We start from the raw sequence: 72089 nt of genomic DNA, 5'->3' as shown, positions 1-72089 counted from the left end.
AGCCCTGGCCCTGACGGGTTTTCTGTCTGGTATTATAAGAGATTCAGTAAGATCCTAATACCAAGGATATGTAAATACTTCAACGGCCTAGGATCAGAATACGAAACTAGCAGGGAAGCGTTAGCGGCATCGGTGGCATTAATTTTGAAAGAAGGGAAAGATTGCTCACTCTGCTCGGGATACAGACCAATATCCTTGCTAAATACAGACATCAAGCTCTTTGCCAAAGTTTTGGCTGAGCGTCTGAAAGGGGTTATGCACTATTTGGTGCACCCCGACCAGGTCAGATTTGTCCCCAATAGAGAGGGCAAAGACAATAGTATAAGAGCAATTCTCCTGCTTCAGAATATAAGGCTGAATGCGCCCTCAGGTCTATTCCTGTCGGTAGATGCCGAAAAAGCATTCGACAGGGTAGACTGGGGGCTTATGATGGAGACACTTACAGTCATGGGCATAGGCAATAGGTTATCCCGATGGATTAACACACTTTACCATCACCCCACGCAAGAATCAAAATTACGGAGCCGCTAACGGAGTCGTTGAGATGAAAAATGGACAAGACAAGGGTGCCTCTTTGTCTCCCCTGCTCTTCATCCTATCTCTAGAGCCTCTATTGTCCACGCTTCGAAATGACCCAGATATCAGGCGGTGTCAGAGTCGAAGAGGAGGTAACACAAATTGTCGGCCGAGTTTGCCGACGATATTTTATTAGTGAGTTTAACTAACCAGAGTAAATCCATCCCCAAGCTTCTAAGATTCCTGCAGACATTTGGCAATGATTTCAAACTTCAAAATTAATGTAGCACAAAATCCGAATTTTAAACATTATAAACCTAAATAAAAAGTGAGGACCAGTCGGGTTAAAGAAATAGCTGCCGCCTTCCCAGGAGCAAAGAATTAAAGATATCTTGGATATTAAACTGGGCTAACACGGTACAGAAGATATATAAAATAAATTACGTCCCGTTACTAAACGAGATCAAAAATGAATTAAAAAGAACGGTAAACAAACCTATATCGTGGATTGGGCGCATTAATATGTTGAAGATGGTGGTGGTCCCTAAAATATTATATACATTTTTATTAATCCCTATTGCCCTGCCTCAGCAATTTCTGAGAATTCTTAATACCCTGTTAATGAATTATGTTTGGAAAAACAAAAAGCATAGAATATCACTCTCTATCCTAAAACAGGGAAAGTTACTGGGCGGTCTGGCAGTGCCTGACATTAAAAGCTATTACAAGGTGGAATGGGCGCGGGACAGGAAAGGTAAAAGATGGGTGCAAATTGAAAAGGCACAAGCTAGGTCACAATTGAGTAATATTATTTGGATCCCTGCACAATATAGAGCACTGGGCCACAAATCATTTGACATAACACGGGACACCCTACGAATGTGGGACAGAACCCAGACACTTTTGAACAGGGAATTCAATTCTCCACTAATGATTTTAAAAGATAACGCTTACTTTGCACCTGGGGAAAAAAAAATAGGTGGTAACTGGATTAGGAATAACACGGTACACTTAGGAGATATCACAAAAGACAGAGAGATAATGACATACGAAGAATTGAAAGCTAGAACAGAATATTGGAATCTCGATAGGTGGCATTACTCCCAGCTGCATCACTTTGTGCGGCATCTCCCCCATCCTCTACGGACGGGGGCGGAGTTGACACCACTCGAGAAGTTATGTCAATCGGAAAATTCCAAGGGCACAATCACTAAATTATATGGGATACTGGTTAACCACTTCCCGACCCCCGCATGTACATATACGTCCACAATATGGCACGTACAGGCACATGGGCGTACACGTACGTCCTCGCCTATTAGCGGGTGGGGGGTCCGATCGGCCCCCCCCCGCTACATGCGGAGGTCGGGTCCGCTCGGGGAGCGATCCGGGACCACGGCGCGGCTATTTGTTTATAGCCGCTCCGTCGCGATCGCTCCCCGGAGCTGAAGAACGAGGAGAGCCGTGTGTAAACACGGCTTCCCCGTCCTTCACTATGGCGGCGCATCGATCGCGTCATTCCCTTTATAGGGAAGACACGATCGATGACGTCATTCCTACAGCCACACCCCCAAACAGTTGTAAACACATACTAGGTGCACCCTAACTCCTACAGCGCCACCTGTGGTTAACTCCCAAACTGCAACTGTCATTTTCACAATAAAGAATGCAATTTAAATGCATTTTTTTGCTGTGAAAATGACAATGGTCCCAAAAATGTGTCAAAATTGTCCGAAGTGTCCGCCATAATGTCGCAGTCACGAAAAAAATTGCTGATCGCCGCCATTGGGGGTAAAAAAAAAAAAAAAAAAAAAAATGCAATAAAACTATCCCCTATTTTGTAAACACTATAAATTTTGCGCAAACCAATCGATAAACGCTTATTGCGATTTTTTTTACTAAAAATAGGTAGAAGAATACGTATCGGCCTAAACTGAGGAAAAAAAATGTTTTTATATATGTTTTTGGGGGATATTTATTACAGCAAAAAGTAAAAAATATTGCTTTTTTTTCAAAATTGTCGCTCTATTTTTGTTTATAGCGCAAAAACTAAAAACCGCAGATGTGATCAAATACCACCAAAAGAAAGCTCTATTTGTGGGGAAAAAAGGACGCCAATTTTGTTTGGGAGCCACGTCGCACGACCGCGCAATTGTCTGTTAAAGCGACGCAGTCCCGAACTGTAAAAACACCTTGGGTCTTTAGGCTGCATATTGGTCCGGGGCTTAAGTGGTTAAGATAGGAGCACGGGATGAAGCACCGTTTGTACACAAATGGGAAAGGGAGCTAGAAATCACGAGAGGGACAAACACTTTTCAGAGGATCATGCAATTAACACACTCCTCCGCAATAGATATACGAACAGCCGAGGCAAATTATAAGTGCATTTCGGGTTGGTACATTACCCCTGACAAAGCTAACAAAGTTAGAACTGACCAGTCCGCCGAGTGTTGGCGGGGATGCCCGGAGAGAGGAACGATGGCACATATTTGGTGGACTTGCCCGAAAATCCAAATCTATTGGGACACAATAATAAGTCAAATAAAAGAGATTACGGGAAAGGAGATAAAGAAAGACCCCTGGGTAGTGCTCTTTCATGGGAGTCAAGAGGGTATAAAAAAATATAAGCAGTCCTTATTACCACACCTGTTAAATGCAGCGAAGAGAATCATACCAAAAAGGTGGCAGGAAACGAAAAGTCCATCCCTGTGGAATTAGATAGATGCAGTGGAGGAAACTTATAGGTTGGAAGAGCTTAAGGAAAGTCTATCAGAGACAAACAACGACTTTAAGAAAAAATGGGAAAAATGGAAGGAGTACAAAAAAACAGGGAGTTATGTAGAGAGTTTAAGAGCACTCTAATTCCTTCGATTTTGAGGATATGGGGTATAAGCGGCCTCGAAACAAAGCCCGATCGTTTAGACCAGGGATATGCAATTAGCGGACCTCCAGATGTTGCAAAACTACAATTCCCATCATGCCTCTGCCTTTGGGTGTCATGCTTGTGGCTGTCAGTCTTGCTATGCCTCATGGGACTTGTAGTTCTGCAACAGCTGGAGGTCCGCTAATTGCATATCCCTGGTTTAGACCGTTATTTTCAAATCTTACGCATTTTTGGTAAAATTCCATAGACATTTCAGCGATGGAAAAAGACAAGATCCCTGGGCGCCACGAGGGGGTGGGGGGGGAGGGGGGGGGTTTCTGCTTTATATGGTAGTGAAGTGTCGACATCCCAGAGGGGACATAAAACAATAAGAGCATGGATAAGATTCTAGCCCCTCGCCGGATGCCGATACTTATACTTATTACTTGTGAAAATATTGTACAAGAGTGGAAAAAAAAAAAATCTCTTTTGAAGCCTATCGGAAGTTACGGCTACTTTTGCCTCACTTTGGCTATGTAAAAATACCACGCATGATGCAAACCGCAAATAAGAGACGTAAGAAGCATCGATTCATGAGCTGGTCTCTAGAATTTGGTAAAAGCTGAGGTGGAGATAAAAGAAAAAAAAAAAAAAAATATAAAGATTTTATACATATTTTTTCTTACATAAAATAAAATCACTTTAAAATAATAACTACCTACCCTTTGTTGCAATATATTTTCTATAGGGATGATATCCTCCACTGGCACATCTTTCTAGTTGATCACCTCAACTATATATATATACCCAACAAATACACAAAGAAAACCTTTTGTTACTACTGCGTGTAGTACCGCATTGCTAGCTGCATTGCTGCATTGCTGCATAGCTGCCCCTCGTACATGCCAAGGTTGTATATTTAGGAATCAATCCAAACACTGTCTAGTCAGGTACATACAAAAAAATATCTTTTATCAGGCACTGGGGAGTGGGGGTATTTAGTTATATACAGGGGTCAAGTCCTGGGGGGAAAAGTGTGGGAACTCCCACCCAAGATCCACTCCCCCACCAAAAAAAAAATGATACACTCATATGCATAATTAAGAAACCGCAAGTTCTTTCTAAATCCCGCGATAACTCAGGGCAGACCTCCGCAATGTCTCCTGGGAACAATGACAAAAGCTCCCAGGAGACATTGCAGCATCAAGGAAGTGACGGAATACCCGCACACTACCTGATGAATCCATATACAGGAAGCGGCCAGTAACATAAAGGATTACTAAGGTTCACCTGCCCCTGACAGTGACTCGAGCTGGGAATCGCCGCTTAGTGAAGGATTGACTTGGGTGGCTCGGCTGCTCTCGGCTGCTCTAGTCCTGCAAAGGGAACTGCGTTCCTGCTGTGAAAAAAGTGCAGGAACTCCGTTCCCACGCGTTCCCGCAGGACTTGAGCCCTGGTTATATATATATTATATAGTTGGTTATTGAGGGTCAGGTGTGCAGTCTACATTGTGGCAGTATTGTAGTTTTATAAACTGTCTATAAATGGCTATAAGGAGCATTTACAGGAACTCAAAATCTTCTACAGACCCTAGCCACAGGAGCTCTGCAACCCAAGCTTATCCACAAGGGATGTGTGATAAATACTGTAACGTTACAGAAGAATGGGGTAGCCTCTGGGTAAGAAATGTTGTGCGTTTTTTGTGATCCGATGGTGCCACCATTGATTTTGAAATTTGACTAACCAAGCCTTTGATTTCACCTCCTGTTGTTACAGAAAATAATTTTTGTGGCTGGGAATCTTCTTTTCTTTCCGAGAATTTTCTTTTCTTGCACATGCGCATTTTTTTTACGATTACATTTCTTACAGGATTCTGGCATCATTGGTAAGAAAATCGTTTTTTTTTTCAAAAAAATTCCAGCATGCCCTATTACTCAAATTAGATGGACGCACGGAAATCGTCTGTTGCTGCAGCCCACTAATGGTGCGAAATTTGAACGGAAATTCTTAGATAACATTTTAGAAAGAAAATTCTTTCAAGATTTGACCCATGTATGGCCTGCCTAAGTTTACTTTTTAATTTACATATTGCTGCATATGCTCTATGGGCCAGATTCTCAGAAGAGTTACGACGGTGTATCTCAGGAAACACCATCGTATCTCTGTTTTTGGCCCTGGGTATCTATGCGTATGATTCATAGAATTATTTTCGCATAGATGTAATTCGACGCCGGCCGCTAGGTGACGTTTACGTTCAGTTCTCATTTGACTATGCAAATGAGCCTCATACGCCGATTCCCAAACGAATTTGCGCCGCGTCGTCGTCGTTTACGCCGTTTCCGTAAGCGTAAGGTTACCCCTGCTATATGAGGGGTAACCTTACGCCAGTCCGCCGTATGCCATGTTAAGTATGGCGTCGGGTCCGCGTCGTCTTTTTCCGTTGGTTACGTCGTTTTACTAAGTCGTTCGCGAATAAGACTTTACGTCAATGACGCTCACGTCGGCGTCATTGACATTTTCCGTCGTGAGCTGGAGCATGCGCACTGGGCTTTTTTTCCGCCCGTGCATGCGCAGTTCAATCATTTGAATACAAGCCGCCCCCATACGCCGGGCCATTTACACTACGCCACCGCTAATTACGGAGCAAGTGCTTTGCGAATACGGCACTTGCTCAAGTAATTTGCGGCGGCGTAGTGTAAATGGCTTAAACTACGCCAACGCGGTATCTATGTGAATCTGGCCCTATGTTATTAAGCTTTAATGTATTCTGCTTCCATCCTGAATACATGGGTCGAATTTCGAAATAATTTTCTTTCGAAAACCTTATCTAAGAATTTTCGTTCAAATTTCGCACCATTAGTGGGCTCCACTAATGATGTGGTCATCAAATTTGAGAAATCGGGCATGTTGAAAATTTTGGAAAAAACTAACGATTTGCTAATCAATGATGGGAGAATTGTGTGAGAAATGTGTTCAAAAAAGAAATCCGAATGTATGTGCAAGAACCAAAAATTCCCGGAAAGAAAGGAAGATTCCCTGCCACAAAAAATATTTTCTGTAGCAACAGGAGGTGAAATTGAAGGCTTGGTTGGTCTAATTTCAAAATATTGATTTTGAAATTAGACCAACCAAGCCTTCAATTTCACCTCCTGGAACCATCAGATCACAAAACGGCAGAAATTTTGGATTTTCAAAAGAAAATTCTTTTAAAATTCGACCATGTATACCGCGTACACACGATAATTTTTCGGCATTAAAAAACGTCATTTAAAATGATCGTGTGTGGGCTTCACATCGTTTTTCGGCTTCTGAAAAACAATCAAAATAAAATTCGAACATGTTGCATTTTTTCACGTCGTTTTTTAAAATTTCGTTTTTCGTGTTGTTAAAAATTATAGTGTGTGGGCAAAAATGACGTTTTAAACCCGCGCATGCCCAGAAGCAAGTTATGAGACGGGAGCGCTCGTTCAGGTAAAACTACCATTCATAATGGAGTAAGCACATTCATCACGCTGTAACAGACAAAAAAGCGCGAATCGTCTTTTACTAACACGGAATAAGCTAAAAGCAGCCCAAAGGCGAATAGAACTTCCCCTTTAGAGTGCCGTCGTACGTTTTGTACGTCACCATACTTTGTTCATCATTTTGAAAAAACAATGGTGTGTGGGCAACGTCGTTTTTAATGATGAAGTTGGAAAAAATTTCGTTTTTTTTCATGATGAAAAACATCGTTTTTTTTAATGCCGAAAAATGATCGTTTGTACGCGGCATAGGACCTCTGCTTTATAGTAAACTAGGAACAGGTTTAACAGGTTCTATTTCGGGCAACTATAAATGGATGGGTGGTGCAGGGTTTTTTATTTATAACTGCACACTTTGCAAATTAATCCTATTGTTGCACACCATGGCTCATTATACATGGATAGAGTAGTTTGCCATTTTCTGTTTAAGCTGCTACAGGAATTACCGGATCAAAAGGAGCACATATAGCCTTTTCTTATAAACACTTGGTGTTACAATATGTGGAATAGTGGACCAACTTATAGTAACGAATCACAATACACCTTTTGCAAATTTATTGCACACTGAAACATGATTGGCTGTTACAGGTTACTAAAATTTGCACAACATCTTACTGAAAAAACTTGATGTGGAATTGAAGTGGACCTGACTTTGCCTGATAGACCTTAAACTGGCCATTCACTATAGAATTGTATTGTACAATGTCATTTACATCTACAAACAACTATATAATGTAAAAACCTGCCACACTAGATACAAATTGAATGAATTGTTTATATTAGTCCTTATATTAAATTTTTAAGTCGTCACCGCCGCTTGCCTCACAGCCTCTCAAGTCTTACTCTCCGGACCACGGCTACTACTGGGTGGGGAGTGGAGGAAGATCACTCCGCCAGGGAAGGCAAGGAGATAAACAGGCAGGTGGCTGGCCGGGACTTGAGCCAAGGCATATAATCCTTTACAACCACTTTAAGGCAAAAAATATCTTGACCACTTTAACCACTTCAGTTCTGGAACAATTTTTTTTCGTTGTTTGCACACATGTAAAAATCTTGATTTTTGGGTATAAAATTACTTTAAACCCCCTAGAACATTATATATTTTCTGAAAGCAGAAGCCCTGTAGAATAAAAAGATAGTAGTTGCAATTTTTTATGTTGTGCAACTGTTTATCAAACGCATATTTTCCGGAAAAAATTAACAAAATGGATTTTAGTGGACACACACACAATATAATACCCATTTTTGGGTATTAAATAGATACTAAACATGTTTAATCTAAAACTGCGTACCCCTAGCAGCTTTTTTTCCCTATCTGAGTCCCATTGGAGAGATTTCACTTTACTTCCTGTCCTGTACACACAACAGAGAATGAGACAAAATCTCCAAATTGTTAATAATTTCCTCTTAGAAAAGTTATCGAAAAATACTACTTGAGGATTTCCTCTTTTTCTTTTTTTGGTCTTTTGTTACTTTCAGACAATGGTTACCAATGGTCACCACCAACAAAAAATAAAGGATGTACGTTGTTTCTTTTCAGACCCAAAAACAAAGGTTCTAATTCTATTTACACTCTTTCGCTGCCAGGCCCAGTGCAGACCATTTTTGCAATTTTTCCTTTGTTTTTTATTTTTCACTTATAGCTTTCAGAATTTGTGACAGACCCCCAAAACCATATATTTTCTGAAAGCACATTACAAGTAGAATAAAAAGAAGGTGCTGATTTTTTAGACCCCGCGGTATTTGCGCAAATGTTTATTAAACCAATATTTTTGCAAAAAATACACTAAAACCAATATTAGCAGATAAAAACACAGCACATTTTACAAAATTCCTACTAAATATAAAAGCTTAACTTGTGTTGAGTGAATAAATAACTGTTATATTTGTAACTTTTAAATTGTGCCTTTTTGCGAAATGGTCAAAATTTAACTGACGCAAAAGTGTAAATATCCAAATTTCTCAAAAAATCTGAAGGTTTCCATTCTTTCAGAATTTGTGAAAGACCCCAAAACCATATATTTTCGGAAAGCATATGACATCTAAAATAAAAAGAAGGTGCTACTGATTTTTTCGACCCTGCTGTATTTCTGTAAAAGGTTTATCGATCCAATATATTCTCAATGATGGTGGCTGCGGGGAATGGGTTTGCAGGGGGGTCGGATTGGGTGAAGGGGGGTAATTAGTGCTGGGGGGAGAAGGGGAGTGAAGGGGATAGGAGAGGAGAGTGGGGGGGGGGGCAGTTTTTGATGAAAGGGTGTGGCGGGTGGAGAGGCAAGGCACAGGAAGGCGGCGGCGTGGGTGGGGTGGGGATGGGGGAGGTCACATTAGGGGTTAATAACTCTGATCAGCGGGTTGTAATCTGCTGATAAGAGTGATAGAATTGTTCAGCAGAGTCTGCTGAACAATTCTGATATAAGCTTATGGCCATTGAAGTGACCATAAGCATATAGGAGAGGGAGAAATTAGTTTAGTACGCCGTACTGACCTGGCCACCTGCGGGCACTTCTGTACGTCAGTACGACGTACTGACCTGGCAGTGAAAGGGTTACTTTAATTAGTAATGTAGATAAATGATACAGATTCTGGTTATATAAGTGTCTTATATAATTTTTAATCAGCCACAAAGTATGTGTAAATTATAATGTAACTTGCAAGTTAAAGTGATAATGTACCAGCTCTGCCATGTGTTCATACCACTGTGTGCACTCATATGTTTTGCCAAGCTGCTAGTAAGCTGAATCACCCGTATGCTGCCTACATTTCCAGGAGGTGACATCCTTGCATTGGGTTTGCTGCTCCACCCAGTTGATGTGGCCATTGCAAATTGATATTCCAGTTCATCCCTTAAATTACTAATATATCTAAGTCCCAGGTGCCCAACCTACAGCCTGAGGGCCATGTGCGGTTTGTTGAGCGGCCCCTTTTGGTGATAGGCCCTTTCTGTTTTGTGACTGTGGTGGAGGAATTGATTTGTAAAGGGTTAACAGCAGACTGTCCAACCTAACCTGTAGCATTTGAAAAGTTTTATGCCATCTTGGTGATTTCCTCTAGTGTGTCTGCAATCCTCTCCAGCATTACATGTACTGAACATTATGTGTGGGCCTCTGGGTATGTTAGGGGCCACAGTTGAGCCTCCTATACCTCGTAAGCTGACAACCACTAATCTAAATTCTACAGATTCCATAATTTTAAGGCAAGAGTTAAAGTGGTTGTAACTGCTAAAGGTTTTTTATTTTTATGCATTCTATGCATGAAGGTAAAAAAACTTTAGTGTGTAGCTTCCCCAGCAGCCCCCTCTTATACTCCTCTGAGCTCAATCCAGCAATGTGCATGAGAGCAGTTGCTCTCCTGGCTCTCTCCCTCCTCACCGGCTCAGAGACAGCAATGGGAACCATTGGCACACTTTGTGTGTTTCTTGGGAGTGAGCATGCATGAGTGCTATGGAGGTGCTTAGGAGGGGAGGGGCCAGAAGCACCGGCGGGGGACCCAAGAAGAGGATCTGGGCTGCTTTGTGCAAAACCAATACACAAAGCAGGTAAGTATGACATGTTTGTTATTTAAAAAAAAATCGGAACCTTTACAAACACTTTAAATTTAAAGTCCTGCTTTCCCTGCTGGATTCTTCTTTTCCACTTTAAGACTGTCCCACACAGATATACTGCGGCAGGGCGGTCCTTCTGCGCAAAATCACGTACCTGTACGTGATTTCGTGCACAGGATCTGGGGCACACGCGCGCGCTGCCAGCGACCCACTCCCACTGTGATTGGACCAGCTGATTGGTTCCTGACGATCGTTCTGAGGAGACGCAGAACGGTAGTCTGTCTATGTAAACAAGGCAGATCGCCTTTCTGCCAGAGGGGAAAATGGAGATCTTGTGTTTCTGCTAAAACGGATCTCTGTTTTCCCCTAGTAACAGCTTTCCCCACACAGTTAGAAAAAAAAAAACCTAGGGACACACTTAACCCTTTGATTGCCCCTGATGTTAACTCCTTTCCTGCCAGTGTCATTAGTACAGTAACAGTGCATTTTTTTTTAGCACTGATCACTGTATTGGTGTCACTGGTCCCAAAAAAAGTGTCAATGTCGCAGTCCTGCTAAAAATAGCCGCTGCCATTACCAGTAAAAAATAAAACTCAAATACAAATTCCATAAAAATATCCCATAGTTTGTAGACGCAACTTTTGCGCAAACCAATCATATATGCTTTTTGGGATTTTTTTTTACCAAAAATATGTAGCAGAATACATATTGGCCTAAATTGATGAAGAAATTAGATTTTTTCCATTTTTTTATTGGGTGTGTTTTATAGCCAAAAGTAAAAATATATATATATTTTTTTCAAAATGGTCAGTCTTCTTTTTTTTTTTTTTCAAAGCGCAAAAAATACAAACCGCAGAGGTGATAAAATACCATCAAAGGAAAGCTCTATTTGTGGGAAAAAAAGAACATAAATGTTATTTGTGTACAGGGTTGCATTACCGCACAATTGTTAGTTAAAGTAGCGCAGTGCCGTATGGCAAAACATGGCCAAGTCGAAATTGTATGACAGAAACAAAAAATAAATATTTTTCCAAATTTTTTGCATTTTTTATGTACATAGCCCAAAAAAAATAAAAAAGAGAAAAACCCAGGGGTGGCTAAATACCACCAAAAAAATAAACTCATTTCATTTGGGTACAGTGTTACATGTCTGAGTGTCATTCAAAATGTTTCAGCGCTGAAAGTTGAAAATTAGTCTGGGCAGGAAGGGGGTAAAAGTTTCCTGTATTGAGGAGGTTAAGACACTGGCCCAGATTCAGATTCATTTGCAACGATTTTGCCCTCGCAAATATTTTGCGCTGCCCTCGATTCACGGAGCAGTAGCTCCGTAAATTGCGAGGGCGCGCCGGCAAAATTGCCCGGCGTAAGCGCGCACAATGTAAATGATCCCGCCAGGGGGCGGGAATCATTTAAATTAGGCGCGCTCCCGCGCCGAGCGTACAGCGCATGCTCCGTCGGGAAACTTTCCCGACGTGCATTGCGGCAAATGACGTCGCAAGGACGTCATTTGCTTCAAAGTGAACGTGAATGGCATCCAGCGCCATTCACGAATCACTTACGCAAACGACGTGAAATTCAAATTTCACGTCGCGGGAGCGGCGGCTATACTTTAGCATTGGCTGCCCCTACTATTAGAAGGGGCAGCCTTGCGCTAAAGTTGTCGTACGGAAACTCCGTACCTGGCTTGCGCGAGGCCCGCGCAAGTTTGTGAATCAGTTGGTAGTATGCAATTTGCATACTACACGCTGATCACAATGGGAGCGCCCCCTAGCGGCACACGCAAGAATGCAGCCTAAAATCTGCGAGGCATAAGAGCCTTATGCCGCACAGATTTTAGGCTGCAGTCGGTGGCCCAGATTCAAGAAGCAATTGCGCCCGTGTAACCATAAGTTACACGGTGCAATTGCTTACTTGCTCCTGTGTAACGAGTGCTCCTGATTCAGGAACCTTGTTACACCGACTGCAGCCTAAAATCTGCGCGGCATAAGGCTCTTATGCCTCGCAGATTTTAGGCTGCATTCTTGCGTGTGCAGCTAGGGGGCGCTCCCATTGTGATCAGCGTGTAGTATGCAAATTGCATACTACCAACTGATTCACAAACTTGCGCGGGCCCCGCGCAAGCCAGGTACGGAGTTTCCGTACGGAAACTTTAGCGCAAGGCTGCCCCTTCTAATAGTAGGGGCAGCCAATGCTAAAGTATAGCCGCCGCTCCCGCGACGTGAAATTTGAATTTCACGTCGTTTGCGTAAGTGATTCGTGAATGGCGCTGGACGCCATTCACGTTAATTTTTTAAAGCAAATGACGTCCTTGCGACGTCATTTGCCGCAATGCACGTCGGGAAAGTTTCCCGACGGAGCATGCGCTGTACGCTCGGCGCGGGAATCGAGGGCGTGAATCGAGGGCGTGAATCGAGGGCAGCGCAAAATATTTGCGGGGGCGCAGGGCAAAATCGTTGCCCTGCTCCCCCGCAAATATCGCGCAAATGTACCTGAATCTGGGCCGGTGTAACGAGGTTCCTGAATCAGGAGCACTCGTTACACAGGAGCAAGTAAGCAATTGCGCCGTGTAACTTATGGTTACACGGGCGAAATTGCTTCTTGAATCTGGGCCACTGCCTTTTTATATTGTTTTAGTGTATGATAATTGGCTAACCTTTTATGTCATGTGGTTATCGTTTGGGTTCAATAGGAAAACAAAAAAACAAAGCTGAATCTAAAATCGGTACAACACTGATTCCAACGTGCCCGGCATAGTACGCAACCAGCAGACCTCCAAGGTGCAGTGTAGCCAGTGTCATGTATGGGCAATGTAGGTATAGAGTTCTGGACACCCCTGAGGGACTAGAAGTGCAGGTAAAGGTGGTACGGACATCTTTTAGACCTCTGACGGACAGGCAGGGCAGATACAGGGAATGTGGGCAACTCCTAGGGACTGGCAGTGTAGGCACAAAGGGTATAAACACCTCTGAGGGATTGGCAGTGCAGGTATAGGGGTTATAGGCACCACTCAGGATTAGCAGTGTAGTACTAGGAGGGTATGGTAATCTCTGAGGAACAGGCACGTCAGGTAATGGGGTATGGGCACCTCTGAGGAACTGGCAGTGTTTGTACAGGGAGAACAGACATCTCTGAGGGACTAGCAGCGTAATACAGAAGGTATGGTCACCTCTGAGGAACTGGCAGTGTTGGATATGGAGAATGGGACACCTCTAGGGGACTGGCTGTGTAGGTCCAAGCAGGGTATGGGCACCTATGATGGACTGGCAGTACAGGTTTAGGGGTTATGGACACTTTTTAGTGACTTGCAAGTGCATTACAGGAAGAATGGACACCTCTCATTGGCAGTGCAGCTACAGAGGTTATAGGCACTTCTCAGGGACTGCCAATCAAGGTACAAGATGGTATGTGCACTTTTCAGGGGCTGGCAATTGCAGGTATAGGGGGTATGGACACTTCTCAGGGACTGGCAGTGTAGGTACAAGAGGTATGGTTCTTCTCAGTGCCCGGCAGTGCAGGTACAGGAAGTAATGGGCACTTCTCATGGACTGGCAGTGCAGGTACAGGAGGTATGGGCACTTTTCAGGACTGGCAGTGTAGGTACAGAAGGTATTGCGACTTCACAGGGACTGGCAGTGCAGGTACAGGAGGGATGGGCACTTCTCAGAGACTGGCAGTGCAGGTACAGGAGGTATGGACACTTCTCCAGGGATGGCAGTGTAGGTACAGGAGGTATGGGCACTTCTCAGAAACTGGCAATACAGGAGGTATGGACACGTCTCAGGGACTGGCAGTGCAGGTACAGGAGGTATGAGTACTTCTCAGGGACTGTCAGTGTAGGTAAAGGAGGTATGGGTACTTCTCAGAAACTGGCAGTGTAGGTACAGTAGGTATGGGCACTTCTCAGGGACTGGCAGTGTAGGTACAGGAGGTATAAACATTTCTCAGGGACTGGCAGTGCAGGTACAGTGGGTATGGGCCACTTATGAGGGACTGGCAGTGCAGGTACAGTGGGTATGTGGAACTTCTGAGGGACTGGCCAGCACAGGTACAGGAGGTATGGGCAGTGCACTTCTCAGGAACTGGCAGTGTAGTTACAGTGAGTATGGACACTTCTCAAGGACTGGCAGTGTAGGTACAGTGGGTATGGGCACTTCTGAGGGGACTGGCTGTACATGTTGTCAGTGCCTCAGCTCTCAGCTGCCCCCTCCACCATCACAGAGGAGAATTTAGAAACATCTGGGAGATTCCACGTCACTGCTCCCTGAGCTCTGCGCTGATTGGCCGATCTGTAGGGCAGTCGCAATTGGCCTGAGCGGAAGGATGCGTCAGGCGCCACGTCCTGCAGCAGCCGTAGATTGAAGTGTGAGCCAGCAGAGCGGCGGAGGAAGATCCGTCCACCGGAGCTGTGATACGGCCAGTTATTCGGGAGAGAGGCGGGAGCGGAGCCGGTGAGTTCGGGCAGAGGGGGCACGGCCTGGGAGGGGTGATGGAGGCGCACAGGTAGCAAGCAGCAAGGACTGCATGATGGACGCACAGGGACTGTGCCATGGACTGGTGCCAAAAGATGCTCCGTAGGGACCATGAGCTGTTCTGTCAGGGACTTGGTGACAGACTGAAGCTGATAGGGACTGTATGCTGGGCCACTGCCCAGCTGATGGACCTGTACCGGGGACTGTAGGGATCAGTATTGGGACCTTTGTGATGAGCTGATTCCAAATGGATGAGACCCTATGGGACTGTGTCATGGACTGCTGCAAGCAGATGCATTTGCTATGGACTTCAGATGAGCTATGGGGGTCCTTTAGGATGAAGTAGGGACAGTGACCATTCCCAGCACAGAGCAATGAGTGCTAACAGACACTGGTATGGTGGTAGTATAGGGAATAGTAGGGAATGTGCTCAACCATCCCAAAACTCATAGGGACTGTGCGCTGGACTTGCAAACTTGATGATGTGTGTTCTATAGGATGGAAGGCAGTGTATGGAGGACTGGTCTAGGTGAGTGAAGTCACATGACCGCCCGGGGTAAACCTGTGTATGATGGCCATTGCAAGCAGATTCACCAATATGTGTGATGGACCGTCCATTCTCTACTGGTGAGGACTGGAATGTGGGTTCTAGGAATCCTGTTTTAGGTCTGCAGGTTGTTAGAAATTATATTGTATTTTGTGTAGGTAAAAATGAAAGCCGAGGGTCCCAGATAAGGGTTCATTAAAACTTTAGACCACATCTGTGCTACACTGTGATATATGTAGGGACCCTGAGATAGGCCAGTCCCCAAGGTGGGTAGTTGCTGGAGTAGTGTGGAACAACCTTTCCCAACCAGTGCTTCTTCAGCGGTTACTAGGGTTGCATGGAGCCATTTCCCCCTTGGATAAGTAACCACTAACGCCAACTAACGTTTTAGCTATCTGTAGGGAGGTCATTCTCCGTCTGTATCACCAATGTAAGGAACATTCTTTCTCTCTGAACCACTAGTGTATGGAGCTTCCCCCAGCCCCCATCCCCCCTTTGACCCCGCCACGTAAAGGAGGTCCTTCTCTCTACCGTTGACCCCGCCAGCGTAAAGAGGTCCTTCTCTCTACCGTTGACCCCGCCAGCGGTAAGGAGGTCCTTCTCTCTAACCGTTGACCCCGCCAGCGTAAAGGAGGTCCTTCTCTCTACCGTTGACCCCGCCAGCGTAAAGGAGGTCCTTCTCTCTACCGTTGACCCCGCCAGCGTAAAGGAGGTCCTTCTCTCTACCGTTGACCCCGCCAGCGTAAAGGAGGTCCTTCTCTCTAACCGTTGACCCCGCCAGCGTAAAGGAGGTCTTCTCTCTACCGTTGACCCCGCCAGCGTAAAGGAGGTCCTTCTCTCTACCGTAGACCCCCGCCAGCGTAAAGGAGGTCCTTCCTCTCTACCTTTGACCCCGCCAACGTAAAGGAGGTCCTTCTCTCTACCGTTGACCCCGCCAACGTAAAGGAGGTCCTTCTCTCTACCGTTGACCCCCGTCAGCGTAAAGGAGGTCCTTCTCTCTACCGTTGACCCCCGTCAGCGTAAAGGAGGTCCCTTCTCTCTACCGTTGACCCCCGTCAGCGTTAAAGGAGGTCCTTCTCTCTACCGTTGACCCCGTCAGCCGTAAAGGAGGTCCTTCTCTCTACCGTTGACCCAGCCCCCCCCCCGCCCCAGCTAAGGAGGTCCTTCTCTCTACCGTTGACCCCCGCCAGCGTAAGGAGGTCCTTCTCTCTACCGTTGACCCCCGCCAGCGTAAAAGGAGGTCCTTCTCTCTACCGTTGACCCCCGCCAGCGTAAAGGAGGTCCTTCTCTCTACCGTTGACCCCCGCCAATGTAAGGAGCATCCGTCTCAGTATCAGTAGTATAAGTATTTTTTTTTGTTTTTGTTCTGTCTCTAAACACCTGTGTGTGCATGGATACATGGGTTAACATGCAGGGGCATTTAGAGGCAGAAAAAAATAACACCAGATGCCCAAACAGCCTGAGTAAAAAGTGTGCATGCGGCCTTAATATGTTGGCCTGTTCAGTTCTATTTATATTTTAGAGGTAGATATAAATATTAGCTGTCCTGAACATTAATTCTAGGGTTCTTCTGTGTTGAAAAGGATGAGAGAGATTGGTTGTAGTAGAGGCGTATCAGAAGCTGTGAGAAGTGACCGTATTATAGACTACGTGGTGGACCAGTACTATTTTTGCTCGCTCCTCCCATCTAGAAGGGCTGCTAAATTTAGAAGCTGTCCATTTTCTGGTTTGATTTTCACTAGTTGGTTAAGGTGGAACCCCCTTTAAGAAGTTACCTGAAAGCCTTTGACTTTTCAGCAGCAGCTAACATTTTGTAGAGGATGTTTTTTTGGTGGGCGGGGGCAAGGGTTATTGGGTATGTGGTGGACTGATCCCTGTGTGGTGACAATAAGGGCCTTTTTGTGCTTTGGTCCTGGTAAGGGCAACAGTGGTGACTGTAGAAGACCCAGTTCTGACGGATATTAGCATTGTGTTTTACCTTTCCAAGTAGTAACAGTAATGAAGATATTAAAGAGGAACTGCAGTCTGCTCACATAATCTTGTAATAACATCTCTGCCATTCTGAAGCTTCCCTGCAAACACTTTGCATATTTTATATATACTGTGATTCTGTACTTGCCAAATATGCTGCAGAAATCTCCCTTTACTAAGTCTGGCTGCAGCCATTTTAACTGTGGGCAGCTGAAGCTGCTACCTGTTCACTTCCTTGATTTACACATAGGCACACCTCCAGCTCTGCAGCTCTCATTGGCCCTCTTATGACTCATCCCCCCTCCCTGACGAGAGAATGTTGTCATAAGCCTAGCTAATGACCAGACAAGAAACAGGAAGTGGGCTGTATAAGGTAATTACTGGCAGAAAAAAAATGTTTTACGATCCAAAGTTAAAACAAGGGCAGAATATTTAATAGATGGAAAGTTTAAAAAATAACTGAAGGCCCGCTTTTAAGATAGTTTCCTGAAGACGGTTCCGTAGTGGTGCTTTGGGCCCCATATAGTTGGCAGATGTGAATAATCACAGTAGGGACTGGTTCCAATGGACAGCATGGTGACTTTGTGATGAACTTGCTCCAGTATTTTATATATTACAGGTATTTATGACGCCAACAATTTTTTTGCATCGTTCTACACACTGTACATTTACATTAGTCCCTGCCCTCAAGGATCTTGCAGGCTAAGTCACGAACAAACAAAAGATTTCCCTGCCAGCCTGCAAAACAACCAAATTGACCGAACCGTTTACATTTAAAAATAGAGGGTTTTGTTTGCACACATTTGCAAATATATTCGTAAGCTGCAGTGTCCACGCCAAGGGACCTTTTGTATATACTAATGTCCTAACTCCGAATTTTCAGAGCCTCCATAGTAGGTGCACATATAAGACTGGATAGATTAAAGGGGTTGTAAAGGTTAGTTTTTTTATTTTCTAAATAGGTTCCTTTAAGCTAGTGCATTGTTGGTTCACTTACCTTTTCCTTAGATTTCCCTTCTAAATGTTTTTTTTCCTTTGTCTGAATGTCTCACTTCCTGTTCCTCTTCAGTAAGCTGTTCTGGCTGACTAACCCCCCCCCCCCGCCAGATGATGGGGGCAAGCTTACTGAGGAGAAACGGGAAGTGACAAATTCAGACAAAGAAAAAAAAAAAAAACATTTAGAAGGGAAATCGAAGGAAAAGGTAAGTGAACCAACAATGCACTATTTTAAAGGAACCTATTTAGAAAATAAAAAACAAACCTTTACAACCACTTTAAGGGCCGGTATGCCTGGAGGGGGAGCCCAACGCTCCTTAACCATTTAAGGACCGCCTCCTGCACATATACGTCGGCAGAATGGCACGGCTGGGCACAAGCACGTACAGGTACGTCCTCTTTAAGTGCACAGCCGTGGGTCACGGGCGCGCGCCCAGGTCCGAAGCTCCGTGACCGCGGGACCCGCGGACCCGATCGCCGCTGGAGTCCCGCGATCGGTCCCCGGACCTGAAGAACGTGGAGAGCTGTGTGTAAACACAGCTTCCCCGTTCTTCACTGTGGCGCCGTCATTGATCGAGTCATCCCTTTTATAGGGAAACACAATCAATGACGTCACACCTACAGCCACACCCCCTACAGTTAGAAACACAAATAAGGTCACACTTAACCCCTTCAGCGCCCCCTTGTTACATAGTTACATAGTTAGTCAGGCTGAAAAAAGACACAAGTCCATCCAGTTCAACCACAAAAAAATAAACAAAATAAAAAACACAGTACAATCCCATACACCCAACTCCATACCCACAGTTGATCCAGAGGAAGGCAAAAAACCCCAGCAGAGCATGATCCAATTTGCTACAGCAGGGGAAAAAATTCCTTCCTGATCCCCCGAGAGGCAATCGGATTTACCCTGGATCAACTTTACCTACAAATCTTAGTACTCAGTTATTTTATGTACATTTAGGAAATAATCCAGGCCTTTCTTAAAGCAATCTACTGAGCTGGCCAGAACCACCTCTGGAGGGAGTCTGTTCTATATTTTCACAGCTCTTACTGTGAAAAAACCTTTCCGTATTTGGAGGTGAAATCTCTTTTCCTCTAGACGTAAAGAGTGCCCCCTTGTCCTCTGTGTTGACCGTAAAGTGAATAACTCAACACCAAGTTCACTGTATGGACCTCTTATATACAGTATTTGTACATGTTGATCATATCCCCCCTAATTCTCCTCTTAAGAGTGAATAAATTCAGTTCCTCTAATCTTTCCTCATAGCTGAGCTCCTTCATGCCTCTTATCAGTTTGGTTGCTCTTCTCTGCACTTTCTCCAGTTCTCCGATATCCTTTTTGAGAACTGGGGCCCAAAACTGAACTGCATATTCCAGATGAGGTCTTACTAATGATTTATATCTCTGTCTCTGGAGTCCATACCTCTCTTAATACAAGAAAGGACTTTGCTCGCTTTGGAAACCGCAGCTTGGTTAACTCCCAAACTGCAATTGTCATTTTCACAGTAAACAATGCATTTTTAGTGCATTTTTTGCTGTGAAAATGACAATGGTCCCAAAAATGTGTCAAAATTGTCCGAAGTGTCCGCCATAATGTCGCAGTCATGGAAAAAAACGCTGATCGCCGCCATTGGTAGTAAAAAATTTATTTTTTTATAAAAATGCAATAAAACTATCCCCTATTTTGTAAACGCTATACATTTTGCGCAAACCAATCGATAAACGCTTATTGCGATTTTTTTTTTTTTTTTTTTTTACCAAAAATAGGTAGAAGAATACGTATCGGCCTAAACTGAGAATTTTTTTTTATATGTTTTTGGGGGATATTTATTATAGTAAAAAATATATATATATTTTTTTTTTCAAAATTGTCGCTCTTTTTGTTTATAGCGCAAAAAATAAAAACCGCAGAGGTGATCAAATACCACCAAAAGAAAGCTCTATTTGTGGGGAAAAAAAGCTATAGCTGTCTTTTGCAGCAAAGTGCACATGGAAGGAGCGATGCACATCATAGAGAAGATTTCCCAGCACACTAACCAGCCAACCTGAAAAAAAACAAAAATAATTGGTCCTGTCTAACAGTTTATGTTAAAAACAGAGGGTTTTGTTTATACACACTTGCCAATATATGCATAAGACACAGTGCTCACTCCAAGGGACCTCTGTATAGTGCGGTCCTAACTCCTATATTTCCAGAGATTCCATAGTAGGAGCACATATAAAAATGGATAGGCCTGGAGGGAGCCCACCCCTCCTTAAAGGCACAGTCTATGGTCTCTATCTCATTTGTACACACACACACACACACACACACACACACACACACACACACACACACACACACACACACACACACACACACACACACACACACACACACACACACACACACACACACACACACAGCACCAATTAGAAAATTGGCCAATTATCCTACCAAGCATGTCTTTGGAGTGTGAAAGGAAAACCTGAATACCCAGAGGAAACCTATGTAATCACAGGGAGACCATGCAAATTACATGCAGGTAGTGTCCTGGTTGGGATTCAAGCTGAGAACCCCAGTGAAGTGGTTAGAACTTATCGTCAAGCCTCCATCTCACTATTAAAACCCTTGACTCATTGCCCTGAGAGTTCTGCAATTCAGACCCTTCACCCAGCGCTGCAAGGCAGAAGTACTTCTAAGTAGGGCCGCAACTAACAATTATTTTCATAATCGGTTAGTTGGCCTATTTATTGTTTTGATTCCTTGGCTAATAACTTTAAATCATACACCACATTTCTTTTTTTTAATGTGTAAAGTATATATATATATATATATATATATATATATATATATATATATATATATATAGCAATTTTATTCTTAAATATAAATAACCAGCTATATGGTTAGGGAGCAAAATCTCTAATCCACTCTGAGAATGACAGAAGAGAGATACTGTATATATTATCAGAGGTTAAATCTGGTAAATATCAGACTCAGATTTTTTTATTTATTTTGTATTATTTAAAGAAATAACAAAAAAAAAAATGTACCGTATTTATTCGAGTATAACGCGCACCCCGTGTATAACGCGCACCCCCTAATTTTCGATTAAAAATCGGTATACAATCATTAAAATTGACAAAAATCATTTATTGACAATGTAAACTGGTATAAACACAATACTGAAATAAAATTACTGGTAACAATATTTATTTAAAATGCTTCAAAGTCAGATTCATCAGATACACAAAAGAGTTGTTCCCATTCTTCTCGAGTTAATTTTTATTACACTGCCCCCCCACATTACAATCCGATTAAGGCTATTATTATTTTTTTGATGCTGTACATACCGGTACCTTTGTACAGCATATTCACTTGTGCATCCGGGTTGCGAGTCCCGCGGGAGTGGGCGTTCCTAACATGTCTGTGATTGAGGTTTTAGCCCAAAACGAGCTCCCCCCCCGTCGCGTAAGCCGCGTCACGGTTGGCGAAAGAAGCCGAACAGCGAGTCGGCGCTATACTGCGCATCGCCGTTCGGCTCCTTTCGCCAATCGTGACGAGGGTTGCGCGACGGGGGGGGGGGGGGCTCGTTTTTGGGCAAAACGTCAATCACAGACATGTCAGGAACGCCCACTCCCGCGGGACTCGCAGCCCGGATGCACGGGTGAATATGCTGTACAAAAGGTATGTACAGCATCAAAAAAATAATAGCCTTAAGCGGTAGCGGCGGTGGCGGGGGGGGGGGGGGCAAGGTGATACAAAAGTATAACATTGCACCCGGGGACTGACAGAAAAATGGTATCGGGACAACCGCAATGCTTACCAAAAGCAATGCTTACCGTTACGGGCGAGGAACTGAAGCGGCGACTATACAGTAAGGAATTCTCACCCCCAGTTCGGGCCGCCCACTGTACGCGACGTGGGGACGTTTTTTTTTTTCTTCACCCTCGCGTACAGTGAGCGGCTGCAGCCCAGGAGCAGTGCGAACTCACAATTCGCCTGCCCCCTTAATGGACCGGCCACCACTGAGTCCTCGTGTATAACGCGCACCCAAACTTTGGATTTTTTTTTGGGTATAAAATTTTGCGCGTTATACACGAATAAATATGGTAAATACGATTTTGCCGATTTTTTTTTTTTTTTTCTTTTCACACACACAGAACTGTAATATACTAAATGCTGGCCATACAGAAACAATGTCTTCCTTCAAAAAAGTCATTTTAAGAACGTTCGTTAGTTTTTCTAATAGTTAGTGGGGTCAAATCGATGTTCTTTTCGATCAGTGATGGGAAAATTCGAAGGAGCAGAATAGAAAAACTTGTGAACGTGTACTATAGGAAACCATGTTAAATGGAACTGTAATGCGTTTCTGCAAAATGCATGGGTGTGAGCCAGGCCTAAGGCCCCTTTCACATTGGGACGTTTTTCATGCGGTACAGCGCTAAAAATAGCGCTGCTATACCGCATGAAAAATCATGCCCTGTACTCTTCAATGTGAAAGCCCGAAGGCTTTCACACTGAAGCGGCGCGCTAGCAGGAACGCTCCAAAAGTCCTGCTAGCCGCTTCTTTACCGCGGTATAGGAGCGGTGTGTTCACCGCTCCTATACCGCGCCTTCCCATTGAAATCAATGGGAAAGCGCGGTAATACTGCCGCAACGCGGGCGGTATTAACCCTTTTTCGGCCGCTAGCGGGGGTTAAAACCTCACCGCTAGCGGCCGAATATCGCGGTAAAAACGATGGTATAGCCGCACTACAAATAGCGCGGCTATACCGTCACCGCGGCTGACGCTTCAGTGTGAAGCCAGCCTAAGACGGTTAGTAGTAGCAGCCGCATACTTTTTTTTTGTATAATCTGTCATAACGGGGTTAAAAAAAACTAAAAAAAAAAAAAAAAAAAAATGTTTAGTTTTTTTAACCCCGTTATGACAGATTATACAAAAAAAAAAAAAAAAAAAGTATGCGGCTGCTACTACTAACCGTCTTAGGCTGGCTTCACACTGAAGCGTCAGCCGCGGTGACGGTATAGCCGCGCTATTTGTAGTGCGGCTATACCATCGTTTTTACCGCGATATTCGGCCGCTAGCGGTGAGGTTTTAACCCCCGCTAGCGGCCGAAAAAGGGTTAATACCGCCCGCGTTGCGGCAGTATTACAGCGGTATTACCGCGATTTCCCATTGATTTCAATGGGAAGGCGCGGTATAGGAGCGGTGAACACACCGCTCCTATACCGCGGTAAAGAAGCGGCTAGCAGGACTTTTGGAGCGTTCCTGCTAGCGCGCCGCTTCAGTGTGAAAGCCTTCGTTTTATAGTACTAAAAGATAAAGCCGATAATTGCTACTATAAGGGGTTCATTTATACTGTGAAAAGTAATACAATTATATATGTATGTATTAATAATAAATACACCCAGAAGTAGGATATATGGGCATTATAACCAGGAGTCAGATGTGAAGCTATATGAAGGGAGATAGAAATCGTTTACATTAAAGGGGTTGTAAAGGGAAAAAAAAAATCCATAATAAGCATCCTTTACCTGCAGACATTCCTCTATTTACTTCCTCATTGTTTGTTTTTGCTCAGAAGTTGCTCTATTTCTTCTGTTTTGTTCACTTCCTGCTTGTCTGATTTTACTGACCACCGTGATGGGAGGCTTTACTGCGGTGGTTGGTGATGTGCTCACCCCCTCCTGGGAACTACATCTGTGTGGCAGGACGCTCTCTACGTGTTAGAGATTTCAAGGAGGTGTGAATTACTGGGCGTGCCGCAATGCATACTGGGAAATGTAGTTCTTGCATGAACGAGCGCCGCAAACCAGGAAGTGAATGAGAGAACAGAAACTAGAATGCCGGAGGTGATATAGATGAAGGAATTTAATAGGTATTTACTAGTTTTTTAACAGAATCATTACACTATTCTGCCTGTCTACCTTGCAGACATTAATTTTAGGCAATTTTTTTTCCTTTAACCACTTAACGACAGCCCACTGTATATATACGTCCTATTTTTAAAGCTGAATATCTCGGTAACGGCAGCAGCTGCTGCCAGAACCGGGATATCCACCTTTACAGTGGGCTGCCGTGTAAACGATAACGGCGGTCTCCGCGGCGGATTCGCCGCGAGATCGCCGTTATCGGTGGCGGGAGAGGGCCCCCCCCCTCCCGCCGCTTTTCCGCGCCCTCCGCCGCTTACCGGAGCCGTCGGTAGCGGCGGAGGAGATCCGATGCTGCCGCCTGGAGAGTGAGGACTTGAGTGAGGGCAAGATGGCCCCCACCCGTCCTCATAGCTCTGCTGGGCGGAAGTGACGTCAAAACGTCAGTCCCGCCCAGCGTCTTAAAGAGACAATTTTTTTGTTGTCATTTTTTTAAATGACAAATTTTCCTTTTTTTTTTTTTTTTTTTCTTGCATTTAAGCCTAAATATGAGATCTGAGGTCTTTTTGACCCCAGATCTCATATATAAGAGGACCTGTCATGCTTTTTTCTATTACAAGGGATGTTTACATTCCTTGTAATAGAAATAAAAGTGATCATTTTTTTTTTTTTTTTTTTTATTTCAGTGTAAAAAATAATAAAATTAATAAAAATAAATAAGAAAACAAAAAAAAAATGTTTTAAAGCGCCCCGTCCCGACGAGCTCGCTCGCAGAAGCGAACGCATACGCGAGTAGCGCCGCCATATGAAAACGGTATTCAAACTACACAAGTGAGATATCGCCGCGATCGCTAGAGCGAGAGCAATAATTATAGCCCTAGAGCTACTCTGTAGCTCAAAAAATGCAACCTATAGAATTTTTTAAACGTCGCCTATCAAGATTTTTAAGGGTAAAAGTTTGACGCCATGCCACGAGCGGGCGCAATTTTAAAGCGTGACATGTTGGGTATCATTTTACTCGACGTAACATTATCTTTCACAATATATAAAAAAATTGGGCCAAATTTATTGTTGTCTAATTTTTAATTCAAAAAAGTTAATTTTTTCCAAAAAAAGTGCGCTTGTAAGACCGCTGCGAAAATACGGTGTGACAAAAAGTATTGCGATGACCGCCATTTTATTCTCTAGGGTGTTAGAAAAAAATATATATATGATTTTTGGGGGTTTTAAGTAATTTTCTAGCAAAAAAAAACTGTTTTAGTCTTGTAAATCCCGAATCTGAAAAACAGGCTCGGGGCTTAAGTGGTTAAAGTAGTACTAAAAGCTGAGACTTTTTTTTTTTTTTCCCCCATCATGTATATAATCCTTTTATATTTATTGCACAATACTGGTAAACTTTTACTTTAAATGTAATTGTAATGCCTTCTATTACGTCCAGTCTATCAGCCTCCACCTTTTCTGGGTTCAGATGCTGATGTCTTTGTGGACGGTGCAGCTCTTGTTCTGGTCGGACGTCATGACATCCTCTGCCTCTAGGGGGCGCGCACCGCCACATCACTTGGGTACAGGTGCGCGTGCCCGGCGGCCGCGAGAGGTGTGTTCCCATACAGAGGCACACTGATCGGTCTCCTCCCCTTGTAAATCTCCTCCCCCTACAGTTAGTCATTCTCTAGGGCATGCATTTAACCCCTTCCTCGCTCCCTAGTTTTAACCCCCCCCTTCCCTGCCAGTTACATTTACGCAGTAATCCATGCATTTTTATAGCACTGATCGCTGTATAAATGTGAATGATCCCAAAATGGTGTCAAAAGTGTCCGTTCTGTCTGCCGCAGTATTGCAGTCACGATAAAAATCTCAGATTGCCTTCATGACTAGTAATAAAAAAAAAAAAAAATGCCATAATTCTATCCCCTATTTTGTAGACGTTATAACTTTTGCGCAAACCAATCAATATACACTTATTGCGTGTTTTTTTTTTTTCTTCTTATTTTTGGTAAAAAAAAATAGAATATATATCGGCCTAAACTGAGGGGGAAATTTTTTTTTTTTTTTCCGTTTTATAGCACAATTACCGTAATAAAAACCGCAGAGGTGATCAAATACCACCAAAAGAAAGCTCTATTTGTGGGGGGGGGAAATTTAATTTGGGTACAGTGTTGCATGATCGCGCAATTGTCATTCAAAGGCAGGAAGGTGGTTTAAGTGCCCTGTGTTGAGGAGGTTAAAGTATTTTTTTAAACAACAAACGTGTTATACTTATCTGCTCTGTAATGTTTTTTGCACAGAGCAGCCATGATTCTCCTCTTCTAGGGTTCCTCACTGACGCTTCTGGCTCCTCCTGCATTCAGAGTGCCCCAAGCTGCAAAATATAAGGCCGCTTTCACACTGGGGCACGGGCTGTGTTGACGGTAAAGCGCTGCTATTTTTAGCGGCACTTTACCGTCGTTTTTGTGGAGGTATTCGGCCCATAGCGGGATGCTTTTAACCCCCGCTAGCGGCTGAAAATGGGGTTAAAACCACATGTAAATAGGCGCTTTGCTATACACCACTCCAAAGATGCTGCTTGCAGGACATTTTTTAACATCCTTGCCAGAACATCGCCTCAGTGTGAAAGCACTCAGGTACGCTGAGACTGCAGGGGAGCCGTTTTTTAGGTGCTATTTTTAGCCCAAAAACACCCCAGTGTGAAAGGGGTCTTGTATAGAGTGCCCCTATAGCAAGGTAAAAAAACTTCTGACTTTCGAACCACTCACTTCCTGCCCAGGACTACATGTCCCATGAGGCATTGCTTCTCACACAATCACAAGTTCTCAGGCACTTGCTGACATGGATGGACAGTGTACTGAGCTGTATGTGTGCTTCACTGTATTTCCCGATATGTAAATCTATAATGCATTCTGTATGCAGGTCAACTAATCGGCTGGCCAATTGATTTATAAAAATAGTTGACAACCATTTTCGTAATCGATTAGTTGTTTCAGCCTTACTTCTAAGCCACCATGCTGCCAGTGTGTTTAGTCACGGAGACCGTGCAAAGGAGTTATGTGGCTGGCTATTACTAGTGGACATCAACGCACACTTTGTAGTGGAAAAACTTAGACAGAAATACCAATGGTGACAATCTGGATACTTGGTGACCTGTCTCAGTAGAGGTAGCTACAAGGCCTTGAGAGTTTGTGGCGGACTCTAATATTGATATGTAAGAAAATGAAATTCTTTAGGAAGGAGTTCTATTGGGATCCCCCTGTAGTCCAAGATGTAGACCTTGTATGAACTAGGGCAAGTCTTTACAATATGGTTCATCTGTCTTTAAACTGGTTTTAGAAAGTCGTGTACAGTCTAGATGACTAGCTTCACTGATGGGTCCATCCAGTATACTTGTCTGAACCCCAGGATAAACAATCAGTCTAAATCGTGTGCTTTGTGTATATATTCCACATCTGTGAAGTATACAGGAGCTTCCTATAAAAAGACCGGTCACTGCTCCTCCTTCCTTGTGCGGGGTGACAAACAAGACCAGTCACTAGGGTTGCCACCTCATCCCTTTAAAACAGAACACATATTAATTACACAGGTTCTGTGGCTAATTAAGGTGGTAATTAGACTCATTTGGTGCCTTACCTGCATTAAATTAGCCACAGAACCTGTGTAATTCATATGTGTTCTGTTTTAAAGGGATGAGGTGGCAACCCTAGTGACTGGTCTTGTTTGTTCCCCCTCATGTAGTTTTCTGCTGACAGCTGTAGTGGGTGGAGCCTGCTGGGTCCCTCCCACAGCTCTGCTCTGTTTGCTGGCTATGTACAGCACAGTGAATTTGTCATGGCTGCATTACCAAGGTGATAGCTGAGACACTGTACTCAAACCAAATTGTCCCTTTTTTGGGGGGAAAAGGTCTTCTTTTTGTGGTATTTAATCACCTCTGCGGCTTTTTTTTTTTTGCGCTATAAACAAAAAAGACTGACCATTTAAAAAAAAAAGGCCCCCTTTTATTTTTTTTATTATTTTGCTCTATTAAATATCCCCCAAAAATATATACAAAAACAAATTTCCTTCCCAGTTTAGGCCGATATGTATTCTACATATTTTTGGTAAAAAAAAATAATATATATATTCGTGATTGCGGCAGTCAGATCGGAGACTTGTTTTTTTTTATTTTGGGGGGGGGGGGGGCATTGACATTTTATACAGCAATCGGAGCTAAAAAATAGCCACTGATTACTGTATAAATGTCACAAACAGGGCAGGGGTTAAATGTGTGTTCTAGGGATTGTTTCTAACTGGGGGAGGAGACTGATCGTTGTTGCTAAGCAGTAGGAACAACAGATCAGTCTCCTCACCCCTGACAGAACGAAGATCTGTCTGTTTACATTGACAGGTCTCCGTTTCGTCCTCGGGTGCAATCGCAGGTAGCCGGCGGCCATGCGCATTGGCTCCTATGTCACTCGGCGCGCATGTGCCCCCTATACTCTTTAACGTGCCCGCTGTGCAGCTACAGCAATTTGCGCAGGAGTGCCATTCTGCTTCCGTCAATCGAGGGGCGGTTGGTAAGTGGTTAAAGCTGATCTCTGGACAAAATTGAATTTCTGCCTGCATGTAGCACATATATTATCATCTTGTGCCTTGTAATCCTATTGCTCAGAAATCGACTTTCAATGCTCCCCTGTGTCTCATTATTCGCACTCGCATGATCACCTCGTTGTGATCCTAACAGGGGGGGTGTCTATTAAAATAATCCCTTTTCCTTCCCACCTATGTTGGCTCTGCCCATCTATGCCTAATTTTAAAATGCTGTGGGGGTGGTGACAGGAAATGAGAACTCCCCCCAGACACATCCCACAGAACCACCCAGTATTATAGTATAATATTATAGCAAATGCCCCTATTCATCCATGTCTCCATACTTTATTTTTAAGAAATCACCTTGAAAAACACCCCCTTGCATCTTGAGTAAGGGCAAATGATTCATGTAGCATTTACTTCCTGGAATCCATCTGCCCCTAGCTCAGGCATGCATTCAGAAGAGTATCCTCCCCTTCTGAGATGTATAACATCCTAGATTGTAAGCTCTAATCAGCAGGGCCCTCTGATTCATCCTGTATTGAATTTTAATTTGTATTGTAACTACAGTTTGCCCCAACGTTGTAAAGCTCCGCACAATCTGTTGGTGCTATATAAATCCTGAATAATAAATAAAAATGACATTATTTGCCTAGACAAGAAACCAGGAAGTAACTGAAGAATAATAATAATTTTTTTTTTTTTTCCCTGCATCAAAAATGAATGGAAAGTAGGTTATATGGTTTTCAATGGCATAGTTCACACCAGTGCTTCCAGTTCCAGGGGAAAAAAGCAGAACATGCATTTTACCTGCACTGGAACACTGTTAAACGCACTGGAACGCACTTGTCATTTATCTAAGGTTAATAAAAAAGAGGGGTGAAAAACAAGCACTGGACTGCATTAAAAAAAAAAAATGCGTCAAAAACACGCATTCGAAAAAAGGACCTGGAACGCATCCAGATTGCATTTTCTATGGTGTGAACCGGCCCTAAGGGGCTGGTTCACACCACAAAAACTCACTCACTACTCGCCGATACCGATACTTTTTTTTAAATGTGTCCCCAAATGCAGCCATGTCCCCCCACAAATGCAGCCATGTCCCCCCCCCCCCCCATATGCAGCCACACTCCCCCTTGCTCGGGATTGGACAGATCACTGGGGGGGTGGGGGGGGGGCTGAGTATTCGGCCAGGCATCGGGGGCATTTGCGGGAGTACAAGTACTCCCGCAAACACTTGGTATCGGTACCGATACTACCGGTAGTATCGGGACAACCCTACCGATTACCGATACTTTTTTTTAAGTGTCATGTGACAGTATTTTTTTTTACAATATTTTTTTTTTTTTTTTTTACAGTGTTTTTTTAGGAGGGGGGTGGATTGTCAGTATTTTTTTAAAAAAATATTTATTGCAATTTTTTTTTTTTTTTTTTTTTTTATCAGCCCTGTTGGGGGTCTTTGGAGAGATATCAGGGGTCTTAACAGACCTCTGACATCTCCCCTTTAAGACAGAGAAAGGGACTAAGGACACATATTCCCCAGTCCCTTTCTCTGCAGCCTCAGCTGAAATGAATGGAGGGAAGCTCCTCTCCATTCATAAACTGAAGCATCGTAAACACAGATTACGATGCTCAGTTATGTGAATGGACAGAGTCGGTGATAACTGACTGTCCATTCGGAAAAGGTAGGAGCCGGGTTTAGCGGCTCCTACCTCCTCCGCTCTCCATCCTGACAGATTGAGGGGGGAGAGAGCACAGCACTGAACACGGGGGGGGGGGGGGGGGGGAAAGCACCGCACGGAACACGGGGGGGGGGGGGTTTAGAGCACCGCACGGAACGCAGGGGGGGGGAGAGCACCGCACGGAACGCAGGGGGGGGGGGGAACACAGCACGGAACACGGGGGGGGGGGGCGAAGAGCACCGCACGGAACACGGGGGAAAGACAACACAGCACGGGGGAAAGATAGCACGGGGGGAGAAGACTTGCAACTCCCCTGCCTGCCCAGGTATTGGCTGAGGCATCGGAGCATTTCCCCCCCCCCCCCCCCCGGGAAATGCTTGGTATCGGTCCCGATACTAGTATCGGTATCGGGACATCCCTAGTTTCTGCATGCGCGTTTTTAAAACAGTTTTGATGTGTTCCAGTGCGTTTTTTGGTGCGGTTTCGGATGCACTCCAGGTGCTTTTTTTTTTTTTTTTTTTTTTCACTATGGTAGGGTCCAGTGGGTTTTTGATACTTTTTACTGCGTTCCTGTATGTTGATTAGGATAGTGAAGTTACACTTTAAGGTCCCTTGCGGGTGCTGACCTCTCCCCGGTTCCTCCCGGGTGTGGGGTCTTTGGCTATCTTAATTGGCTGGCGCAGGATGATGTAACTCTGGTGCATGCATAAGGAAGTTATTAATTTCTGCACAGTGGCATGCTGGGAATGTTCTCTGAGTTGCACATGCACAGCTCAGAGTACATTTAGGACTGGGAACAGGCAGGTGAGCTTGTTTTCTTGCAGAGCAGACATGGCAGGTTTCTTCTCTGAAAAAGTGTCTGCTTGTTTGCAATGTTCTCATGTTTCCCTTTTTTAGTTTCTCTCCTAGTGAGAGGCAGCGTGTGTTTATCTAGGTGTGTGTCTATAGTGCCATCTGGGATGGCTGCTTTCTGTACTATCCTTTTTATATATGGCTAGGTTCCCTTTAATGAGTGTACTTGCGAGCATTTGTCATGATCCAAACTCCGTCCACCATGCTAGGCTTTGTAGAGGGGTTATTTCTGGATCTCGGGGGAGGGGGGATGTTCCTGCCACATGTATGCTGTGTGTTTAGGTAGAGGTAAATAGTTCCTCATCTCTGGGGATGACATGGAAGTGTTGCTGTAAAGCGTGGCAGAGCTTCCAGCCAGCCAGGGATCAGGTTTAAGTCTCTGCCACGTCACTGGATAGAAGAAAAGCCTCCCTGTGCTGGTGTGCTGGGCCGCCTCCCTTTCTACAGAGCTTTTGTTTAGCCCATGGCTTTAAAACATGATATTATCAGAATGCAGTGCTGGAAGCTGAGTGTAAACTTTGTCTACTGACTTCTGACTTACACAATAGCACCGCAGCATTCCCATTGTTGGATTGGAGCTTGCTCTGAGATATTACAGATGCCAGTTATTTTTAGTTGGTGGGAATCTTTAGAACTACTTGAGACAATTTGACTTTGTTATACTGCGTTTTTTTTTATTTATTGTACTTTTGATTACTTTTAGTGCAGTTTTAGGGATCATACAGACTCTGCATTGGGAGCCGTGCACCCGTCCCTGCGTACATGTCAAACTCGGATGTGTGAGTGAGTCCAGACAGCCGATGCATATCCATTCACTTGTATAGACTGCCTAGCTACACGCTAGTAGAAAAAGATACACATGGCCCTTCACACTATTCAGAGGGCTCATCCACGCAGGCGCAGAGCCCCTAGTGCCCAATTACTGTTGTGTTTTATTGCTCATGGTCCAATGTGTGTCATGGTCCCTCTAATAAAGGTTGTCTGTTTCCCTGTCAGCACTTTCAATGTTTTTTTTTTTTTTTTTTTACCACTTCAGCCCCGGAAGAATTTAGAGCACTTTTTGCATTTAGGCACTGAGTTGCTTTAACTGACAATTGCGCGGTCGTGCGACGTGGCTCCCAAACAAAATTGATGTTCTTTTTTCCCACAAATAGAGCTTTCTTTTGGTGGTATTTGATTACCTCTGCGGTTTTTATTTTTTGCTCTATAAACAAAAATAAAGCGATAATTTTGAAAAAAAAACAATTTTTTTTTTTACTTTTTGCTATAATATCCCCCATTTCCTCCGTTTAGGCCAATACGTATTCTTCTACATATTTTTGGTAAATTTTTTTTTGCAATAAGCGTATATTGATTTGTTTGCGCAAAAGTTATAGCATCTACAAAATAGGGGATAGTTTTATTGCATTTTTATTTTTTTACCAGTAATGGTGGCGATCTGCGATTTTTATTGTGACTGTGACATTGCGACTGACATATCGGACACTTTTGACACATTTTTGGGACCATTCACATTTATACAGCGATTGGTGCTATAAAACGGCACTGATTACTGTATAAATGTGACTGGCAGGGAAGGGGTTAACACTAGGGGCGCTGAATGGGTTAATATGTTCCCTAGTGTGTGATTCTAACTGTAGGGGGAGGGGACTCACAAGGGGAGGAGACACAGATCCACGGTCCTGCCGTGATTGCGGGCAATCGCGGGTGCCGGGCACCCGCACCAGGTCCTGTGCGCCCCCTAGACGGCCAGGAAGCCCTGACGTCCACCCAGGATAGGGGGATCCCATCTGTGGACGTTGTATGACTATAGGCGGGACCTGAAGTGGTTAATACATGATGTCCAATTTTTTTTTTTTTTTTTGCGTTTTAGTGCATTGGGAGGGCCTATAGAAGTAAATGGCAATGCACTTTTTTTTTTCAGTACAACCCAGCTTCTGCTTCACTTAAATCCCAAGTAATGTATCAGCCCTGCTGCACTTCCATTTCTTCAACTGTTTAAAGTCAGGGAGGTGTTTTGTAATCCAACAGGGGAGAAGCTTGTTAGGGCCGACAATAATGCTTAGAATTTTGGTGCGGCAAAGACAGTATTATTGTGTCACGATGGAAAGTTAGGAGCTCACTGGATTTCTGGCAGATCGGCAGGCGTGTTTTTTTTTCTGTACTTGCAACATTTTTAAAGGGATAACACAGGGGTAAACATGCATGTTCTATATATAAATGTATTTTTATTTATTTTTGTATAATGCATAATCCAAACAAATTATGTGTCCTTAAAATAGCAGCCAGGATAACATGAACAACTCCAATTACAGCTTGCTAGGACTTGATATTTCTTGATCTCTGTATTTACTTTAGCTACTATACCCATCGTGCTTTATTGGTCTGTGACTGAAGACATCAAATATACAAGGGGCTGGGGGAAAGGGGAGAAGGCGCAAGTTTACCACTAGTATATAGGTAGTTTTGTATAAGTACTTATAATTGATCACACACCCAGTTGGGGTTTGTTGCTGTAACCATGTAGTCATAACTAGAAAAAAGGGGGGAAAAACAAGGAAGGGGAGTGGCCTGAGAGGAGGCCTAAAAGAGGTTACTGGTAGCAACAAATAATGATCTAGAAAGTATTCTGATACAAAATGATTTATTATAGCATCAAAAATGAGTATAAAAAGTACAGTCTTAAACAAACAATATGAAAAAATGGAATCATTTAGGGAAAATGAATTGCCATAAACAAATATAACGGACAGGACTCACAGTAGACAACAGAAAATCACGACACTAGTCCAGACGTATATTGATTCAGTCACGAGTCACATGCACTACATGTAATCAATTAGTTAATTTGGCTATTTAAGGAAGAGAAAAGGGGACTACAACTTAATAAATCAGGGAAAAAGGTATATTATTGCCTGATGGCCCTATCTTAAAGCGGGGGTTCACCCTATCGACGGGAAATTTTTTTTTTTTTTTTTTTATTTTACCTTAAAATCAGGCATTGTAGCGCGAGCTACAGTATGCCTGTCACGAATTTTTTACCGCCGTACTCACCTTGTAGTCGTCCATCGTAGAATCCGGGGAATGGGCGTGCCTATGGAGACGGAGGATGATTGACGGCCGGCTCTGGCGCGTCACGCTTCTCCGGAAATAGCCGAAATAGGCTCGGTCTTCACGACGCGTGCGCATAGCCTGTGCGCAGGCGCCGTGAAGAGCCGAGACCTACTCCGGCTGTCTTCGGGGAGAGTGACGTGCCAGGGCCGGCCGTCAATCATCCTCCCTCTCCATAGGCACGCCCATTCCCCGCGGGAGCCGGAATCTACGATGGACGACTACAAGGTGAGTACGGGGTTAAAAAAATCGGGACAGGCATACTGTAGCTCGCGCTACAATGCCTGTCTCGATGGTAAAATGTGTCGGGGGGGGGGTGAACTACCGCTTTAATTCTGCCAATAAGTGCTTTTACTGGTGGCTGGACCCAATGTGTGGAGAGGGCGGGAGAGCTGTGGAAGTAAGGCCCCTTTTAGACGTGCGGACTGTATTACCGCTTTTTCAGCCATCCGTTTGCAGATGAAAAAGGGACATACATTGGTCCCTATGTGATTGACATCCGGATAAACATCGGCTGACACCCATAATCACCCGCCTCCGCAAACAGCCGATTTTGCAGACGGAAGAAAACCCTATTTTTTCTTCATCTGCGGATCGGATGAACGCGGACATACGGTCCGTGTTCATCCGATCCCCCCCATAGGGGAGAGCGGAGAAAAGACAGGGCGGTCCCTGCACAGTGTGCGAGGACCGCCCTGTCAGCCGACGGCTCAGCGGGGATATACGGAGCTTACGGACACACGGAGGCAGATCATTACTGATCCGCCCCGTGTGAAAGGGCACTAAGTCTACAGAACTTGATGGATTATATCATCTTCATGTATAGAAAATGAAAGCCATGAGAATACTCTAATTGGGCCAGGTTTGAACTGTAGTGGTCTTTGAGTACAGCAACCGAGAAGCTATGCAGTCAATTGGAGTTATTTCAGCAGAAATGGATTAGTAATGTTAGTCAAGGCAGTCCTGATAGGTATATTCCATTAGTAGCTTGAGATAGTTTCAACCATGCATAGACAGTCCCATTGATATTGGTGTTGTATCATTGGCTAGTCAGAATGGAATAGACATAATGGCCCAGATTTACAAAGCACTTACGCCGACGTATAACAAGTTACGCCAACGTAAGTGCAAATGTGCGCCAGACCCACAAACAGATATGCGCCTAAAACCAGGCTACACTCCGCCGACGTAGCTTGCTTACGCCGGCGTAGGGTGGGCGCACATTTAGGCTGGGTGCATGTTGCCACTCCCATTGATAGCCATTCAAACATGCAAATACGGCGATTCACGTACCTGCGTGCGCCCGACACAGGCTACGCAAGGTGCGCGTAAGTTGTACGTCCGGCGTAAAGCTTTTCCCCATAAAGGAGGTGCAACCCAGCAGAAGACATGCAAAGGTCTGCACCAGGGAACACAAGCCGGCGTATTTTACGTTGGACGTGTGTCTGGCTGGGCGTAGGTTACGTTCACGCCGTACGCAGTGATCCGGCGTAGTTTAGGCAGTTGTTCTGACGTGGTTGTAAGCAGGCACAGGGGGATGCGTCCACGTCACGGCGCATGCACAGTTCATGATACGTATCTGTCTGGCGCTCGGCCCATCATTTGCATGGGGTCACGACCACTTCCACCTACGCCGGCGTACGCCTTCGAATCCCACGCCAAGCTGGCGCAGCGTTGGGAGCACTGGCTTGCTGAATGCATTGCTTGCCTCTCTGCGCTGCGTAGGCGTAGCGTACATTGGTTACTCTACGGTGACGTAATGTGCGCCTTGCTCTCTGTGAATCTGGGCCAATATTCATAGCGTTTGCAGGTGGTGTATGAACGCAATTAGCCACAACAAAATTCCAATACTGATGGTTAGAATGCAATTGCATAAACAGCTTGCTGTCTGTACATTACCAGTTGGTCGTCTGTTGTCATCTGAACAGGACTTCAAATCGTGTCGGTTGTAATTAGAATATAAACTAGTACAGACCTTTGGAAGGGGTGGCAGCTATAGCTGTTATTGCAGATCGTGTGTTGGAAGTAAGTTGCAGCGACTCCAGATTGGATGTGCCCCGCAGTGTGCGGTATCTCGATATGCTGGCTGTTCTGCTATGCTCCTCAGTGCTAGTCGGTCTTCCACAGCTTTTTTTCACCGCCGACGGCACCTCCGTCCCTCACACACGACTCGTGACTGAACCAATATACGTCCGGACTAGTGTCGTGATTTTCTGTTGTCTACTGTGAGTCCTGTCCGTTATATTTGTTTATGGCAATTCATTTTCCCTAAATGATTCAATTTTTTCATATTGTTCGTTTAGGACTGTACTTTTTATACTCATTTTTGATGCTATAATAAATCATTTTGTATCAGAATACTTTCTAGATCATTATTTGTTGCTCCTCTGAGGCCACTCCCCTTCCCCTTGTTTTTGCCCTTTTTCTAGTTGTGACTGAAGACAGTCCGTAAGATGGGAGTTGCACAATGGGCCCCAAAGGCTTACAGACAAGTTCTGACATGAGACGCTCGTAACTGCGCCATAGCTGGGAACCTCACTGAATGGTCTGTTTACTTCTATGTAGCATGTAAAAAACGTCCCCTCAATTCACCATTGTAATCATTTCCAGAAATTTCTCACCATGCTGGATTACAAATGGACCTCAGGCGTGTGTTTTTTGTTGTTGCTGCTGTTCAAGTATAAGGCTCTATTCACACCTAAGTGTACTGCAGCAACACCTGCTGCACTGCGTTTTATTTTTTTTGTTTTTTTCGTGTGTGTTTTTTGCAGCGTGGTTTTGGAGCAGCACTATTTATTTGAATGGGCCTGCCTCCTGCTTTTTTTTTTTTCTTGTAGATTTCTAACCACTTCCAGTCCAAGGACGTCATTTGACGTCCTGGACTTTCAGCGGGTATATCTGAATGATGCCTGCAGCTAAGAACAATTGTGGTGGTTCCGCCGCCATCCGGTGCTTCTTCGTGCTTTCCCATGCCATCTGGGACCCAGCGAAAGTCATCCGGCGCCAGCCGATCCGACCATAGAGATTTATGGTGACCAGATGGTCACCAGTCATCTCTGACCGTCGTTATGACGTCATGCCTGGGTTCCCGGATGTAAACAAATCGCGACTGTCAGCATGAGATTGGTGGATTTTTGTTTTTTTTCTCGATCTCATGCTTTCCAGCCTGGAGGAGATATGTGGGGACTTGACATAAAGAGGACCAGTCACGATGGATGTTTACATTCCAGTGATCAAAAAAAATATAACTGTTTTAAAAAAAAAAAAAAAAGTGTAAAATAATAATTTAAAACACCCCTGTCCCCAGTAGCTTGCGCTCAGAAGCGAACACATGCGCAAGTCCTGCCCACATATGTAAACGCTGTTCAAACCACACATGTGAGGTATCGCCGCGTGCGATAGAGCGCAAGCAACAATGCTAGCACTAGGCCGCCTCTGTAACTCTCTAAACTGGTAACCTGTAAAAATTTATAAAAAATTATAGCGTCGCCTATGGAGATTTTTAAATACTGAAGTTTGGCGCCATTCCGTGGGTGTGCAATTTTAAAGCGTCACATGTTGGGTATCTATTTGGCATAACATCATCTTTCACATTATACAAAAACAATTGGGCTAACTTTACTGTTTTTTTCTTTTTTTATTTCCAAAAAGGCATTTGCTCAAATACCGTGTGAGATGAAAAGTTGCAATGACCGCCATTTTATTCCCTATGGTGTCTGCTAAAAAAAAAAAACATAATTTGTGTGTGGGGTGTTTTTTTTTTTTTTTGCAGTCTGTCTCCGTTACACAGCTTCTCCCTCTTTTGTCCTGGTGACTGTTCCCACAGAAAAAAATTGAAACACTCAACTTCTGAGTGGCAATCCGAACAAGGATAGAGGGGGGGGGGGGGGGAGAACTTTCCAGTGGGGGCACTAGTTCTGGTGGCTGCCAGGAGTTTTCCTCTTGCATCTTGTTGTTGCTATGGGATAGAAAGTGAAGAGAAGTCTTTACTGTCTGTTTCTCTGCTCTTGTCTTTTAGCATGCTTTGTTGGCATCGAGCACTGCATCAGATGTCAGACTTGTGTGCTGCTTCTACCTCCTTCCAGTTTTGACTTTGCTGTACAGAGAAATCCAAATGGCTGATACCAAGTCAAATTCAGGTACTTGCATTAAAGTGGTAGTAAACTGCTGTGGGGTGTGTGTGGGTGTGTTGTTGTGGTGTGTGTGTGTGTGTGTGTGTTTGTTTGTTTTTTTGTTATGTATTTTTCACAACTTTTCTTTTGGTGGTATTTGATAACTTCTTGCATTTTTTTTTTTTTTTTTTGCACTATAAACAAAAAAAAACAAACAATTTTGAAAACATAATATAAAATATATATATATATATATATATATATATATATATATATATATATATATATATATATATATATATATATATATATATATATAAATTTTTACTGTCTGCTATAATACATATCTAAAAAAAAAAAATTTCTTCATCAATTTAGGCCAATATGTATTCTGCTACATGTTTTTGGTAAAATTCCAATAAGCGTGAATTGATTGGTTTGTGCAAAAGTCAAAGGGGCAGATCCACAAAGATCTGCCCCGGCGCAGTGTATCTGAGATACGCTACGCCGCCGTAACTTACTTTTTTTCGTTTGAATCCTGGAAGAATTTGCGCCGTAACTTACGCCGCCGTAAGTTACGGCGGCGTAGTGTATCTCTCGCTGAGGAGAGATCACATCACACAGTAAGTCGCACCAACACTACACTGACACACACTACACATAGGCAAATTAACCCCCACCCCCCCTGTCACAGTGTCACTGAATGCAGTGATCATATATGTACTGATCACTGCATTTAGTGTCAGTGTGACAGGCAGTTATTAGGTTCAGGGTAGCCCCTGTACCCCCCCTAATAAAGTTTTAACCCCTTGATCACTGGCCTAGTTAACCCTTTCACTCCCTATTGCCAGTGTCACTAAGCGATCATTTTTCTGATCGCTGTATTAGTGTCGCTGTTCCCGCTAGGTAGCTTTTTTGGCTGAATAAATTTTGGCCTAAATGTTTGACTAACATTTAGTTTATTTGATTTTTCTTATAACAAAAATTAAAAAAACATAGATTTTTTTTTCAAAAATGTCGCTCTATTTTTGTATATAGCGCAAAAAATAAAAATCGCAGAGGCGATCAAATACCACCAAAAGAAAGGGTCACTAAAGGAATTATTTTTTTTAGCTAAATAGCTTCCTTTACCTTACTGCAGTCCTGGTTTCATGTCCTCATTGTTTGTTTTTGCTCTGATGTTGCTGTAAATCCTCTCTGTTCTGGACACTTCCTGGTTGTCTGTTTCCTGATCACCACAGTACTGGGAGATTTCTCACTGTGGTGACTAATCAAGGAGGTGTGGTTACTGTGTGTAAAACGAAACTGGATTGGTGCTGAGGAGTTTTAGACAAAGTATCACGGCTCGCTATTGGCTGACTGCCCTCTAGTGGCTCTCTGTACATCAGAGAACTAGCAAAAACGAAACTAAACTGCAGGCACATTATATGATTGGTTTTTATCTATTTTTAATCATTTTTAAAAGGAATCCGTTAACTACTATGTCTCTATACCCTGTAAACAGTCATTTCAGCTAAAAAAATGTTTTCCTTTAGTGACCCTTTAACATTGAGTATGCCACCAAACAACAGCTGTAACTATACGCCGAAAAAAGCCGACTAGAGACGACATAAAAGAATGCGACGGCCGCTCGTACGTTCGCAGTTCGTCGGAAATGGCTAATTTGCATACTCGACGCGGAAAACGAGGGGAACGCCACCCAGCGGACGCCGAAGAATTGCATCTTAGATCCGAAGGCGTACGAAGACGTACGCCTGTCGGATCTAACCCAGATGCCGTCGGGGATTAATACCGCACCGCTAGTGGCCGAATACTGTGGCAATTCCGGCGGTATAGCGATGCTATACCGCCACTGCACATACTGCCCCAGTGTGAAAGGGGCATAAATGAAATGCCGTAGAACAGTAATCGTATATTATGTGAAAGGCAAATATAACTGTTTAGGCCTGAGTCACACCTATGCAGGTTGCAGTTCACATATTCCTGGTGCATTTTGTGTTTTTTCAATATGTTTTTGAGCCATTGAAGTCCATGGAACCAAAAAACAGAAAAGTCCCTGTCCCTTTCCATAAAATGCACAAATGTGAATGTGACTCATGGGGAAACCGTGTAACATGGACTGTAGAGTTTCTGCAAAACGGAAAATGTTCTAAAAAATGCATAGCTGTGAACCAGGCCTCAGACCAGGATTCAGATTTAATAAGAATATGATTTGCTGAAACCTAGTTTGCAGTAAAAGGTTATTTGTGGTGTTTTTTTCCTCCAGACTGCAGCAGAAGAAAAACTTCTGAGTCTCTGGGGTCATCTCTGTGCTAGCAGATATATCCTAACATCTTTGCAACATTTTGCATAATGTTGCTCTGTGGCCTACAATGGTCAGAGTACAGAAACCATTCTTTATATATACTTCTGCCATATGATTTATCGCTGTGTATAATTACAAGAACTGTGTTTGTGTTGCAGGCACCATGAATCAGACGCAGCAATCAGAAGAAGAGGTTCCTGCTTATCTACGGGAGGAGGCACCAGAGGGTAATTGCAGTCCTTACTCTAAGGGATTGGTCTTTTCTTATTTGGCCTCCGTGTTATGATGGGACTTAAAGTGATGCTAAACACACACTGTTTCGTTTTACATTGTCTCATCTCTTTCTGTATGTGAATGATGGCACTGTTATATATATATAAGTGTGTGTGTGTGTGTATAAATTATACAAAAAAAAAATCTAAGTACCCTTTTTCTAATATGTATACAGCTATCACGTGACCCAGCTCTTTCCCAGCCTGTCTGCAGGGAAACATAAGCAATGGGAGCTTTTAGTCACTGCTGGTCACACATTCAAAAAAAAAAAAAACAGCCTGGAATTCAGAGAAAAATATTAAATTAATATTAAACCGTTTCTTTAATAACAAATTTGTGTGTGTGTGTGTGTGTATATGTATATGTGTATATATATATATATATATATATATATATATATATATATATATATAATATACACACATACACATACACACACACACACACACACACACACACACCCCTGTTAAAATGTCAGGTTTCTGTGATGTAAAGAAAAAATTTCAGTACTTTTTCTGCCTTTTTTTTAATGTGACCTATAAACTGTACAACTCAATTGAAAACCAAACTGAAATATTTAAAAAGGGGGGGGGGGGTGTTGAAAAACTAAAAGAATGTGGTTGCATAAGTGTGCACACCCTCTTAAAATGTGTATGAATGGTAATTCTGGAGTCCGTAGACACCTGTCATCATTTTAAAGTGCCTCTGATTAACCCCAAATAAAGTTCAGCTGTTCTAGTAGGTCTTTCCTGACATTTTCTTAGTTGCATCCTACAGCAAAAGCCATGGTCCGCAGAGAGCTTCCAAAGCTTCAGAGAAATCTCATTGTTGAAAGGTATCGGGGGCCAGTTAACACCAGACGGAGTTCCGTACAGTTTTGTGTGCATTTCTTTTTTTTTTTTCTGCACTAAAAATGCCTGCACAGTGTTTTCCATGTATTCCAATGGCTCTAGTTGGCTCTAGTTCACACCATGCAGTCTGTTTCCGGTACAGAAACTGACTGCATGGTGTGAACTAGAGCCATTGGAATAAATGCATGCAGTATTTCATGTTGTGCAGAAAAAAAGCACACGGAACTGCGTCTGGTGTGAACTGGCCCTCAGTCTCGAGAAGGGTACAAAATAATTTACTAAGTATAAGATATACCGTGGAACACGGTGAAGATGGTAATCAAGTGAAGAAAATATGGCACAACAGTGACATTATCAAGAACATGACGTCCTGCCAAAATTCTTGAAAAAACGAGAAGAGAACTAGTCAGGGAGGCTGCAAAGAGGCCTACAGCAACATTTAAAGGAGCTGCAGGAATATCTGGCAAGTACTGGCTGTGTGGTACATGTGACAGCAATCTCCCACATTCTTCATATGTCTGGGCTATGGGGTAGCGTGGCAAGACGGAAGCCTTTTCTTACGAAGAAAAACATCCAAGCCCGGCTAAAAACGCTGCACTTCACCAAAAGAACACCATACTCGCAGTGAAGCATGGTGGTGGCAGCATCATGCTTTGGGGCTGTTTTTCTTCAGCTGAAACAGCGGCCTTAGTCAAGGTAGAGAGAATAATGAACAGTTCCAAAAAACAGTAAATATTGGCACAAAACCTTCAGGCTTCTGCTAGAAAGCTGAACATGAAGAAGAACTCCATCTTTCAGCATGACAAAGACCCAAAGTATACATCCAAATGAACAAAGGAATGGCTTCATCAGAAGAAGATTACAAATTTGGAAAGGCCCAGCCAGAGCCCAGACCTGAATCCGATTTGAAAATCTGTGGGGTGATCTGCGGAGGGCTTTGGACAAAATGCATCCTGAATTTTCAGTTTCGGTACCAAAATGTAAAATTTCGGTGCACCAATAGTATATATGCCCACATGTGATTCTATAGTCACATGGGTTGCTCACATGTGATGAGGATGAAATGCTCAGCACAGAAACTCATTGAAAACTACATGTGTAGAGTTGCCACCACAGCTGCGAAATCCCTAGCTGAGACATGAACTTAAAGTGGTTTTAAACCCACCAACTAAAAAACCTGCAAGATGAAGGCATAATGAGCTATTATGCACAGCATACTAGCTCATTATGAATTGCTTACCTTAGATCGAAGCCCCCGCAGCGGTCCTCGTTCACCATTCCGGCCGGGGACATCGCTCCTGGAGTTACCTCCGGGTATCGTGGGCTCCGGTGCTTTGATTGGCCCGAGCTGCTGTTGATAACGGCACTCTAACTGAAGCAACGTCACATATGGGCCATTGCTTCAGTGCGCATGTGCTGATGATGCAGATACAGGGGATATCTCAAACTGTAAGTTTTAGAAGATATTGGGGTAGCTACAGGTCAGCCTCATTATAGGCTTACCTGTAGTATAACCACTCTAAGGGGGGTTATACTGTGGGTTTAGTGACACTTTAATGTGTGTTTTAACACATTTATTTGAGGGGCGGTTGGTTGGTGTACATAAGTGTGAATCGGAGGGTAGATGCTACCTGTAGACCTTAAAGGCTCTATACATGGCATCTTTAGCAACATGTTGCACCTGTTTTCATGGTCTAACATGTTACTAATGTAGCAGCCCTGCATCCCCCACTGTGACCACAAGCGGGTGATCCTCTCCTTGCCAGTGGTGTAGGGTTGGGGGGGTCTGTGGGGGGCAGTGTCCCTGGGCACGATATCTAGAGGGCACAGAAGTCCCAACTCCCCAGTGTGCCACTGTATGCGCCCCTGCCTCTGCTGCTCTCCTTTGAGCCATGCTAGTGCTGCTGCCTGAGCCTACCCAGCTGTCCTAACTCTGTCATTAATGCCCTAGTGTGCTTTCCCATCCGGGTTGCTGGGCCAGCTAGTGACTTCACCCCGAGCTGCCTGCTATGTTGGCTGTCCCTGGGACACTGTCCTAATGTTTTTATCCTCTGCCCTGCTGACCCCCTGTCCTCTGACATTTTTTAGTGCACCCCCACATCAGACAGGCTAGATCCAGTCCTGATGTTGAGACACTTCAAGCTGCCTGCATTCATTTTGGACTGTAAAGCCCCTTTTCACACTGAGGAGTTTTTCAGGCGGTTTAGCGCTAAAAATAACGCCTAAATACCGCCTGAAAAACTCCTTCCCTGCAGTCTCAATGTGAAACCCTGGGGCTTTCACGCTGAGGCGATGCGCTGGCGGGACCACTCCAAAAGTCCTGCCAGCAGCATCTTTGGAGCGGTGTGTTTACCGCTCCTCCCATTGAAAGCAATGTGCACTGTGGTAATACCGCCGGCAATGCGCCTCTGCAGAGGTGCATTGCGGGCGGTATTAACCCTTTTTTGTCCGTTAGCAGGGGTTAATACCGCACTGCTAGCGGCCGAATACCGCCGCAATTCCGACGGCATAGCACCACTAAAATTAGCGGCGCTATACCGCCACCGCACATCGAGCCCCAGTGTGAAAGGGGCCTTAATTAGCCAGCTATTTGGAACTACTAATTCAGAGGTGCAAGAATTGGACTGAACTGAGGTGTGAAGGTGCAGAAATTGGGGTGGTCTGAGCTCTGTTGCACAGGAATTGATCTGATGGTGAAGAGGTTTGTACTCATCTGCGATGGCAAGGTGTAGGATTTGCGGTGATGGGGTGATCTCGCTTCTCCTGCTACCATCTTCCTGCACCTCCTGGGGTACACACACCATCCCTCAGGGCTGACCTTGTAGATGGGTACTATGTGCGCTACTCTTAAAGTAAAATTTGCGTATACTAGTATTGCATCAGTATTTTCTTCATATACAAGTAGGGGGGTTTATGCTGTCATATTGGAAAAGACTCGGGTAGTGCTAAAAGCCCACAGGTTAGTTGCGTTGTCCCAGGCGCTGACAACCTACGCCACACCACTGCTCCTTGCATCTGCTGTCGCAATTTAAAAATAGCGGAGCTCTACCAACACAGCTGCATCATTCATCTGTGAATGAATGAACTACAAGTCCCGTCTGTCACCACAACAGATGTCTTGTGGTTTGCTGATGAGTGCCCTCATGGTTCATGGATTTATTTAATTTTCCTGCCAGTAAGGCCCCTTTAACGCTCAGACCATTCATTTCATCAGTTTAGTCGCGTCTTTTCAAAGTAAAAAAAACAAACAAAAACCGATCACGTTTTCGTTCGCTGCTCGTCTGTTTATTTACATTCACCACCAATGCAAAAACAGATGGAAAATGTGTTTGTCAATCTTTTACATCCGTTTTTCATCTGGGGAAAAAAAAGCTTTGATCCGTTTCAAAAAACGAATGTGGATGTAAACTGATGATCATCCATTTACATCTGTTTTTCCATAGAGATACAGCGATGTCCTTTTCATCCATAATACCCAAGAGGTATGGGCAGACGGCTGTATTGAGAGTTTACAGGAGCCTGACATTGCACCTGCTCACAGGTGCAATGATCTGCTGGCTCCTAAGAAAACGCATGATTCACTTTTATTTTTATTTTATTTTTTTTACCTGCAGTGCTTGGGACAATGGTCTCCAGGAGAAAGCGGTTGAATTTCCCCAGCAGGACACAACAACCTGACACTTTGGGGCATATGTGTGAGGCTGGGTTCACACTAGTGCGAATTGGATGTGTGTTTTTCCCCACATTTAGCTGAAGCGTTGGAAAGTTGCTGCATGTCAATGACCTGATTTTACACCCTGCACTCTTTGAAGATGGGGGAACCGTGTAGTCAGGCAGTTGACAGACCCGCAACTGATTTTTGGAGCCTCCGAATGCTTCAGCAACAGGCAGTTCCCATATTTCTTTCTGATTGGGTCATTTTAAGTCTGCATGGAGTGATGATAAAGCTTTCTTCATCAGGGAATCTTATGACTGCATGTCTGACCCAGTGTCACAAGTCTGGAAGATGAATATAGTCTGTGTTTACATTATTGTCCCGTTAACCAGTTTGTGGCAGGAGAAGATATCCTATCGGGTGTGATGGCAATAGTGATGACAGAGCTATTTTGGGTGCTGGAATGTACTGTCTGTGCCGTGACATTGTGTGTGGGTGTGTGTCTTTTTTGGCTTAGGGCACCGAAGTTCTGCTGGGATCATCCAGGCGATCTGAGCAGAAGTGAGAGCAGTTACCTGTCAAAGCTAGGTACCTATGCCCCCCCCTCCAAAAAAAGAAAATTGCATGCCAAATGGGTTAGAGGAAAGGGTGAGGTGGACTTTGCCATTTTGGTGAAGTTCCGCTTTAAGATTCACACTGCAAATGTACAGCTGTGAGGCAGTTATTTTCAGGCTGTTCACCTGATATGGCAACTGTCTAAAGCAGGGGTCTCAAACTGACGGCCCTCCAGCTGTTGCAAAACTAAGTGCCATGAGACATTGCAAGGCTGACAGTTACAAGCATGACTCCCACAGGCAGAGGTATGATGGAACCTGTAGTTTCGTAACAGCTGGAGGGCCGCCAATTTGAGACCCCTGATTTAAAGGCACATTCACACCAGTGGGCACTGTGATGGGAGTCGTTTTGGGAAGGGGGGCTTGTGGAACCCAGCTTATCTTGGAGAGCACTGGAATCTCCTTGTCCAGCTGCCCCGGTCCCTCCTATGTGTAAGTCGCCTGTGTCCATTAGGGGCACAGGGTGACGAGAACCCTAGTCTGGTCTGTACTAGTCAGACTCTCTGTACAACCACCCTGCATCTCTCTCTCTCTCTCTCTCTCCCTCTCCCTCTCCCTCTCCCTCTCCCTCTCCCTTCGTTTGAAGTGTGGCTGTATTCCATTGTTCTATTCTTGGTGTGTGCCTTGGGAGCAACCTATTATGAGATGTATTTGTCTCTGTGGATTAACTATCTTTGGGAGGGGGCACATGGCTGCTGGTGTGCGCGTGGAATTGGACTTTGCCAATGTTTAAATTATGATGCATAACGCTGTGTGGTTTTTTTTTTTTTTTTTTTTTTATGGTAATGTCAAGTTATATTACATTCACAGCAAAGATTTGCAATAGTAGTATACTATGGGGGTTATTTGCTAAAGGCAAATCTACAATTGCAAAGTGCACTCAGAAGTGCAGTTGCTGTAGATCTGAAATGAGGGGAAGCTCTGCTGATTGGATAATACAATCATGTGCAAGCTAAAATGCTGTTTTTTATTTTCCTTGCATGTCCCCCTCGGATCTACAGCGACTGCACTTCCAAGTGTATTTTGCAGATGTAGTTTGCAATTGTAGTGCAAAGTGGATTTGCCTTTAGTAAATAAACTCCTATGTCTCTTTTTTTTTTTTTTTTTTTTTTTTTCTTTCTGCACATCCATGTTCTGAACACATAGGACACAATGCGGTTTGCCATATCTATGTGTTAGGACTGCATTGGGCATGGCTGCCCAGCAGAGACAGTGTGTATGGTGTGAATGAGCCCCTCTTCCTTTCTGTTACATCTACTTGAAAGTGAAACGATATATCCAGAAGAGGCCACAAGGGACAAAAAAGATGATCTGTTCCACCTGAAACCTACTGTATTCAATACTGAGATTAAACTGAAAATGTCTGCAACCCTAGACGGCCAGGGTCTAAAAATAATCTACCTAGATTGGTAGATGGATACATACAGAAATAAAATGTGCATAACCTATAGTGCCTGTCTTTTGAGGAGATGTTTACATATAGGTAGATTCAGAAAGAGTTAGGCCGGCTCAGTAGATAAGCCGACCTAACTCAGAATCTACGCCGACCTATGTTTAAGCGTATGCTCAAACAGAGATACGCTTAAACATATCTAAGATAGGATGGCTTGTGCCATCCTATCTTAGATTGCAATATTTCGGATGGCCGCTGGGTGGCGCTTTCATTGCGGTCGGCGTAGAATATGTAAATGAGTTGATATGCCGATTCACGAACGTACGCCCCATCTATTAGGTGGAATAGCAATGTTAAAGTATGGCCGCCGTGAGATTCAAAATTTTTACGTCGTTGGCGCAAGTCCGCGGCTAGCGATTTATGTCCACGTCTAAATCGATAGGCCCATGCGGCGTACTTAGCCGCAATGCACACTGGGAAATGTAGGCGCCCGGCGCATGCGCAGTAACTGAAAAAAGTCAAAAACGTAAGGTCAAGCTTGATTACCATTAAACACGCCCCCCTTCCACACATTTGAATTCGGCGCCCTTACGCCCGCCCGCTTTAGGCTACGCCGCCGTATATTAGCAGGCAAATACATTGAGAATCATGTACTTGCCTAGCTAACTTACGGCGGCGTAGCCTAAACAGGCTAAGCTACGCCGCCGCAAGTTTGCACCAATGTACCTGAATCTACCGAATAGTGTGTATAGATATATTTATGAATAAATTGTGGCATCACTATTTTATAAAGATGGTGACTTCCATACATCTAGCTCTCAATAATTTAAAGCCATTCTCTGGCAGTTGAAGTAGCTGGTGATGCCGACATTACTTTCTCACATTCTCCATATCAGAGCTCAGTGCAGTAAACGGTGCCGAGTTTGCGTCATTGATGTGACAGGTGAAGGCCTACTTTGAGCGAAGCTGGGGTTTGCCACAGATGTTAATCCATGTGGCGGAGAGGTGAGAAGTGCACAGAGGATGAACGTATATTTTGTGCCATTTGAGCTTATAAAGAAGATCAGGCTGCACGAGGGTGTCAAAGTCAAAGGAACAGATGTTTTATGACGTCACGGCAAACGCCTTTCAGAGTCCACTTTCCGTCCATACACAATTGGAAAGTGAAATTCATGTTTCTCAAAGTTTCCATCTGTTACGCATGTGTTGTTTGCAGTCCTGGCCATGCCCATTTTTGTATATTACTACTGACCATGGATGGTTTATACACACAGGCATATGCCTGTGTATATTGTGGCTGTAGATTAATGCCGTAACTTGTAGGTCATGCAGAGTGTAGCTCACAGCAGGAGCATACAGGGAAATTAGAAGAGCATTATCTCTAGTTCAAAGAGACCATTCATCTACACACACATTCTCCTAATAAGATTTTGTTTTTAACCTTATTGTATCCATATGATTTATCTAAAATCCTTCCTTGTGTGGACAAAAGCCCTGAGGCTGCTGGTAGGTGCTTCCATCTTGGATGTGATATCGGAGCAGAATTATTGTTCAGATGACGCTCCATAGTATTTCCTCTCACTCTTCCCCCTGATGACTACGTATAAGGTTTTATAGGGTAAAGAAGGGAGGGGCTATGATGTGCAAGGAAAGGAGGGGGCTATGCTACAGAACTGACTCTTCCTAGAGTAGTACAATTTTCTAGCATGTTCAACATTGCAAGTGAGTAAAAAGCATTTATGGAAAACCCTGCAAGTACGTTTTTTAAATTGCATAGAGTTGGGAAGGTTCCACATCCTTGCCACTCGAACAGTGAAAAATCCTTTATGCAGTTTAAGGGTCCTTTGACAGAGGCTCCATTGATCCCCGCTGAGCCGGCGGATGACAGGGCGGTCCCTGCGCAACAGTCTGTCCGTGTTCTCCTGATCCGCTCTGCAAACGGATGGAAAAATAGGATTTTCCTCCGTCTGCAGAATCGGAGGATTGCAGACACTGATGAGATCGGGTGTCAGCGGATGTTCATCTGCTGACGCCCGATATCTCATAGGGATCAATGTGTGTCCCTTTTTCATCCGTAAACGGGTGGCTGAAAAAGCGGACATACGGGGTCCGCATGTCTAAAAGGGGCCTAAAGGGTAAAGTGCTTCTCGTCCAACTTTGAGTGATCACCTGTCTTCTTGAGTGACCTGAGACTGAATAGTTTCCTCCCTATGCTAGAATCACTGTTTAGGATATTTTGTATACTGTATTGCTATAATATCTCCTCTTAAGCGTCTCCTCTCAATGGAGAATAATTTCAATGATGGTAATCGTTTCTCATAACTGAAATTCTCCAAACCCCCCCCCTTATTCGCTTTGTTGCCCTTCTCTGGACTCTCTCCAGTTCTAGCAAATTCTTTCTGAGGACTGGTGACCAGAACTGGACCTCATACTTGGTGTGGCCAAAGCAGAGTTTTGGAAAGTGACAGAGTTGTAGTTTTATCTCTTGAGGAGTAAATACCCTTTTATATGCATGCTGATAGTCTGCTAGCCTTGCTTGCTGCAGCTTGGCAGTGCATGCCTAAATGCTTTATTCTGTGCTTTTACCTGGAGCTCAATCCTGGTTCGGGATTGAGTCCACAGGAGTGCCCAAATAGCAAGCAGCTTTCTATGGGGGCACTAAACGGCGAAGGAGCCAGAAGTGTCACCAGGTAGTAGAGCCGGTAAGTATGATATGTTAATAAAAGGAATTATGATTACAGTTACTTTAAGTTGGTGGTCCAATTTCTTGAACTACACATGCCCGCCTTCCTTCCTTCTTTGGACTCAGGACATACCCTTACAAAAGTATATTTGGTGCTACTGTGCAGATACATTCAGCCCACTGAACAAACTGTCTGCCCATCTAACTGCTTTGTTTACTGTTTACAAGGTTTAGTATCTTTCTCTTTCGTTCATAGACGGACACAGCATCCTTTGACCTTAGGGTTATGCTTCTTCCTACCAGGAGAAAGAAGCATAACCCTAAGGTCAATGAAGGCTGTGTCCGTCTATGAACTCAGAGAAATGGATTTTACGGTGAGTACAAAAATCCTTTTTTTCTCTTTCGTTCATAGACGGACACAGCCTTCATTGACCTTAGGGTTATGCTTCTTTCTCCTGGTAGGAAGAAGCATAACCCTAAGGTCAAAGGATGCTGTGTCCGTCTATGAACTCAGAGAAATGGATTTTACGGTGAGTACAAAAATCCTTTTTTTTTCACTCTTGGATATCCCTTTTTAGAGCCGGTTCACACAGGGGCGACTCGTCGGACGACTTGGCTGCCTGACAAGTCGCGCTCCGTTCTGTACTATGGAACCGTTTTAATAGGAGCAACTTAAGTCGCTCCGACTTAGAAAAAGGTTCCTGTACTACTTTGGGATGACTTCAGGGCGACTTGCATTGACTTCAATACAGAAGTCATTTTGCAAGTCGCCTCTGAAGTCGTGGGCAGATCGCCATGCCGAGTCGCTTGCAAGTCGTGCTGCCCCTGTGTGAACCGGCTCTTTGTGTCCAGTCCTCAAGAAAGCAGGTGATTGCACAATAATAAGTCTTATGTCTGTCCCAAGATCCTGGCCTGTATGTAGCTCTCCAGCATGGGAGCTGTGCAGCTTTTACCTAGATTGTCTCAGCAAACCATACCATTTGCCCTACCGAAAGTGTCTTCCACCTGCATTTGCTAGAACACCCATAAACCCTGTTTATCTTGAATGCAGAATTTTAAGGGAGGGAAACTGTAGAAGAACTTTACCCCCCTTTTTCCCTTTCATACTTACTTAATCCGGATGAAAAAAGACACAAGTTCATCTAGTTTAACCAATAAATAGAGGGGGGGGGATACAATCCTATACCCAGTTCTTCCAAAGGAAGACAAAAAAAAAGTCTAACTCATCTGTGGTCTTTAATTAAACTGTCCAATATCTTCCCACTTATAGAAGTTAAACTAAGAGACCTATAGTTACATGTATTCCTCATGTTTTGGGGGGTCTCTTTGACCTAGTACGTCGTGGTCCGCTCTAGGCGGACCATGTCGTTCCCTATGTCCCTGTCAGGGGCCTTGTGCCCTGGGGGATCAGGGAGAGGTCCTTCCCCCTTCGAGGAGTGGACAAAGCACACTCTTGAAGTGATTGTAAAGGGTTGTTTGTTTTTTTTATAAAAAAAACATCCCTATACTTGCCTGCTCTGGGGTGCCGCAGCGCTGCTCCTGGCTCCCCCCCTTCATCGGGAGCCCCCACGAAGAGCCAATTTCCCTGGGGGCCCCCGTGCGGGCAATCTCGCGAGTTTCGCTGCTGCGTCTATTGGCAGACAGCAGGACTCGGCCCCACCCCCTGCGTCACTAGATTTAATTGCCAGCAGCAGGAGCCAATGCTATCAATCCTATTCAGTGAGGATGGAGACGGCGGCTGGAGTCGCTGGGCTTGTGCACATCACTGAAATGGATGGGCTCAGGTAAAAAGAGGGGGCTGCCGTAGCACAGAAGAATTTTTACCTTCATGCATAAAACCATATAATAAGGCTTGCCTATAGCTACCCCAGCTATCTCCTAAACCTACAAGATTTAGGAGATATCCCCCTGTATTTGCATGTGCTGGTGTCATCGGCACTGAAGCAATGGCACGTTTGGCTCCGACAATCACCGCGCCAGAGCCTGTGATACCCGGAAGTAACTCTGGGAGCGATGTCGCCTGAGTGGTGTATGAGGACTGCTGCGGGGGCTTCGATCTAAGGTAAGTAATTCATAATGAGCTAGTATGTAGGAGGTATGGTTTTTTTATTTATTTTTTATATTATCATCGTGAGTTTACAACCACTTTAAAGCGGAGCTCTGCTGTAAAAAAAAATATTAAAAGCCAGCAGCTACAAATACTGCAGCTGCACTTACCTGTCCTGGAGTCCAGCGACGTCTGCAGCAGAAGACGAGCATCGCTCGTCTATCTGCTGCCTCCACCGCCATCCTCGGTGAGGGAATCGGGAAGTGAAGTGCTTCGGCTTCACTGCCCGATTCCCTACGGAGGACTCCCGGAAGTGGGTGCAAATACTTGTATTTGACAGGTGTGTTCAAATAATTCAATTAATTGTTCAATTAATGTTTTTTTTCTAGTTTCATCTTTCAGTAACACTGCAGATTCAAAGAAAAGTGCGTGTTCATGTGATTGTAGATCGCCCTAAAAATGTCTGCAATCCATGACGCACGTGTATAATTTGAGAAGGGGGTTGGGGGAGGAGCAGGGTGAAGGTCAGATTTAGGGATTATTGGATCCCTACATTTTCTTTACTTTGCTTTGATCCTTGTTGCATGCTTAGTTATTTGCAGAGGATACCTGTTTTGCCTGAAATGAGGATTACATTTTCTCTTCCTGAAGCAGCCTTCATAGTCACCACTAGAGGGAGACGAGATGCATGTTGCTCATTTATTCCTTCGCTCAGTCCATAGATTGTCTTCCCTTTTAGCTCGCTCTGGTGGTGACTGCAGCTACTGCAGAAACGTATGGAAAGTCAGTAATGTGGAAAAACAGTCACGGCTGATCACACAGCTTCCACTTCCTTTTTAGAAGAGACAGTAACTATTTGAAAATATCACAACATCAAATCTGTGTATTTGCGCAGTAACTGACTGATATAAGGAATATGGGTACTGCCATTGCAAGCTGCCTGAAAATGCAGAATTTCTGATTAAATTAAAACCCCCAGTGCTACTTATCTCTATACTTGTTTATGGTCAGCAACTTGGCTAACATTAAAGTCAAAGCATCAGCATGACAGTTGGGGAATCTGCTTTTTCAAAATAAGTCGACAATGGCAATTGCCATCTGATATTCATGGCAGATTCTCTTTAAACTTGCTTTTGGTTTTAGCCATATGTTTTTAAATCTTCAACTGAGCAGCAGAGAAATTGAGCCTGTGCTAATAACATATATTTTTAATTTCTTCCAGAAACCGTCAAGGACCACCCTCAGCAACAACCTGGCATGATCTCTCGTGTAACAGGGGGCATATTCAGCATCACCAAAGGAGCAGTTGGTGCCACCATCGGTGGCGTGGCTTGGATCGGAGGCAAAAGCTATGAGGTGACCAAAACAGCCGTCACATCGGTACCTAGTATAGGAGTTGGCATTGTGAAAGGCGGCGTGTCGGTGGTCACTGGTAGCGTGGCTGCCGTGGGATCAGCGGTCTCCAATAAAGTCTCCGGGAAAAAGAAGGACAAATCTGACTGAGCCAATCATCTTATTTCTAGAGGACTGTCCCAGCCGCAATTTGGTGTCTACCGAAGAGTCAAGCCAACGCCACATAAGACACTTGTTATTGTAGCACCGGTGCGGTTAATCGAGCAAGTGGAAGGGAGCGCAGCAGTCATGTTGTAGTGAACACAGACTATAACCCCGTTCACTGACACTGCGTTTCAAATGTTACATTTATATTACACCAAATCATGTTTGTTTCGTTCACAAAAATGTTTTGAATATTTTTTTTTTTCTGGAAACATTGACATCCACAAAGCCATTTGTTTAGAGGACTTTACATTAAGAAAACATTTTTTTCTTTTTCTTTTTTTTTCTTTTTTTTTTGTGTGTGTTTTTGCTTATGTTATGGAAAGCCACAGTACATAGTTGTGTTCTAGTTAGCTGTTAGGATTTTTTTTTTTTTGTTTCTGCTAGGCCGATGGAGCAATACCGTAATGTATCGATCCATTGAAAATATCCTACATGGTTTACCAAGTTCAGTGCAATTGTATTGGTAGATGGTGGAATAGAAAATTTGCTATGGTAAAAATAGAGGTGGAACTCTTATAGGAGCCCTCTTTGTTTTATGTCCAAGAATTTCAAAACGCTGTTCTCCCTCATATGTTTGTTTCACAATATATGTAATATTTTGTGCTAGATCCGTGCCAGTGTTTTTACGTATCTTTCCATTATTGGCTTGCATCACATCCACAGATGAAGTCTTTCAATGAGACCTGTCGGGACAAATGCATGAGCTCAGTCAGTGTCTCACTAAGCTAGGATCAGAATGACGGCCTTAGAATTTGCACCTACAAAAATGAATCCTCATTGGCAGCTTCCATATTTCTATCCCGACAAGCTCTCCCTTCAATCTGTAACTCTGGTTAATTGTAAAACCTGTATTAGACTGTTATACGGGCCACTACTTACTAAATCTGCTTAAAGTGTGTATTGCCAACCCCGTCCCCTCTGCAGTGTTGGGCAAGGGGGACGGGGTGCACTATCCAACATTACAGCTAGCTTCACAGGGCATCTACCAAGATGGGGCAAAGTGTGTAATGTATTTTGTGGGAACTGAATACTGTTCAGGTAAAAAAATGTTGTCCCACTGGGGATTTTTCCCTTCACTTCCTATACTAGAGATACAAGTGAGGAGGAAAGCTCTGTTTTAAATGAGAAATTCCCATCTAAGACACTTGTCACCAGAACATTTGAGCCCACTGGAAGGTTTACCTCTCTTGCTCTGGTGACAACTCAAAAAAGAAAAGTTTTCTTTCCCATTACTTTCTGTCTACTTCTGTGGCCATCAGTACAAATAGAGGGAATATTAACCCTTCCCTCCTCTACCAAAAAAAGTTTGCTTTTACGTATACTTTTTAAAAAAAATAATTATTTCAGCATGCATCATGCTTGTGTATCCTCCATGTTTAAACCCCCCCTTTTTTTTGTGATCTGTATCTAGCCTTTAATTTGTGTCCAAAGCCATGCTCCTTGGTATATGCCTGAATTGGGTTGTAGCTTAACCCCTTTTTTACCTCCTTGAATGCCATAATGCTGGGCTCCACAAACCCTGGGCGCCAGTTCGCAGTTGCGACTTGAATTAGCAACCTGGCGCGGCACAGTTGGGATACCCTGTCTCTGTGCGGCCTTCTGCAGTCCTATTCTTCTTTCTGGAATCTGGCACCCTCTTGTGGTGACTGTTGGTATGACAGGACAACCAGCAATGCTAATGGAGCTTCCGTGCCTGTTTTTATTGCTTGCCCATCTCCTTCCCTTAGAACCCCCAAACATTAGATATATTTTTTAGTCTAACATCCTAGAGAATAAAATGGCGATCGTTGCAATACTTTCTGTCACACCGTATTTGCACAGTGATCTTGCAATCGCACTTTTTTGGGGGGAAAATACACCTTTTTTAATTAAAAAAAATAAGACACCAGTAAAGTTGGCCCAATTTTATTTTTTATATTGTGAAAGATAATGTTACGCCAAGTAAATTGATACCCAACATGTCGCGCTTCAATTTTGCGTCCGCTCGTGGAATGGTGTCAAAACGTTTACTTTTTAAAATCTCCATAGGCGATGTTTAAAAAATTCTACAGGTTGCATGTTTTGAGTTGGAGGAGGTCTAGGACTAAAATGATTGATCTCGCTCTACCAATCGTGGCGATGCCTCACATGTGTGGTTTGAACACTGCTTTCATATGTGGGTGCTACTCACATATACGTTCGCTTCTGCACGTGAGCTTAACAGGAGGCGGTACGTTCCTGGCTCCTAACTTTTTTTTTTAGCTGGCTCCTAGATTCCAAGCAAATTTGTCAAGCCCTGCCATAATGCATTATCAGTAAGGGGATACTGCTCCTCGCCCTATTCCTCAGTTTACCAGTCTGTGTAACCACTCCCATTTGAAATTTCAGCCAAAGTGCTGGGGATGAGAGTAGCTTAATAAAGATAAGCATTACAAGTGGTTATATGTAGCAGTTTGCCCAACACATTTGTCACATAGAGTATGTATAGCCCAAACTTCTATTTTGGATGGAGTGGGGAAGGTTTAAAATCCCTGTCGGTAAGAATGCACCAAGACCGATTACTGATACTTTTTTTTTTTTTTCCTCTCAAGTACTCGCTGGTACCTATTGCCAATACCTATTTTTTTAGTGTAATGTGACAGATTTTTTTTTAATTTCTTTTTTTTAGATGTTTTGAATCTCATCCGATTCTCATAACATAACTAAAATCAATTTCTATGGACCTGATTCACATATGTGTGGGCTGGCCAGAGTGCGATTAAAAAAAAAAAAAAAAGCCCTGTACAATTTTTAGCCCGATTTCAGGTGCCATTTCCAATGTCCTACACTTTAACAATTTGCACTTGAATTGCACCTGAACCACTAAACAAAATTGTACCCGACTCTTTTTTACAAATCGAACTGCAAGCCAGCCCTATATATACACACCCACACCCAGGGTTAGGCGGCGGTTACAATCTGCGGCCCTGCAGGTAATCGGTTTTAGTATCGGAGCATTTGTACGAGTGCTCATGCAAATGCTTAGTACTGGTATCGGTGCAATGCTACCTGGCAGATTTTACTGCTGTCTGGACTAATGAAAACCTAGAGAGCTTTCCCCTCACATACGCTACTGCTGACAACCGTTTCAACAGATGAGAAGCAAGTGAAATTATATAACGCAAAAAAAAAAAAAAAAAAATCTTTAGTAGAGTAGGGGGAACGAACCCCTGTCGCATTTGTCTTTCTGTTTTGGATGTTGCTGTGTGTTTTTTTTTTTTCCCACTTGTCTGGAGTTTTACCTTTATTGTTATTGGTGGGAAAAATAGAAACCAAATGGATCTCAACTCCACTCCATCATTTTCATCTTGTTAGTGCCTTATAGAAAACCCTCAGGTACACTGCACAAATGCTAATTACATTAAGTATAGCATGCTGTATAAAACTTTTTTTTTTTTTTTTTTAAAGGGTTAGTCCGCCAAACCAGGTATTTCAGTTTTTGGTTTATGACAGGAAGTGCAATCAACCAGCCAGTTCCTTCAACCCTCTAGGTCGGGTCTTTGTACCAGAGGTCTACCCCCTTATTCGGCCTATTTTTAGCTTGAGTTATCTGTTGCGCTTGGTTAACGTGTGGTCGCACATTTATTGTGAATGGTTTGCCAATACAGATTACTTTTTTGGCAAACCGTAGGACACCACAACACACATTTACTGTACAGTGCATTGGGGGACCAATCATAATGCCAATGCATTGCACATAGAGCAGGTGCATTGCCATACGTTGTGCATTTACAGTGCATGTTGCCACAACTCACAAGTGTAAATGCACTATCAAGGAAACCTACCAAGGAGGTATTGAGGTTTCTGTCGCCAACCTCTTTCTAAAAATATTAGTTGCTGGTCTAATACGATGATCCAATGGCTTTTGGGTCTTTGGTCATTGACTCAGAATAAGTATTAGTATATGTCCAGCTAAAACTTTTTTTTTTGGGGGTTGTTGTTCGAACTTTTGTTGGGTCTTGCTGGCATTTGGGGCTCCATTAGAGAGCTCCCTCTTGTTTCCTGCCACAGCAACACAGGTTTCACTGTACAGGAAGTGAGGGGGGGAAAAAATCCAACAGCTAATAAAAAAATATAAAAAAATAAAAATTATTTTTCTGGCTGGACATGTACTTTGAGTGTTCTGGCTTTGCATGCTTGTTTTCAGTAACTGGAATTTTTAGAAGGAATTTAAAAATGGCACCCGGTTTCTTTCCTAGAACTCTTGGAAGATGTATGTAAAATTTTAGATCGGCAGAATGCATCTATTTCTGAAATACCAGTTTTTAGGGGGCTGACCTTTCCCCATCTTCTAGCTTTGGTCCTTGTATTGATACATGACTGACACTCCTACTGTTCTGCTGAATTAGGTGCAGTTGAACAGACTTTTTTTTTTTTCCCTTTTTGAAGGTCCTAAAAGTGGTAGCGGCCATATTTTTTTTTTTTATACATTGCAAGATGCTTATTTTCTATATATATATATATATATATATATATATATATATATATATATATATATAAGGGTATCATTATTTGCTGTGTTTTACTAGAGCATGCTAAGCAGGGCCACTGTGCAAAATTGTTGTGCTAAACTCAATGACTGGCTTTTATCTTCGGACTCCCCACCCTTTGTATTTTTAATATACCTTTTCAGATATGTACTGAAGTAGTCGCCCACTTGAACTGTGAATTGTGGTGAGGTAAAAAAAATAAACTTTGTGCCTATATGCATTTGTATTGGGATGTTTCTAAGCATTTCAAAATATACAGTGATTACTGAAGCTTGATCAAAACTATTACCGCACAGTACTATTTTTAGTCTTTCATTGTAAGTGGAACTATAAAATCACAAATGTGATGAAGGGTGTGCATACTAGTAGTACCCCCTGTAAATACCTGTTGACCATGCCAGTATAACCATTGGATAGGTGCTTCCTTTGATGGCATGGCATCGCCCACCCTTGCTGCTGAAACAGTTTTGGATGTTGGTATCCCTATCGGTGAAAAGCAATGGGTCATGTCTGACCAGGTCTATCAGATTAGAGTTTGCTGGGCAGTGTGGTCAAACCTTCATTCCTTTTTGACTGTACAGTCATATTTTGACACACTGCAACTGCTGTAACAGGTAAATGAGGGCTATTAGCTGTGGATTTGGACCCTATGCTATTACTGGGACTTTAACTTAAAGTGGTTGTGGAGGGTTAAGGTTTGTTCCCTTAAGACCCCGTCGGACTGAGGTGGTTTTCAGGCATTTTAGCGCTAGAAATAGCCTCTAAATAGTGCCTGTAAACCATCATCTCTCATTCATTTCAGTGTGTATTTTCACACTGGGGCGACGCGCTTGTGGGACGTTCGGAAAAGTTGTGCAAGCAGCATCTTTGGGGCGATTTGGGAGCTCTGTATAGTTATACAGTGCTCCCAAAATGCCCTGCCCATTGAAATTAATTGCAAAGCACCTGAAAAACAATTCGAAAGCGCCACTATCCGGTTTAAGTGCTGCTTAAAACGTGCATAACGAATGCCGCTTTGGCACTGCCGTGGCCCCCCGTGTAAAAGATGTCTAATGCATTCAGTTAAAAAAAAAAAAATGCCTATGATTTCCCCCCCAAATACTTAGCGGGGCCGGATCTGGATACAGCTATGGGCCTAATACTCAATGACTCCTGCTGCTGTCCATCAAATCCAGTGAGGAAGGGGTATTGCCAAGCTGCGCTTTGTGCGTCAGACGCACGCAGCTCAGCTTGAGCCCACATGCGTGCCTTCATTAAAAGCGGTTTCACATAGGGCACTTAGAGAAGAGGAGGAGACGGGAGCGATGGCAGGGGGACCCTACAAGAGAAGGTTTGGGGCCGCTCTGTGCAAACCATTTCACAGAGCAGGTAAGCAGAGTGTGTGTGTATGTATGTGTGTGTGTTTTTTATATATATATATATATATATATATATATATATATATATATATATATATATATATATATATATATATATATATATATATATATATATATATATATATATATATATATATATATATATATATATATATATATATATGATTTTCAATCGCTTCAATGCATCATTTCAGCTTGCAAGTCTCGGTTTACACCAGTGCAATTTGTTGCCTGACAATGTGCAATAAAAGGAATCCCATTATCTATGGAATGAGCTCATGCCTATGCAAACATGCGTCCATGTGACTTGGCAACAGGTGCAGGAGTCTCTTTGCTTTGTTTTTGCATCCATAGACTTTAGCCACCTCAAGACCCCCTTACTGCCCAGGCCATTTGTCAGATTTCAGCACAGTCGCACTTGAACTTATGACGATTATGCAGTCATGTAACACTGTACCCAAATTTTTATTTTTATCATCCTTTGATACAAAGAGCTAGGGATGCACCGAAATTTCGCCTGTCGAAGAAAAAAAAAAAAAGCTAAAAATGGGGCGGGTCCTGGGTGGTATCCGCCCCTGATGCTGCCCATTTTACTGTGTGCCCCCCCAAGTTAAGTACTGTACAACCTAACAATGGCCACCGACCGGCACTGCGAGTATCTGCCAGCTGAATGACTCGCTGTTGACTGTCTGGTGACGGCCGCCGCTGTTGTTTATGGGACTTGAAGTCTGGCAGCGGCTGTGTGCTCAAGCTCCCTGCTTCCGGGGGTGGAGTCAGTCTGAGGAGAGCAGCGCAGCCAGCAACTCCCGACACCGCGGTCGGATATTTTGCCGGCCTCTGCCTGGACACGGTGGAAACACCACATGGCGTGGCTGGCCTGGGCGCACTGCTGATAGTACAGTTACAATGCTGTGGAGTACATGTGACCCCAGGAGCAACATCACCATGACCCACCCCCCAGGACAGGAGGAAGCCGTGCAAGGAGATGAAGGAAGAGAGGACCTGTCCTGTCGCTTTTGAGTCTGCCAAGCAAACTGGGGAGAGAGACCCTGACACTCCCACAGGATCAATCATCATATCGATCTCCCCCCCATACACCTAATTTACCTTGCCCATGGCCTGTGATTCCTGCTGGGAGCTGCCCATGGCCTACAGGCAAGTAGGACCCACAAGCCATGGTCAGCTCCCAGCAGCTTTGTGAATGGGCGGCTGCCTCCTGGGATACACACAGTTCCCAGAAGGCAACGTGCCCCATTCACCAGAAGACACCGCGATGGAGCAAGAAGATGACTGCGATGGAGGAAGAGGCAGAAGAGCTATTTCCGCATATCAACAGCCCTTTCTGGTGAGTATAACATTTTTTTTCAATTTTTATTTTTTGGGGGATTTTAGGGGGAAAAAAAAAACAGGGTGGAACTCCACTTTAACCCATCAGCAGGACCGGTATCTGCCTCTTTTGTGCAAGGGGAAACAGGATGAGCACTGCCAGAGCCCTACAAAATGACCTCCAGCAGGCCACTGGTGTGAATGTCTGACCAAACAATCAGAAACAGACTTCATGGGGGTGGCCTGAGGCTCACTGCCGGACACTGTGGAGCTTGATTGGCATTTTCCATTGAACACCAGAATTGGCAGGTCTGCCACTGGTGCCCCATGCTTTTCACAGATGAGAGCAGGTTCACCCTGACCATATGTGACAGGCGTGAAAGGGTCTGGAGAAGCCGCAGAGAACTTTTATGTTGCCAGTAACATTGTTCAGCATGACCGGTTTGGTGGTGGGTCAGTGAGGGTCTGGGGAGGCATATCCATGGAGAGACGCACAGACCTCTACAGGCTACACAATGGCACCCTGACTGCCATTAGGTATCGAGATGAAACCTTTGGACCCATTGTCAGACCCTACGCTGGTGCAGTGGGTCCTGGGTTCTTCCTGGTGCACGACATTGCCCGGCTTCATGTGACAAAAGCATGCAGCCAGTTCCTGGAGGATGAAGAAATTGATACCATTGAATGGCCCCCACGCTCACCTGACCTAAGTCCAAAAGAAAACCTCTGGGACATTATGTTTCGGTGCATCCGGTGCCGCCAGGTTGCACCTCAGTCTGTTTAGGAGCTCAGTGATGCTCTGGTCCAGATCTGGGAGGAAATACCCCAGGACACCATCCGTCGTCTCATTAGGAGCATACCCTGATGTTGTCAGGCATGCATACAAGCACTTGGGGCCATACAAACTACTAAGGACCATTTTGAATTGTTACAATGAAATTTCAGCAAAATGGACTAGCTTGCTGCATAATATTTTTACTTTGATTTTCAGGATGTCTTTGATAATTTTCATTTCCATCAAATGATGTGCTATACTTTCATTCCTAACACATTACTCAGTCCATATCAGTGTAGATATCCAGCATGAGATTTTTGCCCGTTGAGATCTGATATGTTTTCAAAGTGTTCCTTTAATTTTTTTGAGCAGTGTATATAAATTTGCGTTTTTATGGTTGGTTGGCTTTTGTGCCCCCCCCCCCCCTAAATATGAAAGCTGGAGACTCCACTGCCACCCATTATGGTGGTGTCGTTCTGGAGCGCTTGTCCTTACTCTCTCCCCTTCCTCACCGCAATCTCCATGTGTCACGGAGCTTAACTACACCACAGTAACAATGTCCCGCCTCCTGTGACAGACTGCACACTGATCCAATGGTGGGACATTGAATCACTGTGATGTGTTACAGCAGGCGGGACATTGTTACAGCGACCTGGGCAATTCAAATACAGCTCCGTGACACACAGAGATCACACGAAGATGCAGGCAGGCTGCATGACGGGCACTGGTAGCCTGCTGGGCACTGGTGATAGCATAGGCAGGCTGCATGACAGGCAGTGGTAGGCTGCTGGGCACTGGCGAGGCTGCTTTGATCTCCTGTACCATGTCCGCAGTCTCTGACCATCTCCTGTACCATGTCCGCAGTCTCTGACCAGCTCCTGCACCATGTCCCCAGTCTCTGACCATCTCCTGCACCCAGTCTCTGGCCCTCTCCTGTACCATGTCCGCAGTCTCTGACCATCTCCTGTACCATGTCCCCAGTCTCCTGTATAAAAATATTTTTTGAAAAAGTTTTTCGGTTTTGGTTTCTGGCCTAGTGTATTTTTCATTTACGGTATCGGTTTTAATCACCACTTTATGCTTAAAATATTTAACATTTAAAATAAAACCCAAGTCTTTTCTTCGTTTCTGTTTTAAAATTTAACAAATTATCTTCATAAATTTAGGCCAAAATTTACAATCTCAAATTGGAAAAATGTTGGGATGCTGTGACAAATCTACATTATGGGCCCTTTCACATGGGCGATTTAACCACTTCAGCCCTGGAAGGATTAACCCCCTTCCTGACCAGACCATTTTTTGCGATTCTGTACTGAGTCACTTTGGCTGACAATTGCGCGGTTGTGCGAAGTTGTACCCAAACAAAATTGGAGCTTTCTTTTGGTGGTTTTTGATCACCTCTACGGTTTTCATTTTTTGCGCTATAAACAAACAAATGCGCCAATTTTGAGAAAAAAAAAGCAATATTTTTTGCTATAATAAATATTGCCAAATTATATATATATATATATATATATATATATATATATATATATATATATATATATATATATATATATATATATATATATATATATATATAAAAATAATTTATTCCACAGTTTAGGCCAATATGTATTCTTCATATTTTTGGTTAAAAAAAGTGTAAATTGATTGATTGGTTTTCGCAATAGTTATAGCATCTACAAAATAGGGGATAGATTTATGGCATTTTTATTATTTATTTTTTACTAGTAATGGTGGCAATTTTTTTTTTTTTTTAATCGGACTGTGACATTATGGCGGACACTTGACACTATTTTTGGACCATTGTTATTTATACAGCAATCAGAGCTACAAATAGCCACTGATTACTGTATAAATGACACTGGCAGGGAAGTGGTTAAACACTAGGGGTCGATCAAGGAGTTAATTGTGTCCTAGGGAGTGATTCTAACTGTGGGGGGGTGGGCTCACTACAACATAACAGATCACTGCTCCCAATGACAGGGAGCAGTGATGAGGCAGCTGGGTGTAAACGAACAGTGAAGTCTGTTTACTCCCGACTGCCCATAGAGCATGAGAGAGGTTTTGTGTCTTGTCTGCTTGGCATAAACTGAGCCGACACTGACCTGTCAACCTCCCTGCTTAACTCTGATCAGCAGGGGATCAGCTCGGTCCAATGCTGTATCTGTCCCCCGGTGTCTCTGCACTGAGAACCGAGCCATCGAACACCGCCGATGGCTCGGTTCTCTTGGCTCCCCAAAGAGGAAAGCTGCTGACTGTCAATCAGCAGCTCTGCTCCTCCACGCTCGTTGGAATTCAGAGCTGTGGGGGGGGGGGGGGGGGCGGGGAGCGTCCGTCTCAGCAACTCGCTGAGACTGCCATTAGTCCAGGCACCTGGCAGATCCAAACTTCTGAAGTTGGGATGACGCAGTGCCTGGACTGATCTTGGTGATGTCAGCAGAGAACGGACTTCAGACCGCTCTCTGCTGAAAATGGGTCACAGGAGTGCAAAACGAATTGCACTCTTGTGACCCTTAAGAGAAGCTCGGGCTGGGCTTCTCCTTTAAGGGGGCATCTGATCAACATGTATAAATACATGAGGGGTCCATATAGTGAACTTGGTGTTGAGTTATTCACTTTCACATCATCACAGAGGACAAGGGGGCACTCTTTATGTCTAGAGGAACATTTTTAAAGATTTTATCTCCAAATATGGAAAGGCTTCTTCACAGTAAAAGCTGTGAAAATGTGGAATAGACTCCCTCAAGAGCTGGTTCTGGCCAGCTCAGTAGATTGCTTTAAAAAAGGCTCAGACTCTTTCCTAAGTGTATATAATATAACTGGATACTAGTATTTATATGTAGTTGATCCAGTGAATATCCGATTGCTTCTTGCACAATCAGGAAGGTTTTTTCCCCCCTGATGGAGCAAATTGGATCCAGTGTTGCCAACCTACCAGATTGAAATTTACTGGCACGACACCCAAAATTTACTGGCACAGCCACGTTTTTACTGGCATTTCACAAAAGTTACTAAATTAAATTTTTAGGTGCAAATTTCAGTTTTTATTCTACAAACAAGTACGCTAGGCAAATAGCAATGTGATTTAAGGTAGATATTAAAGTTAAAAAAACATATATTTGTTATTTTCAACATAATAAGGGCACATTTTTTAGTCACACCCTGTCTCCATCCCCCTCTGCGGTGCCTCCAATTTCCCCCTGCCTCCAATTTCCCCCTGCCTCCAATTTCCCCCTGCCTCCAATCTCCCCCAGGCCCCCTGCCTCCAATTGTCCCCTGCCTCCATCCCCCTCTGCGGTGCCACCAACAACCCCTGTCTCCATCCCCCACCCTCTGCGCTGCCACCATCCCCCTCTGCAGTACCTCCAATGCCCCCTGCCTCTATCCCTCTCTGTGGTGCCACCGCAGCCACCATCACCGCCTGCCTCCAATCTCCATGCACATTTCCAAGCCGAACCGATCTCGGCTATTTTTACTGGCACATTCTCGCAACCACGGACATTTACGATCGGTGGGAAAAAGTGCCCGTTTTTAAGAACTGTCCTAAAAAATACAGATGGTTGGCAACACTGATCGGATCATACTTTGCTGTTTTTTTTTTTGCCTTCCTCTGGATCAACTGTGGGTATAGGATTGTGTATATATGATTTGTATTTTTCCTCCCCTTTTATTGGTTGAACTCGATGGACTTGTGTCTTTTTTCAACCAGGCTAACTATGTAATGCAGGGGAAGCAAACCAAACCAACTATAGTCTTCTTGCTGGTCTATGAATGATGATACGGCAAGCAGAAAGGGAGGACCTACCAACTCAACACAAGGAGAGCTCTAGGGTATCTGGTAATAATGGATCAAATACACCCTAAATTCAAGGAAACTTGCAATGAGGCTGCTGCTGCTCAGCATTCTTTTTGAAAATGTTGCAAGTCGTTGACCTTCTTCCTACCACACTATAGGTCGCAGACCTGGAATAAGTCAAAGATTCTTGAGCAAGGATTCCTGATTTTCTTCTGTCATCTCATCCCTGTATCTGAATCTTTTTTTTTTTAACATGAAACAGGCATGAAAAGAAAGCTCAGCACTTGGTTGAAATCTGCACACTCGAATTGGGACTCTAATCTCTTCAAAGATAGTGTCCTGGATTACCTGTTCTGGTCTGGAATGCTGTATCTGGTCTAATGTCGCCAGGCACATTTCTTCTATATGTCTTAAGCAGCCACTAAGCCTTGGATACAAATTTATCTTGTGTGGAAAGAGAAATTGAACTGCTGTAGACTTGGGTCAAAATGTAACGAGCACAATTTTTATACCATTTGGAAGCAATTATGCCTCTGCCTGTCTTTTCCCTTATTATATGCATTTTTGGATCTACAGTATATGTGAATATAGGTGGCTTCATAAATGTAAGATGGCTTACTCTGGCCTATTTTCAAATCAATAGTGCACACTGAACAGTTCTGGCAAACCAGCTTTACTTCACTTGGACCAGTTTGCAGTGATCGATTCTCTTCCAACAATGGAAAAGTAACAATAGGCCCCTCCCCCCAGAAAGAACATGCTCCCCATTCAGGAATAGTGGAAGCTTTACCTTTTGTGATTCCATGTGGACAACATTTTTAACTTGCAGGGTGCTAAGAGATGAACATTTCTAATCTATGTGATGCCATTAGAGACAGATTTTGACCTTGGCCCTTCTGTGTCAGAGTCATTGCATCTCATTCAGACTGTTCCACTTTTCTTTTATGCCCCCTCCCTTTCAATGTGTGACACTAATCTCTAGTTTAAAAAATGTTTTGTATATATATATTTCTTAATTGAAAAAGGAACTGTAATTCTAAAAATTCTCTTATGCCTTGTACACACGATTGGAATTTCCGATGAAAAAAGTCAGACGGAATTTTTTCATCGGATATTCCGACTGTGTGTATGCCCCGTCAGATTTTTTCCATTGGAAATTCCGACACACTTAGAAAGAGAACATGTTCTCTTTTTTTTTCTGATAAAAAAAATATTTATCGCAAATTCCGATCACCGGTGTGGAACTCTGACGGAGAAAAAAACACGCATGCTTAGAATCAAGTCGACGCATGCTCCTAAGCATTTTTGGACGGTCGGAATTTGGTGTGAAAGTGTGTATGCAAGACAGCTTGAACGGAATTCCGTCAGAGTTTATCCAGATGGAAATTCCGATTGTGTGTGTATGGGGCATTAGCCTCCTTCAAATTTTTTCTTTTTCTGCTTCGTTCTCCATGGTCTCTCTGTATGTAGGAGGAACATAGCCACACATTCTTGCTCATCCACAAGATGGACAAGGGACTATGGTCTATGGAATTTGTAGTATGCATAGAGCAGTGCAAAAGAACAGTAATAAATAGTTTAATGAAAAATAGACCATTATTATCAACTTGGTCTTGTCTGTTTTGCAGACTTCTTCCTTTGAACCTTGTCGATCCTTGCGTGCAAGGTGGACTTTTTGGTGACCATTACTTCGACTCACAGGGTCTCGGTCTCAAAGTTGGCTGCAAGGAACTTTTTATGGTTCTTCACCAGGATAATGTGTTGTTGAGGCCTTGGTCCTCTTACTTTATATTGTGTTGCCATCCTTTTGTCCTAATCCTAACCATTCTAATGAAAGGTGCTTTGGATGATGTTCACAACAAGGGTGACAACACCGTAGCACAATTGGGGGACAGTTATCAACAAGAAGTGCCTGAACAAGGACCCTCATGATTATATCACCAGGAATTCTTTTATAAAAAAAAAATGAGATTTTAAAGATTAGGTTTTGAGCCACTCCATTGAGGTTGTGACTTTGTACAGTATTTCCTTAGTGATGTTCCCCTCTGGGAGGTGCCACTATGTTTTTAGTGAGCTAGTAAATTCTAGTAAATTCCACTTTGCTGAATCACCAAAACAGCAGCTTTTCCATTAATCGTTTATCTGTGTTTGTTGTTTTATATGACCAAGACAGCAGCCAAATTTGCTTAGTGCAAAAGTATTTAAAAAGCAGTTTCCGTGAAGGATTTTCTCTTCTCCATTACATAATTTTTCCTGTCATTCAACATTGTGTATTGTAGAATGAGGACACACACAAACTATATTGAGGCAGAGACTTCAAACATGATCATTTAAAAGTGAATCTCCAATAATTGTTTGCCTAATCTTAGGTAGCTCCTGGAAAGTTTAGAATATGGGTGACCATACATCTGCGGTTTCAAGATCAAGTCTGTCCCCGGTTATGTCCCTGGATTGGATTTGAACAGGGGCTGGGGCAATTTCAAAGACAGTCAGTGCAGAATTAATAAAAAAAAAAAAAAATTAATTACACACCCCATCTCCGCCGCTCCAACTAGCTTAGGGGGGTGTATTTTTTTACAGTATCTGTGCCCCCTTCTGATGATCATGTACTGGTCGGAGTGAAGGGAATATTTCTTCAGTTTCGGGTGCATGCCCATCCAGCTCCGCTTGCATGTTCTTCTGCCTTGGCTCAAGTCCCGCCCACCCACCTGCCTGCTTATCTTCTCGCCTTCCCTGGCAGAGTGATCTTCCTCTGCTCCCCACCCAGTACTAGCCAGGGACCGGAGAGTAAGACTTGACAGGCTGTGAGGCGGGCTGCAGTGGCGGCGATGGGCAGAGAGTCGCTGATTGCCGCCATTACTAGTAAAAAAAATATGTCCCCAGATTTCATTTAAAAAATCTGCTAACCTTAGTTTAGAACCAACTTTTTCATATTTTATTGCTGTCTGTAATTTTGTTCGGGAAATTAACGAATACTGAATATCTAGAAAGTGAAAGGAAATCTAGTTTTAGAGCTTTCACCAGAACTGGAGTAGAGGGAAATTCTACCAAACGGTGGGATTTTATTCTGGGAAAATTTCCTCTCACTTCCTGACTTGGAATTGAAGGAAAATCTCACCATTGCAGACACAGACAGGCATTCCCACTCTATTTAAAACCAAAAAGAAAAAAACTTTTTTTTTTTTTTTTTAATTATCAGAGCACCCTACTCCTAATCTTATAATCACCTGTCCCCGATCAAGAAAGATATTGCCAACTAAATCACCCAACCTCTTGGAAAAATATTCTTCGTTGGGCCCACAATCCTATTCATTGCTTTGGAATTATATCTCCATTGAAATGAATGGGAATGGGAGTGCATGCATGGGCTTGGCTGGGAAGATTTTGACAAGTGGTCAGTTGATCTAGTTCGCACTAGGTCCTGAACAGGTGAGTACAGGACTCGGAGATTGCAGAGGCTGTTCTTATATACAAGTGCAACAGCATCAGAGATGCAGTGCAAGCAGGGACAGCAATAAGAACCCCCAAAAAATGGAGTAGGTAAATTTAGTTCTGTCTAACTGTACCTGGGGGAGCCGCTTTTAGGCAAATATAGTGTTGTTCACTTTAATCAGTGGAGCTGAGTTGATTATTCCATAACTCCCAACTGTCCCTGATTTGGAACAAAGATCCTCTATCCCTCTTTCCTTCTCATATGTCCCTCATTTTGGTCTGATCTATATAGTTGTCTATAAAATGCACTATTTGTACATTTCAAAAGCCATTTTTTTTGTATAATTCTTCTTTAAGGGGGTGTGGCCTATGCCTGCATACTTTTGCTAATAGGTGTCCCTCATTCCCATCACAAAAAGTTGTGAGGTATGATTATTCTGGTCTGTTCAGTGTTTTACATGCTGCAGATTTGATTGCTCTTTGCTTTTTGGAGAACTGTGGATTTTTAGAACATAGGTGTGCAGCAAGGCAAATGGGCAGCGTAAATATTTATACAGCGCTGGACAATTTTTGGAAGGGTGGCCCAGATGGCTGCTGGGAGTCTGTATAAATACTCTGAGACACTGAGCTTCCTGGTCTCTTCCTGTAGGAGTAGATCACAGCCAGAGGAGGGCCGCTTGCCCCCCTTTTGGTTATCCTGCCATGTACTTGGTTGCTGAAAGCTGACTAAGGCGCTGTCGTCTGAAGATCTAGTCTGGTATCACAGGCAAAGGGTGTTGCATGAATGTTGGAACCAACTTTCCAAGGACATTTTGTGAGTACAGACTGCTGTGAGAGATCTTAAATATTCTGGGTTGCTGCCACCTCTTTGCTGCTAGAGAGTCAGCTATGTGTGTGCAAAGGGCAAAGGGGACATCGGCTGGTGTTCTGAAGAGCTTGTATGCAGTGTTAGCCAGACTAGTGTGGTTGTCCAGATTAGGGGAGAGAAGGGGTTAACTCTCCTGTCTTTTTCCTGCTCACATTCATGGGCATTTGGAGTCCAGCCTTCTGTCTTGTGAGATATAAAAAGGCAGAGGTATTGGTTCTCAAGGGTGATGGGGGTTAGCAGGACAAAGAACAGGAACCTGACAAGACATGCTGAGAGATGTAGTCCCTCTTTAGAACACTGACCTTTGGAGTACACCCAGCCATGAACTTCTTTTGTTGAGTTGTGCCAGCCACGGACTTCACCCACAAGGACTTTACCTACAAGGACTTTACCTATGCAGATACCCTGGGGCAGCTACTGCAGCTTCTTTCCCGTCAGGCCAAAAATCAAAGCGGGAAATCCGTTCGTCTGTATGGCTTTCCGACGGGCAGAAGACCGTGCATACTCAGGAGTATGAGATGGGAGTGCTCTTTCTGGTAAAACTAGCATTCGTAATGAAGATAGCACATTCATCACGCTGCAAATTTATGCATCGTTTAATGCAGCGCATGAAAAGCGTGAATCGTCTCTCACCAAACTTTTATTAACGTGAGGATCAGCAAAAGCAGCCCAAAGGGTGGCGCCGTTGGAATGGAACTTCCCCTTTATAGTGCCGTCGTACGTGTTGTACGTCACACACTTTGGACGGGCGGACTTTTGGTCTGAGCGTGTGTATGCAAGGCAGCCAGAGAGGAATTCTGTGGGGAAAACCGTTGGATTTTTATCCGATGGAAAAAAACGCACGTGTTACTAGGCATTAGCGTTAGATAGGGAAAGGACATTCTGCCATGTTACATTTATAATGCTGCACTTTAAATAATTTTTAGTAAAGCACAAAGCCTGGTCTGAAGTTACTCAAGGAGTGCACATTGGGTCCTGGCGCATACACACAAGGCTCTGAGTCTACCACCGCACATAAAAGGTTTTAGTAACATCACAGCAACAAAACAGTTCCCTCATTTAGAAGTCGATTTTTGGGAGTGGATTAGCGTTATGGTCTGATCACTGGGTATAAAGAAGCAAGAGTTAAGTGAGCATGTATGAGGTCCATGCTATGTGCTTGGCGGGACCCTATTCTGTTACCAGGAGTGAGGTAGTAGAGGTAGGCTTACTGGTGGAGTGGGCATTGCTCTGGGTGTCCCTCCTAATGCAACACAAGCACCTGTAGGGTACGGGACACTATTATTGAAAGAACTTTACATGACACTGCACACAACTGTCTCATCTTTGCATTAAAGGACTGCCTTAATGTTTAACTTACACATGACCGCAGCCATTGTCTGGTCCCAGTACTGATGAGTACCCCTTTGGGCAAGGTGTAATCCCAGTGTCAGAGCAACTGACTCTTCTGGCACCAGGCATAGTCGGGGGTAGGTGTCCCGTGTAACCCACACTTTGCGCCAAACGAGTTAATGGGAAAACCTGCCAAACCCAACCTTACCCTACACTTGGTCTATCTAGTTCTCTGAGAAGGGACTTTGCTCTGATTGCTCAACGTAGGAGACTTTTGTGCCTTTAGCTACTACTACAAAGCCAAGTCCACAGTCTGCTTTTGCAAAGACTTTTGCTTCAGTTCTACAGAAGGAAGTTTACTGTCCTCATTTTGTACACAGTTATCTTTGGCGTATCCCACTAAGGCTAGATCTAGCCTGTCTGATTTGGTATGCAGTAAAAAAATGTCAGAAGAGGATGCACGGTCGGTAGGCATGTGCAATTCGTTTCGTTCCGAATCGAAATTCGGACAAATTTTTAATTATTCGGACATTCGGATGCATACGAATTCCCGAATTGTAATATTAACGAATTTACCAAATCCGAACGAACATTTTCGAATCGAAAACCCGCGGATGAAATTCGATCGAACATCGAAAACAACTTCTATTCGTATTGAATTCGAAAACAAATTCTATTTGAATCG

General features: G+C 43.7%; 1 protein-coding gene across 2 annotated transcripts; it reads left to right on the top strand.

Moving 5' to 3' along the window:
• Window positions 1-14758: 14758 nt before the first annotated feature.
• On the top strand, window positions 14759-55214 carry TMEM263 (transmembrane protein 263). 2 transcript variants are annotated; one of them, XM_040345206.1, is made up of 4 exons: window positions 14759-14892; window positions 38508-38628; window positions 41065-41133; window positions 53645-55214. In XM_040345206.1, exons 2-4 carry the CDS (start codon window positions 38604-38606, stop codon window positions 53923-53925), a joined length of 375 nt encoding a protein of 124 aa, XP_040201140.1. In that variant the 5' UTR covers window positions 14759-14892; window positions 38508-38603; the 3' UTR covers window positions 53926-55214. The 2 variants fall into 2 exon arrangements, with proteins under 2 accessions (XP_040201140.1, XP_040201141.1); XM_040345207.1 differs by lacking the exon at window positions 38508-38628.
• Window positions 55215-72089: the final 16875 nt, after the last annotated feature.

Source organism: Rana temporaria, chromosome 3 (genome assembly GCF_905171775.1).
Source record: "Rana temporaria chromosome 3, aRanTem1.1, whole genome shotgun sequence".
NCBI classification, from domain to species: domain Eukaryota; kingdom Metazoa; phylum Chordata; class Amphibia; order Anura; family Ranidae; genus Rana; species Rana temporaria.
The sequence above is the reverse complement of the archived record's forward strand: the minus strand, read 5'-3'. Positions and strand labels throughout refer to the sequence as shown.

Bases quoted from the DNA above. Each gene is read 5' to 3' on its own strand.
- TMEM263 (XM_040345206.1), top strand. From the start codon at position 38,604: ATGGCTGATACCAAGTCAAATTCAG. The intron at 38,629-41,064 runs GTACTTGCATTA...TTTGTGTTGCAG, and splicing joins TGATACCAAGTCAAATTCAG to GCACCATGAATCAGACGCAG. The intron at 41,134-53,644 runs GTAATTGCAGTC...AATTTCTTCCAG, and splicing joins ACGGGAGGAGGCACCAGAGG to AAACCGTCAAGGACCACCCT.